We start from the raw sequence: 69504 nt of genomic DNA, 5'->3' as shown, positions 1-69504 counted from the left end.
TTCCAAATATTGAAACTTAACTCTCCCTGCTTCGACTAGATCCCGCAAAAAGAATTTCTTCAAGTCTATATGTTTATTCCTTTCCGACGTGACTTGATTTTTGGCGATGCAAATCGCTCCTTGGTTATCCACGGAAATTTTAATAGGGTCTTCGACAAATTGTTCTTGCCCGATTTCCGTCATAAAGTTCTTCATCCAAATGGCTTCTTTTGAGGCGTAGCACATCGAAATGTATTCAGCCTCGACGGTTGATAAGGCTACCATGCTTTGCTTCTTGGTACTCCAACTAATGGCTGATTGACCCAGAGTGAAGATGTATACGTTGAAAGATTTTCTGTCTGTAGAATCCGAGCCCCAGTCAGAATCTTCGAAACCAAGCACGCTTTGCTCTTCCGTTTGTTTGTAGATTAATTTGTATTCTCTGGTATACCTATCAGATACTTTAACATGTGCTTTATGCCATTTACATGTTCGTTAGTTGGTCCAAGGATTATTTAAAATGTCTAAGGATAAAACGCAGAGAAGGAAATATCGAAGGTAGATGTTCCAAACGGTACCTAGCGGGCACAATCGGCAAACCGGAAAGCCAATATTTTGAAGCGTCAACACGTGACCGGGTTCTTGAAAGTTTTGCCGCTCTCTGTCTGCTCTAGCAGATCTACCAAAACCTAAGCCTTGCCTATTGAACTAAATTATTGTAAACTCACCTCGTATATTCTTGAACTGAATGTTAGCTTTAATCAAGGATTATTGCTTTAATCTATTATTAAAATTAAATTATGATTTTTAGGAACTAACCTCATTCTTGAATCTTGAACTAAATGTTCTTAACGACCGTTGACAATTCGAAAAAGAACTCTATACAGCATGCTTTCGCGAAAATAAGATAGGTGGCGCCATATTTATATTTCTTTTCCGTTTGACGCACCAAAACAGCAGGTGGAGAAGAGGGGGATGGGTTAAAATTTCGGAACAACTAGAGAACATTCCCTTACTATAGAAATCTGTGTGTGCGTTTTATCCTTAGACATTTTAAATAATCCTTGGTTGGTCTTTCATTGAATTGGCTCATGAATGAAGTGGCGAATGATAGGTCTGGTCTCGTTCCTCCTGCCAAATATAGAAGATGACCAATTGCTTGTCTGTATGGGAAATCAGTCCTATTTTCGCTATTTTGCCATTCTTCGTCCGAGGTTTTCTTATATTTCATACCAATGTCCACAACTGTTACGTTTGACTTCGCTTCGCTCATGTTGTAAGTTTTAAGAATGGTTGTAATGTAATTGTGCTGATTAAGACTAATTGACCATCTTCGTGATGCGATACTCCGAGTGAGAGAATATGAACGATCTTTCCCAACTCACGAACGTCGAAATGTGCTTTCAATTGATCTCCAAATTCGTTTAGCTCTGCATCCGATTTTGCAACTACTGGTAAATCATCCACGTACACTCCGACAATGATGTTCTTTACGCTGTTGAAATAAATGCACGGATAGGCTGTCGAGCGTTTAAATCCTGTTTCTTTCAAGAACTTATCCAAAGTAAAATTCCATTCTCGGCCTGATTGGTTTTTTGACGAGATCCCACGTGTCGTTGCGTTTGAGATTGTCAATTTCTTCTATCATCGCGCTCTTCCATAGGTTGGCGTCAGGCATAGAGAGAGCTTCAGTTACGGTTTGCGGTTCAGCGTCACCGTGAGAATAAGCGACTTTACAATTAGGTAATCTATATTCTCGCTTCTTGGCTTGTCTCTCGGATATTCTGGAAGTTTCATTTTGCGCTAGTTCCGGAAGTGAAATTAATGTACGATCTTCGTCATATCGTGTATTATCTTCGTCAAACAATTCTATGTTTATAATTTCTTCAGGTTCATCATGCTGTTCACCTTCTTCTATTTCTTCATCAATTATCCGCGGATTATTGATTTGATCTTCATCTTCAGTTGTAATAAAGGGAACATCTTTGGAATCATCAGGTGGCTCTTCGCTCTCGTCGTTTTTCGCTTTCTTCTTGAAAGGAAATGCAGTCTCTTCAAATTCAACATCTCGACTTACGAAGGATTTATTTTCCTCTTTATTCCAAAGTTTGTACCCTTTTACACCAGGAGGATAGCCAATAAAGATGCATTCGATAGCTTTGGGCTCTAGTTTTGTTCTTAAGGCATCGTTTACTCTAGCCCAAGTTCGGCAACCAAAAATTCTTAAGTGTTCAACGTTAAGAGGCTGCCCGGTCCACAGTTCTTCCGGAATTGATCCATTAGCTCCCTTTGATGGACATTTATTTCGTAAGTATGCCGCAGTTGCAACCGCGTCAGCCCATAAGGTATTCGGAATTCCTGACTCTATTAATAGACACCTTGTCATATCGAGCAATGTTTGATTGAATCGCTCAGCTATGCCGTTTTGTTGCGGGGTTCTTGGTACGGTTAGCTGATGTTTAATTCCGTTTTCCACTAAATATTGGTCAAACTCGGTGCTGCAATATTCTCCGCCATTGTCGCTTCTTAATGTTTTTATTTTTCCTTCGTGAAATCGCTCTACTTCTTCCTTATATTCTCTGAATTTTTCGAAGGTTTCGCTTTTGCGTCTCATAGGATAGATTCGAATATATCTCGACCAATCGTCCACAAATGTCACGAAATACCTTGACCCTCCTTTTGACATAGGATTTATGGGACCCACTACGTCAGAATGAATTAATTCAAGAGCTTTTTCCGTTTTCTTAAAGCTTATAGTTGGAAAAGGTTTACGTTTCATTTTGCCACGTATACAGGTGGAGCATGCTTCTTCGATTGGTATTTCATTTTTATCTTCTTCGTCGTCGGACTTCACAAAAAGTTGCTTCTCATTTGTTAAATCTTTTACAGCTGTTAAATGAAGGTGACCTAGTCTTTTGTGCCATAGTGATGTTTCGTCTTGTTTCGTTTTCATAGCCTTCGGGTTTGAGTCGGTTCCGTTGTTAATAAACTGACCCTCCTCTATGATAAAAAGTCCGTCTCGTCGTTTAGCTACTAAAAACGGGTGGGAGGCGTTTTTGTCGAACACTTTCGCCTCGTCCTCATCAAAGGTGACGATAAGGCCCTTCTCTAGCATTCGGCTTACTGACAACAGATTACAGTCTAGCTCGGGTACTAGTAAAACTTGCCCTAGGGTGATATTCGTTTCTTTGTTTTCTTGGCGGACTTTGAACTCTACTTTCCCCTTTCCGATAGCCTTCATCTGCGCCATATTTGCCGTTTCTACCAATGATGAAATAGTCGTTAAATCTCGCAATTTTTCTTTATATGGAGTCATATGATCTGTCGCCCCACTGTCTAGAATCCATGTTATAGATTCTTCTTAATCATTTTTCTTGGCTAATAAAGCTCGATTTACTGTTACTGGTTGACTTTCTTGAGCCACTTTCGCTTTGGATCGACTTTCGCTTTCTTTTCGATTTTTCTCTTCTCTCTTCAGTTCTTCAACAGTTTCACATTCTTTAGCGATGTGTCCCAATTTGCCGCATGAATAGCAAATTACGTCTCGTTGTGGTCGTCTATGGGTATATCCCGATCTTCTGTGATCTGCTTGAGTATGCTGATATTGTTTTGACTTTGACGTCATCTTCTGATTTTTGATAAATAAGGCTTGTTGATTTTCTCTTGTCGATTCTTCGTCTTTGCATTTAGCTTGGTGGTTCTTTCGCTTCTCTTCGACTAATAGCTTGGATTTTAACAGCGTCGTTGTTAGAGCAGCTGGATCATGCTCGATACTTTGAATTAAGGCTTCGTACGACTCAGGTAAGCCCAAGAGCATTATCATCGCCAACTCTTTATCGTTAAAAGCATAGCCACATGCTTCTAATTTTCTAAGAAAGTCCATGATACGTCCTAAGTAGTCTTTCATGAGTTCCCCATTCTTCTTCAGTCTCACGTTTAGAAATTCTCGCATGATATGTAGTATGTGCAACAGGCCATGCTTAGTATGTAGGTCACGTAATGTTACCCATGCTGTTGAAGCTCTTATACACTCACCGATGTCGTCTAGGTAGCTGTCTTCGACGATCAGAAATAATAAACTTATAGCTTTATCATTACTTCTTCTCTCCGCGTCGCTCATAGCTGGTCCATAACCAGGATCTATTGCATCCCAAACATTCTTTTGAATGAGTGCTGACTTCGCTCTGATGGACCACGCGTGATAATTAGCGTCCGAAAGTTTCGGGATTCTGAATTCGTCCGAGGCTACTGCCATGTTGCTAAACCGTTGCGGTCCTTTGTCTTCAAATTAACTACGTACGTCTTTAGTTAGTTAATTTTCTTCGCTTTAAAGGATAGCTCGTTTTTGCGCGTCGTTGGATTTACTTCAGCCTCCAAACTGTGAAATTTGCGTGTTCTGGACCCATAACCTGTTGGTTATTAACGGGAGGCAAAAAACTACGCAGTCTTTCATATAAGAACAAAAAGAGAACTGGGAGCCTATTCTCTAAAAATCTAAATCATTTGGACGATGATCCAAATCTAAACGTTTGGATCGGCTCCATTTGGATAGGGCGCTTAAAACCGTATTCTCTAACCCAAATCCAAATCGACATTTGGATCTCCCGTCAAACCTTTATCCAAACCAAATGTACGTCACTTCCTCTTTCATTACGTAATTTTACTTACTGTTTATTGGTCAATTCTTTTGCAGCGTTTAATATAAAAGTTAAAATGTTTTTAAGCCTTGGGTTTTTGCATGTTAGATTGTATTAATTTTTTAAAATTAAGAAACCTCTAAATTTGATTGTTTTAGCTCATTAGGCCTAATTAATATTAAGTGGGAAATTAATTTGAATGAAAAATAGGTGGATATCTTTTATTAATTGGGAAATAATGCACACATTTTTACATTTGAATTTTAGAAGCTAATTTATTATTTATTTTGTGTATATAAAATTCAGCGTTAATTTCATTAAGGCAATAAATTAATTACCAACGAGGAATTAACTAGTACATATGTTTAATATTAGAATTTAATTGTTTCAAAACTAATAAAGTTTTGAACCGGATTTTGTAATTTAGTTATTAAAATTTGTGATTGTCGATTGGCCAATATTGTAAATTAACCAATGGTGGAATCAATTTTTTTTAAACTCAATGAAACTAAAATATCAATCAATCATCTACTGAAAGAGGTATCAACCTATTTTTTTTTCAAAATAAGGTGAATAAGGATTAGATGGCTTGCTGCTTCAAACAAGATTTTTAATCATGAAGAGAATATTTTGTTAATTTTAGTCAAATTTAGATATTCGGTAATCGAGTTGATATGAATAAAGCCCTTTTTGCTCATGTCTATTTTAAACTTTAATCACAGATTTCGCTTACCATTTAACAAGCATAATAAACACTACTGAAGGACGCAAATCTATCTGTGATCGGTAACGGTGACCAATTAATCGGTTTGAACTTCATTTGCACATTTCTATTCGTTAATTTGAAATGTTGCGAGAAATTTGAATGGAATATAAGTAGTTATCTCTTTCAGTAGATAATTTTTGATGTTGATATTTAAGATTCATGGAGTTAAAAAAAATTATTAAGCTTTGATATCAACATCGGTTAATTTACGATATGGGCTTTGATGGTAGTCTGTTTATAAGATTAAATCGTTACTTTAAGTGTCACTAGACAGTATCTACCTCCAAAATCGAGAGTTAGTAACTTTATAACCATCTCCTAGTCACAGGATATCCGAGGGTCAATTTCTTATATCATTGACATGTGATTATCTGAGGAAGGCTTACTATAGCTGTCAACTTTTGGCAAGGCCTAATACCGTTTTGCTTGACTTTCGCCGTCAAATTCCTTTTAAAGGAAATTAAAGCATAGATCATAGAGTATCCACCCTTGATTTTCATTTCGCAACACACGTTGGATTCGTAAACCTCGACGCGTACCACGATTAGAAGCATTAAAATGCAAAAACAACACACTGACCGCATACATTTTTAGTAAAAGACATTATTCACTACAGCTGTTTTCGAGGCTGACAGACGGCGATAAAGAAAAAGCCTTCGGAGTCCGGCCCCTTAAAGGGGGTAGTTTCGAGGGAACGAAATTCAAATGCAAGGCGCTTCCCTTGAATTCGTAAATACCGACGTTTAACGCAATTATTATATTGAAATGTTAAACAATTAAGTTAAATTTAAGAAAAATAAGCACTACTTTCAAAGTCTAAACTTTAAAAATACGACGATAAGAGAAGGCGAAGTAACGGGCAACGAGAGGCAAACATTTAAATGGCAAAAATTAACGGTAAGCCAAAGCTTAGCGCAATTTCACCGCCTTAAAAAAAGGGCCAAGTTTAGAAATAGATTGTGGGACAATAAAAAGGTGGAAAATTATGATATTAGGCTTATATAAAAGCTTGAAACCTACTTTATATTATATTTAAAATCCATCCATGAGCAAATCCTCAAAAAATATGAAAATTACAACGAAAAAGGACCCACTCTCAAATTTTTTCCACTTAAAAAAAATGGCGGCCACAAACGGGGTGAAAATGGGGAAAAGAGCTATCCAAATGACGATTTGGCCGGCCATTAAATGTTTGGATAGGGTTTGAACCAAATAAAAAGGGATTTGGAGTTACAGAATACCGATTAGTGTCATTTGGGGATGAATCGACCCCAAATCCAAATCATTTGGATTAGGAACGATCCAAATGCAGTTAGAGAATAGGGTCCCTGCCTTTTATTTATGACGCATACATACAGTTGAAAGTTATTCTACAGGGCCGGTAGGCCCTTGTAGATATGACATGACACCCTTCCGTAATGTTAAAGAAAAAGTCACACCTTTTAGGGTTAGCGTCCCATAGAAAAAGCATTAAAATATTTTCGGTTTTTTAAGGCAATTGTGACAGGCCATACGGAAAAAGTATAGCGAAGTTAGTTTTCGGAATACTTCTAAATTAACAAGCATTTATTAAATGGGAAACTTACCTGTTTCGATTTTTAATTAATTAATTCTAATTTTTGTAATTTAACTAATTAAGATAGTACGTCAAAAAATTACTATTGGGTCAGATGTCAGCCTAACCTTATAGCGCGCTTAAACCTATTTTCTTCATTTCGTTCTCGTTGACAACTAGAAGGTCCTAGGTTTGTGGGTGCTAACAAGTTACGTTGACTAATTGTAAATGTTGGCTTTCTTGCTGATTTTCCTAATTTCTTATTCTACAGGGCCGGTAGGCCCTTGTAGATATGACATGACACCCTTCCGTAATGTTAAAGAAAAAGTCACACCTTTTAGGGTTAGCGTCCCATAGAAAAAGCATTAAAAAATTTTCGGTTTTTTAAGGCAATTGTGACAGGCCATACGGAAAAAGTATAGCGAAGTTAGTTTTCGGAATACTTCTAAATTAACAAGCATTTATTAAATGGGAAACTTACCTGTTTCGATTTTTAATTAATTAATTCTAATTTTTGTAATTTAACTAATTAAGATAGTACGTCAAAAAATTACTATTGGGTCAGATGTCAGCCTAACCTTATAGCGCGCTTAAACCTATTTTCTTCATTTCGTTCTCGTTGACAACTAGAAGGTCCTAGGTTTGTGGGTGCTAACAAGTTACGTTGACTAATTGTAAATGTTGGCTTTCTTGCTGATTTTCCTAATTTCTTAGCAGTAGACTCTAACAAATTACTTTGGTATTTCGTCCGAGCTTGAGCACCTTTATATGTATTTTCTAATTAACTGTAGCACCCTTAATAAGAAATAGGTCGTAATCAGGTCGAATTTTCGTCTAGAAAAGTAATTCAGGTAAATAATTACAGTTAATAGGAGTTTTTATATCTTTTGAAGTAAGTTTTTCGACGTTCTTTACGGCCAAGGCTTAAGTTGTATAGACTAATAGCACCGCATGTTATTTCCCCATAGAGCTTAAAACAGTCGAAGGCAGAGGGCTGCCATTACCGTATTTTAGTTACTCTGTGTAATTATAGTCTCATATAGTGTCTTTCCTCTTTAAAGATTATTAAAAAGGCTGATTTCCAGCTCTCATTTGTTTTGGAATCCTGTGTATAGTCTGCTCAATTTTATGCTAGAAACAGAGCTTAACCGCGTTAACCCTAGGTTTTTTATGCTGTATTTACCGTCTTCGCTTCCAATTTGATGTAAAAATGGCATACCTATTCAAATTTTTAACGTGTTGAAATAAAGATAGTGCTTTTCACCCTGTGAAAAGATCGAAAACTGGTAAGATGACAAAAAGTTTAATATGTTTTCCCTACGGCAGTTAAAAGAGTCGTGGTGTTTACGTTAGCGCAGTTGTTACCAACAGTGGATTTTGTTAATTTATAAATATAAGTAACAGTGGTGCTGATTAATCCAGGAGGACAGTGTCGTTATGTAATTTAATTAGTCAAATAATTTCCATGTTTACATCAGCGCAGATTTTTCCAACGTAACCACGTCAGCAACGGAGGGTTACGTTGTTCGCTATCTCCACAGTTCACATTGCCGTTTGTTTATTCGTCTAAATTGCTATGAATTGTTTAGGTATTTAATTTAATTACTGTTATTGAAGCCAAAGTTGCTAAACTATAGAATCACATCATTCATTAACATATGTTATAGATGATCTTTATGTTCCCGCAAATTTAGCACGTGGTATGATAAAAATTTAACACATTGTGTTGGCAAGAATGAAAAACTCTTCTAAACTTTACAATTAAGGTGATTTGAAACTCATTTTATAAGCTAAATCAACACTGCCAAACCTCAATCCATCATTAATTTCAACTTAATTAAGTATAATTAACGTGAATTTAAACATGAAATATACATATTTGGATGAGAACTCGAGTAACTTTGAAATAAAATGCTTAATTAAGATTAAAACTGCACAAGCTGTTAGTATAGCCCCATGTTTTCTATCTCATTATACTTCGTTAATTTAAATTATCTTTAAAGTACATAAATAGGCGCGAAATTCGAAAGTTTAACGTAAAATAAGATTCAAAACCCACTAAAAATTGCAATTAAGGTGAAGTATATATTGAAAGTCATTTATAACCTAAATGTACACTGCCGAAACACAATCCTACGTTAATTTTAAATCAATTAAATATAATTAACGTGAAATTAAACCAAAAATATTCATTTTTTGGATTAAAAGCTCAAATAACTTTTAAATAAACTGTTTAATTAAGATTAAAACTACCCAAGCCGTTGGTAAATCCCAATGTTTTCTATTTCACACTTCGGTTAATTTCAACTATGTTTAAAGTACATTAATTGGCGCGAAATTCAAAAGTTTAGAGTAATTGCAATTAAAGTTAATATTTCATTGAAACTTGTATTATAAACTAAATCCACACTAGATAAACCGTTAAATTAAACTTAATCAAGTATAATTAATGTGAAATTAACCCAAACCACGAATGTTTTTGGTAAAATCATGGATACCTTATAATTAAAGTTCTTCCATATTTCAAATACAGTCGTTTTTAAGCTTCTTTCATAAATAAAGTGCAACATTATATGCTTATCGAAATCAATGTTATTGGATATAAGTTAAATGTAATTAACGATACTTAAGTACTTCTTTAAGCAATTAGAAATAGATCAACCCCAAATGAATGACGGTAAAGCAAACATAATTATTCAAAATTTAATTACATTAAGACTGAAGTACAGATATTATAAAAAAAGTCTTGGTTTGGACCAAGGCCGAAAAAACAAACGATATGTGTGAGGTTTATCAATTGGCTGAAGTTTCAGATATTGCAATTTTTTTAGTTATTTTTATCCATTTAATCCTTAATCAATATTAAATTCAATCAACTGATTTTACTGTTAATCGATCTATTCCCTCTAAATTAATTGAAAAAATTACATATCTACGCTTTTTCAAAAACAAATACATTTTCCGAAAACATTTTATCATGAAATTAATTATTTTGAAGGGATTTCGTGTAAGCCCCTTGACGGACATAGTTTTAATTGTTGCTGGCTTGACAAATTTTCAAGTTTGCATCAAAAAAAAAACTTAAATCGGTAAGTTGCTAAGACGACTGATGTTAAAAAAATATGATAATTAAAATTTATTTTGTTCAGACTAGTTAATAAACGAATGCCGCATACTTAAGACAAAGCAACATCGTTTATCCTGTCTGGTTTTTGTTAGTAGGTAGCTATATGTAGCACTGGAAATATGTGATATCGGTACAAATATAACTAGGGGTGTGCGAATAACACTTTTTGGGTATCGAACCGGTTATCGAATACTAAAAAATTTTCCTTATCAAATACCGAATCGAATAGTTTATTCCAAATCGAATGCCGAATAGTTAGGCCTTGGTAAATATTTTACTAACCGATTAATCGTGAATAGTTAAGCCTAGTATTCGCGAATAGTTAACCCTAATACTCGCGAATACTAGGCTTAACTATTCCCGATTAATCGGGTGGTAACCCTTATATTCGCAAATAGTTAATACAAAGCAATGAGAAAAACATTTAGAAGCTCCTAAATTTCAAAATACCTCTCCTCATTGGTGGCCAAGTATTTTTTAAACTTTTCCTAGGCACTTGATGGTAGTTTTTGATGGAGGACAAATAAAATCGGGATGATATTTTTTAAAATAAGGTGGGTCTCTCTAGTGCCAAGGACCTAAATTTATGGTAGTCGAACTTTAACCGAATAGTCAGTTCGGTATTCGATATTCGTTTCGAATAGTGAAAATGGGCTTATCGAATACCGAATCGAATAATTCGGTTCGGTATTTGATCGAATTATTCGATTGAAACGGTTAACCGCACACCTCTAAATATAACCAAAGGTATAGGTAAAGATTACATAAAAAGAAATACGTTTCAGTACCAATGGCTTGTTATATTCATTTCCATTCATTACCAGTTAAACGAAGAAGGTCACACTTAACTTAACCCCCCCCCCAGAAAGTCTAAAGTACGAAGAGGGAAATTGCTGTGCAACCTTTGTTTCATAGTCGCGACATTAGAAATGTAGCATTTCGATATACGAAATTAAATGTATGAATTCGTGCAACACCCTGGTTTTGCATCCACTATTAAATATTTACATTTTCCTTTCGAATTATGTCAAAGTTCGCTTGGTCTTTTTAGACAGAGTGTTTCAAATATTCAATACTGAGCTCTCAACACGTACTCCCTTCAAAATAATTAATTTCATGATAAAATGTTTTCGGAAAATGTAATTGTTCTTGAAAAAGCGTAGATATGTAATTTTTTCAATTAATTTAGAGGGAATGGATCGATTAACAGTAAAATCAGTTGATTGAATTTAATATTGATTAAGGATTAAATGGATAAAAATAACTAAAAAAATTGCAATATCTGAAACTTCAGCCAATTGATAAACCTCACACATATCGTTTGTTTTTTCGGCCTTGGTCCAAACCAAGACGTTTTTTTATAATAAAGTATAGGTGCCATCTATACTATATTTAATAAAGTTAATAACTTCAATCTATTCGGCATTCTATGTTTTTCTATATATGTCTGTCTTTTCTAACAAATTGAACTAGGTTAGCGATCAAGGGTGATTGAACTAGGTTAGCGATCAAGGTTGATTGCACTAGGTTAGCGATCAAGGTTGATTGAACTAGGTTAGCGATCAAGGTTGATTGAACTTGGTTAGCGATCAAGGTTGATTGAACTAGGTTAGCGATCAAGGTTGATTGAACTAGGTTAGCGATCAAGGGTGATTGAACTAGGTTAGCGATCAAGGGTGATTGAACTAGGTTAGCGATCAAGGTTGATTGAACTAGGTTAGCGATCAAGGTTGATTGAACTTGGTTAGCGATCAAGGTTGATTGAACTTGGTTAGCGATCAAGGTTGATTGAACTAGGTTAGCGATCAAGGGTGATTGAACTAGGCTAGCGATCAAGGTTAATTGAACTAGGTTAGCGATCAAGGGTGATTGAACTAGGCTAGCGATCAAGGTTAATTGAACTAGGTTAGCGATCAAGGGTGATTGAACTAGGTTAGCGATCAAGGTTGATTGAACTAGGTTAGAGATCAAGGGTGATTGAACTAGGCTAGCGATCAAGGGTGATTGAACTAGGTTAGCGACCAAGGTTAATTGAACTAGTTTAGCGATCAAGGTTAATTGAACTAGGTTAGCGATCAAGGGTGATTGAACTAGATTAGCGATCAAGGTTAATTGAACTAGTTTAGCGATCAAGGTTAATTGAACTAGTTTAGCGATCAAGGTTTATTGAACTAGGTTAGGGATCAAGGGTGATTGAACTAGGTTAGCGATCAAGGGTGATTGAACTAGGTTAGCGATCAAGGTTAATTGATTTAGGTTAGCGATCAAGGGTGATTGAACTAGGTTAGCGATCAAGGGTGATTGATCTAGGTTAGCAATCAAGTGTGATTGAACTAGGTTAGCGATCAAGGTTAATTGACTAGGTTAGCGATCAAGGTTGATTGAACTAGGTTAGCGATCAAGGGTGATTGAACTAGGTTAGCGATCAAGGGTGATTGAACTTGTGTAACGTTATTTTGTTACAATATATAAAAATATTAGGGTATATAATTATTTTGAGAAAATATAAGAAATTCCAAGCTTTGAAATAGTTCCCGCGCTTCAGCTGTCAAACATGATATATGGGTCGCCAAGTTTTCGGGTACTAGGATCCATGCTCGATAACTAAGCTTTTACTTGTGTACTGAGAGGGGGCCATAGCTGGACAGGTAGTCGCCACTGTATATATTTAGCGACCTTTATCTCTATTTGAAGCACCGCTTTCTTCTACATGGAGACGGCGGGCCTGGACCTTGTCTAGCTCTCCGATCTTGGGAACCCCTTTCAAATAGAATTTTACAAAACCAAACCTTCCCCATTTTTAGCATTTAATCCCTTTTGAGAAATGAGTTGCCAATTGTCGAACCAAAAGTTTAAGATTGTTAACTATGCTTTTACTGTATATATTTTGTATTTCTGTGTTTAGTGGTCACGAATGGTCATTTATTATATTTGACAAATAACCAGGTTGTTACTGTATATATTTTGTGTTACTGTATTTTGTGGTCGCGGGGTCGCTGATGTCATTAATAACTTTTGACAGTTTCTGTGTGCGGTGCCGAAGTGCGCGTCACTAAGTTAAAAGGGGTGAATGGGTCAGCAGTGGTAAGGTCAGGTAACCAACCCATCCAATCATGGATACCGATCACCACGTGACCAGTTACGTTGGGTACCACGTTACCCTAGAAAATACGTCCCCTTTGAATGCTATTGGTACTTGTACCTAGAGGTGGGTATACCTCTAAAATATTATTGGTACCACCTTTGGCCCATACAACACGGGTACAGCACGCGTTACAAAGAGAGAGACTTGATACTTTTGATATACTCTGATATATTCTCGATACGACGAGGCTCCTAAGATGCAAGACCGCGGATGTTTCTTTTAAAAACGATTGAGAACTTAGGAAGAAATAACTATCTTAGTCGGTCGTAATAAGCGAAAAGAGGCTATGGCCCAATACAACAAAAGAGGCTAAGGTCCAATTTATTAAAAGAGGCTATGGGCCCATAACTAGACCACGCGCCGTTTAAAAACTCTTCATGAAGACGTCATGGACGCTGTGGAACTCTAATGCCACTACAACCTCGAACGCTCCCTAACCACTCAAAAGAATGGACTTTTCGAAGAAAACGTATCGTTGTAAATATTCATGTTTATTATTTTAAACTGTTTACATTAACATTAACTCAAATGAGTTAATGAAGTAATTCCCTTTTGGGATAATTATTTGTTGAGTGCATGTCTTAATCCTTACTTGGGTTAAGTCTATAGTAACGATACTCTAAAGAGTCAAACCCGTTTGTCCTTATTTGGACTCATTTATCTGACCTTACTTGGACCCCGTAATAAATCCTTACTTGGATTATTTAAATACTTCTACTCTGAGGAGTTCTTACTATAGCACTCAACACTTTTGTTTACCATCCTTACTTGGAGGTAATTTAAAATCCTTATTTGGATTAATAACTAATTAACGTATATTTAAAATTAAATCTTTTAAACCCTTAATGGGGTTAATCGGAATTATTATTTTAACGTAATATTTACAATCCTTATTTCTATTGAAGCGCATAACATTATTTCTTTAAATGGTTTCTTCCATGGAAGTTTTACGCGATTAATATTATTGGTGTGCTTGATTATTTGTTTTATGTTATTAAATATTATGATTCATTGGCAACTCAATTCGGACCCTTTTACTAATTTAAGCCTACACATACAAAACCCCTTGACAACATTGTATAATATACATTCTTTTCTCGCTCAACCCAATAGTGAAATTGACGCGAGTTTCCGGGCATTTAACTTGTAGCTAGTAGTCTTTTTAACTTAGTTTTAATTAGACTAACGAAATAGCGCTACACTTGGTTAGCGATCAAGGGTGATTGAACTAGGTTAGCGATCAAGGTTGTTTGAACTAGGTTAGCGATCAAGGTTAATTGAACTAGGTTAGCGATCAAGGTTAATTGAACTAGGTTAGCGATGAAGGTTGATTGAACTAGGTTAGTTATCAAGGGTGATTGAACTAGGTTAGCGATCAAGGTTGATTGAACTAGGTTAGCGATCAAGGGTGATTGAACTAGGTTAGCGATCAAGGGTGACTGAACTAGGTTAGCGATCAAGGTTAATTGAACTAGGTTAGCGATCAAGGGTGATTGAACTAGGTTAGCGATCAAGGTTAATTGATTTAGGTTAGCGATCAAGGGTGATTGAACTAGGTTAGCGATCAATGGTGATTGAACTAGGTTAGCGATCAAGGGTAATTGAACTAGGTTAGCGATCAAGGTTAATTGAACTAGGTTAGCGATCAAGGTTAATTGAACTAGGTTAGCGATCAAGGTTAATTGAATTAGGTTAGCGATCAAGGTTAATTGACTAGGTTAGCGATCAAGGGTGATTGAACTAGGTTAGCGATCAAGGGTGATTGAACTAGGCTAGCGATCAAGGGTGATTGAACTAGGCTAGCGATCAAGGGTGATTGAACTAGGCTAGCGATCAAGGGTGATTGAACTAGGTTAGCGATCAAGGGTGATTGAACTAGGCTAGCGATCAAGGGTGATTGAACTAGGCTAGCGATCAAGGGTGATTGAACTAGGTTAGCGATCAAGGGTGATTGAACTAGGATAGCAATCAAGGGTAATTGAACTAGGTTATCGATCAAGGTTAATTGAACTAGGTTAGCGATCAAGGGTGATTGAACTAGGTTAGCGATCAAGGATGATTGAACTTGGTTAGCGATCAAGGTTAATTGAACTAGTTTAGCGATCAAGGGTGATTGAACTAGATTAGCGATCAAGGATGATTGAACTAGGTTAGCGATCAAGGGTGATTGAACTAGGTTAGCGATCAAGGGTGATTGAACTAGGTTAGCGATCAAGGTTGATTGAACTAGGTTAGCGATCAAGGGTGATTGAATTAGGTTAGCGATCAAGGGTAATTGAACTAGGTTAGCGATCAAGGTTAATTGTACTAGGTTAGCGATCAAGGTTAATTTAACTAGGTTAGCGATCAAGGTTAATTGAACTAGGTTAGCGATCAAGGTTAATTGAACTAGGTTAGCGATCAAGGGTGATTGAACTAGGTTAGCGATCAAGGGTGATTGAACTAGGTTAGCGATCAAGGATGATTGAACTAGGTTAGCGATCAAGGTTAATTGAACTAGTTTAGCGATCAAGGGTGATTGAACTAGGTTAGCGATCAAGGATGATTGAACTAGGTTAGCGATCAAGGGTGATTGAACTAGGTTAGCGATCAAGGGTGATTGAACTAGGTTAGCGATCAAGGTTGATTGAACTAGGTTAGCGATCAAGGGTGATTGAATTAGGTTAGCGATCAAGGGTAATTGAACTAGGTTAGCGATCAAGGTTAATTGAACTAGGTTAGCGATCAAGGTTAATTGAACTAGGTTAGCGATCAAGGTTAATTGAACTAGGTTAGCGATCAAGGTTAATTGAACTAGGTTAGCGATCAAGGGTGATTGAACTAGGTTAGCGATCAAGGGTGATTGAACTAGGTTAGCGATCAAGGTTAATTGAACTAGGTTAGCGATAAAGGGTAATTGAACTAGGTTAGCGATCAAGGGTAATTGAACTAGGTTAGCGATCAAGGGTGATTGAACTAGGTTAGCGATCAAGGTTAATTGATTTAGGTTAGCGATCAAGGGTGATTGAACTAGGTTAGCGATCAAGGGTGACTGAACTAGGTTAGCGATCAAGGTTAATTGAACTAGGTTAGCGATCAAGGGTGATTGAACTAGGTTAGCGATCAAGGTTAATTGATTTAGGTTAGCGATCAAGGGTGATTGAACTAGGTTAGCGATCAATGGTGATTGAACTAGGTTAGCGATCAAGGGTAATTGAACTAGGTTAGCGATCAAGGTTAATTGAACTAGGTTAGCGATCAAGGTTAATTGAACTAGGTTAGCGATCAAGGTTAATTGAATTAGGTTAGCGATCAAGGTTAATTGACTAGGTTAGCGATCAAGGGTGATTGAACTAGGTTAGCGATCAAGGGTGATTGAACTAGGCTAGCGATCAAGGGTGATTGAACTAGGCTAGCGATCAAGGGTGATTGAACTAGGCTAGCGATCAAGGGTGATTGAACTAGGTTAGCGATCAAGGGTGATTGAACTAGGCTAGCGATCAAGGGTGATTGAACTAGGTTAGCGATCAAGGGTGATTGAACTAGGATAGCAATCAAGGGTAATTGAACTAGGTTATCGATCAAGGTTAATTGAACTAGGTTAGCGATCAAGGGTGATTGAACTAGGTTAGCGATCAAGGATGATTGAACTTGGTTAGCGATCAAGGTTAATTGAACTAGTTTAGCGATCAAGGGTGATTGAACTAGATTAGCGATCAAGGATGATTGAACTAGGTTAGCGATCAAGGGTGATTGAACTAGGTTAGCGATCAAGGGTGATTGAACTAGGTTAGCGATCAAGGTTGATTGAACTAGGTTAGCGATCAAGGGTGATTGAATTAGGTTAGCGATCAAGGGTAATTGAACTAGGTTAGCGATCAAGGTTAATTGTACTAGGTTAGCGATCAAGGTTAATTTAACTAGGTTAGCGATCAAGGTTAATTGAACTAGGTTAGCGATCAAGGTTAATTGAACTAGGTTAGCGATCAAGGGTGATTGAACTAGGTTAGCGATCAAGGGTGATTGAACTAGGTTAGCGATCAAGGATGATTGAACTAGGTTAGCGATCAAGGTTAATTGAACTAGTTTAGCGATCAAGGGTGATTGAACTAGGTTAGCGATCAAGGATGATTGAACTAGGTTAGCGATCAAGGGTGATTGAACTAGGTTAGCGATCAAGGGTGATTGAACTAGGTTAGCGATCAAGGTTGATTGAACTAGGTTAGCGATCAAGGGTGATTGAATTAGGTTAGCGATCAAGGGTAATTGAACTAGGTTAGCGATCAAGGTTAATTGAACTAGGTTAGCGATCAAGGTTAATTGAACTAGGTTAGCGATCAAGGTTAATTGAACTAGGTTAGCGATCAAGGTTAATTGAACTAGGTTAGCGATCAAGGGTGATTGAACTAGGTTAGCGATCAAGGGTGATTGAACTAGGTTAGCGATCAAGGTTAATTGAACTAGGTTAGCGATAAAGGGTAATTGAACTAGGTTAGCGATCAAGGGTAATTGAACTAGGTTAGCGATCAAGGGTAACTTTCCACTGTCGACAGTTATTTGAGTTGGACTGGGCGTTGATTATCATGTCAACAAATCAGGATGAAATTTTAAACAATGGTCAAGCAAAACCCTTAAAAGGAGCGCCTGCTTTTCTCTCCTAAGGTTTGAAACGTTAGTTTCTAAACAACTTTAATAATTATTAAGACTGAAGTTACAGATATTAATTAAAACTGTCTTTGCAGACAAAGACTTGAAAAAGTAAGAGATAAGTTTACAAATTAATTGCCCGAAGTACAGATATTAAAATTTTGACTTTTGAAGACATGATTATAAAACTTTTAATATTTGAAAAAAATTCTTATCTTAGTTTTTTCAACATTATTTAAACAAGTATTTTGCTCTTAATAATAGTTCTAGAAAAAATGGCATTTCCAAGAGTATTTTTAGTGATTATGGATACTAGCTTTATATCAGTGTTTTTTTTTATTTATTGATAACTGCTTTTAAGAAGTTCAAATACTCGGATATCTGAAAAATTTAACTTGATGAATTTAATTTTTGATATTTTAATCTTAAAAATATTGCGAAGCGGAATATAACATAGGCCGTTTGACTGTGATATAGTTATAAAATTCGAAAAGATCTGTACCTTGATCGTGATCTTTTGAGAGCTATACAACACGTTCATGTTTGGTACTTCGAAAACTTAAAAATAAACGAACACGTTTTAATAGTTCTTATTACTAAATTTATTTTATCAGCTATCAACGATTTTTAGTACATTTTATTCTCCTTTTAGAGCCGAATACTCAAACCTTACTGTACATTTTTAATAGAAAGTAAAATGCACATGTGTTTTTAAATCGATGCAGATATTTCGCTTTGGTCCCATTGAACCGAATTCCCATTCGACAGAAGGGGTTTTTTTTTGGGGTCCCATTCGACCGAACGTAGCCAAAGGTGCGATTTTATTATAGTCCCATTGGACCGAAATTCTATTGAACTGGAAGAAGACATACTGTGTGGTTTTGCATTAAATATATTTTTCATTTCACAACTTATTATTGTTAAAATAAATGTGAGTTGAAAATGTATTACTGCACTTATTTTAACTACGTTTTAATTACGGCGAACCTCACCTACCCTAGCCTAACCTAACCTAACCTAACCAAACGTAACCTAACCTAACCCAACCCAACCTTGTTTGGAGGTAAAAAGATTATTTATATGAGTATTAAAAGCCCGCCTCTTACCACGAACAATTTATTAGCAATAATAGAAATATTTTGGAAAAGATGTCAGATAATTAATTGGAGAATATTTTGGAAAAGGTGGCAGCTAATTAATAGGAAAATCTTTTGGAAAAGGTGGCAGCTAATTAATAGGAGAATATTTTAGAAAAGGTGGTAGCTAATTAAAAGGAGAATATTTTGGAAAATGTGGCAGCTAATTAATAGGAGAATGTTTTCGAAAAGGTTGCAGCTAATTAATAGGAAAATATTTTGGAAAAGGTGGCAGCTAATTAATTGGAGAATGTTTTGGAAAAGGTAGTAGCTAATTAGTAGGAGAATGTTTTGGAAAAGGTTGCAGCTAATTAATAGGAGAATATTTTGAAAAAGGTGGCAGCTAATTAATAGGAAAATCTTTTGGAAAAGGTGGCAGCTAATTAATAGGAGAATGTTTTGGAAAAGGTGGTAGCTATTTAAAGGGAGAATATTTTGGAAAAGGTGGTAGCTAATTAAAAGGAGCATATTTTGGAAAAGGTGTCAACGAATTATTGGAACCAAACCAAACCAAACCTAAACTAACCTAAGCTAACCTAACCTAACCTAAGCTAACCTAACCTAACCTATGCTAACCTAACCTAACCTAACCTAAACTAACCCACCCGAAACCAAAATATTAAAATTTTAATTTAAAATTTAAAGACATTGATGGAACTACCATTAAGACTGTACTTCATTTTAAGCACAATTTGTTTATTAATTCTATATATCTCTTGCCTTGAAAGGAATGAAAGTGAGAGTTTTAATTAGTATCACGAAACATTTACTTTTAATATTATTAACATACCTTTCGGAGATTCGAACCAACAACCTATCGCTTCGCAGTCCAACATCGTATCCACTACACCACCGAATCGCTGACGGCTACAGTGTTTCAAGTTATATTCATGTATTTTTAGGGGCATATTCGGACGATTGGGATTTCGGTCCATCGGGAATATAGCCATTGGGCTGGAAATCTAAAATCATTGCGGGATATTCGGTCGAATGGGATTTCGGTCCATTGGGAATTCGGTTGAAAGGAACGATACCGATATTTCACAATGAAATATTTTTACTAAAGGTATTTTGGGGAAAAAAGCTAAGATAAGAATTTTTTTCAAATATTAAATGTTTTATAATCATGTCTTCAAAGATTTATAAACTTATCTCTTACTTTTTCAAGTCTTTGTCTGCAAAGACAGTTTTTATTAATTTTGTCTAGTTCCCCCATTTCCTCCCCTTTAGTGATAGTGAATAATTGAGCAGGTTCATTAGTTTGGGGGTTTTCCTCTAATTTAGGTTTCTCCTCCCCCTTTTTTTCCTAATGACTGTTTATCGCATACTGCTATATGACGTGTTCCCCCGCACTCCCTGCACACTTTATCTTTGCTTTTGCATTCTCTGGCTATATACCCTTTAGCTAAACAGATAAAACAGCGTCCTCTTTTTCTAAGCAAGTGTCTCTTATCGGATGTCCCAAAAGCCTTGCAAGTTTCCGATCTATGGTTATTTCTACCGCAGAAAACACAGAAATTTCTTTCTGCCATTATGGACAACGCCGCTGCAGAGGGTACGTTTACGTCTACTTGAGTTTGACCAAGCTTCCTCTCTATTTCTAAATTCTCGCCCCCATTCTCGAGGTCTTGTTTCTCAAACCTGTTCATTGTCTTGTTTACAAAGAGCGTATGTCCGCTCCCTACTACAGATTTCTCTTCCTAAGAACTCCACTAGTTCCATTACTTTACAGGCCTCTGCCTCCTTTTTTTAATCTACCAAATTCAAGAGCTATTTCTTGCGAAATGTGTTTCATAATTACTGGACAAAGCAGCCCTCCATACGTCTCTGTTACTACACCAAACGTTTCTAATCCTCTTATTTGTACCTCTATGGTGTCATAAAGACGCCGAAGCCCTACCAAATCCGTGGCTCTCCTTACTGGAGTCATTTTGAGAAGTGCATTTATATGCTCATTTATTATGAGGTCTTGTCTACCGAATCATTCCTTTAGAATTTTGATGGCGTTTGTATAATGGATGGTTTTATAAAAGAGGAGGAGCTTATAGAGAAAATGTTGCCCTCGACGTCATTTTCTACGTCATCTCACAAGAGCGAATGAAAACCAACCATTTCATTAACGCATAGCCCACTCGATCACGCTACAATTTCTTAAAACCTTTAAGCCTTTGCTACTTAGGTTTATTCACACCAATTTTGAAATTTAAGTAAGATAGTGAATGTAAATCAGTGTTCAACTGCATAGGAAAGCTTTTGCCTATTAACAAACCTAACGCGGTCAAACTACGTAATAGAAACCAAAACCATATTGAAGAGGAAAGATCTCGAAGAAGATTTGATGGAAATTATAGCAGTAAGCACTTTTCATAAGAAAGCTATCATTAATTCAACAAGCTTAATTGCTGGTTTTTTTTAAAGGAAGTTGTACCCAGCGTTACAACGAAGTTTGACCTGAGACACCTTGCACATTCCATACTCACAAGAATACTTAAGTTCATTTTAGCCTTGGCCATTAAAAATTTAAAATGAAATAGAAGAAGAACCAAATAGAATTTTTGAAACCAGTCAAAAACTGGAAGAAAACCATGATCCAGAAGCTGTTCATTTCGTTGGTGGTTCTATTATTAGAGCCCTTATCAACACCCTACCTCTCCAATTGAAAAGAAGCATTAAAAAAAAAGGATGGAAAACTCAAGTGAAATTTCAAAACACGGAAACTGGACTCGGGGAAAGAGTAGAGGGTGACTAATTGACATCAACGATGATGTTCATAACTTTTTCGTGATGCTAATTGCAATAACGGATAAATTTTTATCATTAAAAACTCGACGCTTTCCAAAAGGACTTAAGCAATTTATTTTTAATGAAATAATTGAGAATGAAGACGTTTTAAATAAATGGGATCTCAACTGGGGAGACTTGCCTGCTGATAAAAGCCTATCATCCCTTCATATTGTGATAAACAAGTTCCTAAATACTTTGTCGAATGGTCTGCAAACTCGAATGATGCAAAAACATCAACTTGATCTCAAAAAGGTTGCCAAGGAAAAGAAATTAAGAACCCAACTATCTGAAATGCAAAATAATAACATTACTAGTCACTATAGATAAATGAAAACCTGAAAAAAATTGCAATAATGCCTTTATTAAAAATGAAGAAAGGTGATACTAAAGTTTTGAAAAAAACTTATTTATAATTTATTTTAGTAATTTTAAAGAAAGATATTTCGTGGTGAAATAAACTGGGTTAAATCATCTTCAAGCATTTCCCTAACTCGTTGACGCGTATTTTCTTCCAGTACAGTAGCAGGAGAAACCGGAACCCCAGAATTGCCATTAGTTGGGGTTTTGACGTGTCGACGTAGATCTTGAATTTTTCAATTTCGCTTGCCATATTGTTTTGAATTAGGATGGTTACAAGCTCCGCCCAAACCCCTTACTTTACTGAAGTGCTGTTCGACGTAGTCTTGATTGAGACGAGTTGTAAAAATGAATTGTGCTCCTTTTCGTAACATAAACCTGACATTGTTTACAACTGACATACTGGTAAACCGTAAACCCTCAATTGTCTCTGTGCTAAGTAGCATTGCTTTCCGTTGTGCGGTTGAATAATCTCCATCTCTTTCAAGCACTTCTTGCTCCCATTCGTCAAGATACTTCAAGAAATCTTCTTCAATCCACTTAATCGTTCATCGTCAAATCTTCTGAATGGATATCGATTTGGGTTTCTTGCCTGTTTTCCTTGATCAAAATTGCTGACATTCATAATATCAAACCATTTATTCATGTACCACGTCAATTTCACAGTTTCAGAAGCTTTTTCACTAAAAACTTGGCTTGCGAGTTTAACTCTCATTCTTGAATATGAATCAAGGAAAACGTGCTCATATTTCAGCTTTGGCAATTTGCGAATTGTTTTTTCACTGTCAATGTGGTATAGTTCTAGCAAATGCGACCACAGGATATCCTTTCCATTTTCATAAAGACGTCGGGTGGGGCTTCATTTTGCTTTTCCTTACTTTTATTTACTATCGATTTCTTAGCTGTAGTTCTTTTAAACTCTTAAGCCCCGTTTTCATCAAAGCTAGAAGCGAGAAAAATTCGCGCTAGAGCGAGAAGAGTTTGCTAGAACTTTGTCTGGCTTCTAGCAAAGGTGTTTTCATTGCCGCGGGAACCCCTCGCTAGACGCGAGAAAACGCAAAACTTGAGTGAGAAAATGACGCTAGCTCCGATCTGCCAGAGACAGATATTTTCTAGCGTCCCGCTTAGCGAGAAGCGAGATGTAGTGGTCACGTGATATGGAACCACGAATCAGAAAGCAGTGGGGTTAAATTCCTTTTGAGAGAAAAGCGGCAGTTTCAACGGGTCAACATTTCGGTTTTTAAAAATGGATTACAAAACCTCGAAGAAAGAACTTAAAGAAAAGTTAAAACAGGAAAGGGAAAGAAATAAAAAGAATGAATTGGCTAAAAGGGAGCAAATTATTAACAGTATTAGAATTAGGGATAGGTTGTGGAACGGGAAATTAATAAAACATTATGGGAAGAATTCCCAATTTTAATTGTATTTCTCTTTAAATTGAATGGATATAAATTCTTGCCAAAATCACTTAATGATTTAAATCAAAATGAAGTGTTAATTTTTCAAATTTAAAACAAACGTATTGAATATCTCTTGAAATTAATTCTCTGCGTAAACAAAAATTAAATAATTTTCTCAGTAGTTTTGAAAATGTGAAACCAAAATGTTTTTCTCATTAATTTTTTAATGTTAATTTGTGTTAACAACTTTCGATAAAACTAAATTTTATTTACAATTCAAAAGATTGTTTTTAAAAAAATAGAGCAATAGGGAAAAAGTAAAACCTTTTTGTTTCCATTTTCAAAGATAATTTTGTCAAAAATTAAATAATTTGAATATGAATAACAAGACGAGCAAAGCATATATTACACTTTTGCTCGGCATCGATTTTTTTCTAATATGTTATACGAATTTTATATATTCATCAAAATAATAATAATAATTTCAATAATTACATGTTAATCCTATATAACTATTTCAGTTTAAATTAGTACGATTAATTACTTTAAATTACTTTATTTTAATTAAATTGTAAGTAGGTGACTCTTGAGTAAATCGCTTAAGGGTCAACTATTTTTCGGTGTAATTTTGTACAAGAATAAAAGGTGTAATTTGAATACAAATCAACATTAAAGTCTCTCCTTTCGCCTTACTTTCTCTTATTCCTATTTGCCTTTAGTTGAAACCATTTAAGTGATAGTCAATGTTTTGGATCCTTAAACGAGATTGCTAGTTAGACGAGAAAATTACAGAGGAGCCTAAAACAACGCCTGAAAATGATAAGTTTCATGAATTTTAACTTCTTTTACTTTTCAGCTTTTTTTCTAGAAATTGATACTGTTATTTTTTTGAATGCCTGTAACAATAGCGTGTGTCTTTTCAGAAATATAATTTATTCCGAGAAATAATTAGCGCTGATATTGAAGATTTGCAGTTGGTAATTAGCGGTTACCACCAAAATAAAGAAAAAATATGGGACTTCACTTTCCGTTTAGCTGTTATGAAAAACGAGTCACGTGGTCTGCAAGAGTCTAGACATCTTGAGACAACTACGCTGATGAGATTATTTTCTCTTAAGCCTTTGTCATTGCGTCATCCAGGCCACGTGCCGTGTTTTTTTTGAAAATATTTTTAAAGCAGTTTTTTACGACTGTTATTTTTATTTCAGTCCATATTTTTTATCGAAAAAATATTTCAATTCGTGTTATTAAATTCATTACAAAATCGGAAGCCGTCGTGTACACTTTGTCATCCAGCCTTTAATTTTAATGTTACTTAACGTCATTCTCTCTCTAAATTTCTCGCTACGGTCTTCGAACTACTTAAGTGTCACCGGAACATCGCTGGGAACTTTTCAAAAGGCCTTTTTTACTGCTAGAAAGTTTCAAGTCTCATTTTCATTGCAACCAGAAAGAGGTAAGTTAATTATGATCTTTGTTTTTATTTTTGCTCCATCTTTTGGAGACTCGGCACAAAAGCCAGGTCTCCAAACTTCTCGCACTGCCTGTCTTATCCCGATGATGACCTCACCATCAGTTAATTAGTTTTTAAAATATAGTAATTAAGTTAAAATGATAATTATGTGAATCATAAAAGTGTAGGCGTATTACTACGTAAGTCAGCTACCTCAGTATACAACTGATTAGAAAAACGCAATGTCTTAATGATAATATTTTAGTAAAAAAGTCAACCTGAAACACCGCTATTGTTTTAACACCGACTTCAGTAGTTGAAACCCCAAGACAATATTGGGCTACGTTGCTATTTTTTGTTAACTTCAAATCACCTAGACCCAACGCGTTTCAGTTATTCTGGCAACCCAATGGTATTTAACGAATCCCTAGACATGTTTGATAACTTGAATGACGATTGGGCGAATGAAAAGCACCCTAGATACTAGTAAAGAAATTCTCGTTACACCTTCTAAAATCGGAATAAATTCAAGGCACAGTTGTCAGCCCGTTTCAAGTAAGGGTCCATGGTGGGTATGTAAAAAAGGAAAACTAAGGTAACAGAGTTTTTCCGGCGCTGACCCTGACCAATCATATGCTAGTTTTATCTGTCGAGATCGTCCATTCTCAACCCTCGCTCTTCTTAGGCCTAACAATATAATCTATCATAGTCTTCAAGACATTAGCATGCTCATCTAATAGGTGTTTGAGAGAGAAGCCGTGATCTAGTCTTCCTTCGTGATCCTGATACAAACTTTGCAATTACTACTTAAGCACTGGACCCATCAGATACAACAGAATTTTAAACTTAAACTGAACTTCAACTAGCCTAATCCTACGAATATTTAGTAGCTTCATTCATAGCTCAAACTGATTGGGTATTATTGTTTTTCCAATATGAGATTCTTCAAGGTTAGACGACCTCTGTAAATGATTATCTCCACATATTTTTTTTCTGCTAAGCTGCTCAAGGACTATAATATTAGAAAATTATTTTTGTCGCTTTTCTTAATTTTATCAGGCAGAACGTAATGGTGCTGCGTTTGTTTTTGCACCTAAATAGGGCCTAATTGCTCTCTTTTGCCATTTTTAATTTGCTTTTAAACTGTCATTTTGATGGATTCTGAAATGAAATAATAAACCCTAATTCATTCAAATATCATTTTGTTATTTTACAAGATCCACGAACACCACTCTGAATGAGTTCTACCTTTAAAAGGGTTACGGAACATTTCTAAATATTTAAGGTTCAAATTTCAAGATTACTTTCATGTATTTTATGTGAGGTGATTGAAGTTTTTAAATAATTCTAGCTTCACTCTAAAGAGGAAACATTTTTATACATCTATGCACTTTTAACCTTATCTTTGGAACACGGTGGTTTTGCTATTTGGCACCGGTAGTTAATTACATATAACCAGGGATAGATAGACTTTTTTAAGACGGAATAAACAATGTTTGGCCTTTACTTCAGTCCGACTCATAGACGAGTATATAGCCCCTTCCTTCAACACGTAACCAAAAAACTAAATTATCTTATTGGCTCACTAAAACTACGTATTGGTGACGTTGCTGACAAGGAGGGCCAAAAATACGTAATTCCTGTTTACCACTGTCGCTATGACTACGACCCCTCTTGCGTTGTACCATAGCCCACTCGATCACGCGCGTCACGACGCAAGTTGCTCGCGCTATAGCGGGAGCGCGGATAGAGTGGGCTATGGTTGTACAAATAAGCGTCATCACAGGGGCTCAAAATGGAGCCGTCTAAATGCGAGGGTCCGGTAATTATTCGGGAATTGTTTTTAATAGAAATTAAGAAGGTAGTTAGTGAATTTGGTGCCGGTGTTTTGGATTTGGAGTACATCTGTAAGGGTGAAAAGTTTTCGATAATTTTTCTTAAGCCAAGCATGTCTACTATCCTCATGATTTTGTAAACGAATTTGATGAAGTTAACCAAGGCTTAGTGAATAGGCAGGAGTTTTGTGAGCTTAGTGTTTGGTTAAAACCTGTTCGTGCTGTAATATCTATGAAGTCTTTTACTCAATTCTAACTCACTTTTAATTTTCTTGGGTCTTTACCGTTTTTTTTCACTTGCAAGCCCTATGTCTTGCGTAACTTCCATTTTTAAACAATGTTATTTCAAAAATTACAATTCGAGCCCATTCCAACTTGGCAGACGAAGGGGCAGACGACGTTTATTTGACCCGGATATACATACAACGCCATAACGAAAATAAGACCCGCCTCTTCTTTCATATCCCTCCGTCACGGGTAAGGGGGTCGTGGACTTCGACGTGCACCCGAATAACCCTGTTACCCATTCCGTCTTAAAAAAGTCTATCTATCCCTGATATAACATAGTGTAAACACGGGTTTAAAAGTAGATCGCAATGTTGAACTTAACATGATCGACTAATGTTATTTTTGAAAATACACGCAATGTTGTTTTAAAAACTGAAATTATTTTCATTTCTTGAAAACCGAGTCTTGATTATCTTCGTCATATCAAGACACTAAGGAACAAGACAATGTCCAGGGTTTGTTACTGAAGGTCGTGATGTCAAAGTTACAGTGCGTACCCCGCGATTAAGCCGAGTGTCTAGCCCCTCAACGAAACCACATGATTATTTGATTATAATGCTAACTTAAATTATTGAAAGTGTTGGTCTCGATTAGCTAGACCACCCTGTATGACTTCATTGTAAGTCAACCAATAACGAAGGATTTTTAATGTTATCACCTATTGTCGTAAGATGGTTTGAAACAGTAACAACGGATGATTTTAGGTACTTCAGAACGTAAGGTTACGGCATCGTTCAGAAAATAAGGTAAGTTTAAAATTTATTATTTATTATTATTCAAAAATTATTTTATTTTTAATTTCACGAAATTAGGAAATATTACTGTAAACTTCTACTCCCATGAGCTCTGTTTTCTATAACTCATTTCACCCTTAGTGCAATACAAAAAGCGCAACATACAAAGTAATTATTTTAGGCATGGAAAGTTTACACGCATGGAGGATTCATATCATTTACACCTGGAGGTCAAAAACCCTTCTGCTTTAGTCCTTTACGTAGCCTGGCTTTCTGGTGTAAATGGTATGAATCCTCCATGCGTGTAAACTATATACAGTAAATGTTAATTTAAACTCAGATTTTGGATAGTTTTAAATACTTAAATGAGCAATTGAAAAGTTAGATAGAAATTGTAAATATTTCTAAAGCGTAAAATTAAATGGACACTATGACATGGAACAAATGTGTAGTTTGAGTCCTTTTCTCCATAAATAGTGCCGCATCATGAAAGATTAATGAAATTACAAATATAATTGTACAAAACATAGCACATATTTTGTTTCAAACATATTTCTTTTGAAAATTAAATGATTGAGTTATACTAGTATACTATCCCTTTAATTGAGGGGTCGAACAGTCTTGTTTCTCCTTGCAACTATATTTTTCAATGCAATATTATGAGAAAACCAGATAATACGACTCTAAGGGAATCAAAATCAAATGGTTGGATCTCCATCTTTTCGAGAAGACTTCATTAAAGTGTTATCCAGTACCTTGTGGTCGAGTTCGGTTCAAAAATGGCCAGTGTGAAAGAGAAAGACTGGCATAGAACAAAGAAAACTTGGAGAGGTAAAAACCAAAGACAAGACTAGCGACTAACTTAAAGGAATTTAAAAACAAACATTTCTTCTAGAATGAAGAAGGATGAGAATGTGGAGCAGCTGATATTTTTGACAACAAGGTGTCTGTTTGGAAGGTAAGTTATTTAATAAATTTACTTTCCGAGCGCATTTAGGGTTTAAATTATTTAAATATAACGTCTTATTGTCATTTAGTAGTTCTTAATTTGGCTTAGCGAGAGAAAATTACAAAACCGAACTTAAAATGTGTTCCAAACCGAAGAAAGCCAGATTGAGCGAAAAGGAAAGTCTAAACAACGTTGAGGAATCGCAATCCGAAACTGAACCGGAAAACTCCAACACTTCAGCTAGAGGTAAGGATAATGGCAGAGTTAGTTGAAGTAATGGTTGAGAGATAGTAGCGAAAACAACGAATATTATTGAAATAAACTTATTATGAATAAAACATAATGCCTTAATCGTGATATAATGTTGAATATCAATTTCATCATCTGTCGGCAACTATAACTTTTCTGTTTTCGGTTTTTGATGTCGAGTGCATAACTTCTATTCTATCTATAAAAACCATTCCTTAACCATTGCTTCAAAGGACTCTGATTTAAGTAGACCATTTGCACAATGTTAATACCATTGCATTACTTCAGATGAAGGCAGTGAGACATCATCCGAAGAGTCAGCTTCTACTGACGAGTCCGAAGATGACGAAACAGCAACCGCTCCTTATTCTAACACTTTGAAGTACGACATGCTTTTGTCTCTCAGCAAACCAAACATCAAAAAGAGAATAGAAAAAAATAAATATTTCAACCAAATTGCAAGTAAGACTAAATTTGAGATATTGCAACTAGAAGCCCTCGTTCGACCATCGACTTACGAATTGGCGCAATTTGCTGCTAAATGCTTTGAAAACGAAAGTAAAGATGATTTGCCAAGAGATTGGAAAATGTTAACAACTGCCTCCAATAGCGAAAACGGTTATTTTGCAATTGCATTTATAAGCATTAAGAAACTTCAAGTAGTTATCGCGCATCGCGGTACTAAAAACACCAATGAGGAACCGTACAAAACTCACTTACAAGATATATACGAACGGTGCCACAAGCAAGTCCATTCAGCGGTCACTTTCGCGTACGACGTCATCAAAGAACTTGAGGAATTCAAAGGGAAATTACAAGAGCGCTTCCACTTATTTTTCACTGGACATGGTTTCGGTGGATGGTTGGCTCAAATCGCGGCATTTAGTGCCCAGTACTTAGAATAAATGATAAGTTTCTAAGAGGCGAAAATGCTGATGACGAGTACTTGGTTCACACTGAGGTCTTTGATAGCGTCGGATGTTTGGATATGTTACTCAAATTGGTTGATGACCTCGATATCCGTTATGAAGACAAGAAAGTTGACCTGAATAACTTGGACATCATCAACTTTGTTGTCTCACCAAATGTGATTAATTGTTTAAACAAACACATTGGGAATGTTGTGCTTATATCTAATCCTGATTCGGGCAGTTTTTCTTTGAATGATCAGTACTATCAGGATTCCAGTAGTTTAAAACTCATTTTAGAGTACCTGCCATCTACTCCTACTAAGCGAGTCGTAAAGGATTGGCCACTAAATTATATGAATGAATGTGAGACATTACTTTTGCCCCAGTTTAAATGGTTAGATAAAGGCGCAATTCCTGATACTAAAACCCAAGCTTTCGTTAACGCCCAGAGACAAAGTCAAGGTTATTTTCCAGTCAGGTATCAAACCAAACCATTTAAAGAAGACACGTGCAACATCAGTGTCTTTACCTTGCCCGAGCAGAAGTTTTTAAAGTACTTTCAATGGATAAGAGGTGTTCCCAATTATTTTAAACCAGACACATTGTTTAAAGATATTCTGGAACATAACCAAATAGACCCTAGTTACGTACTTGAACAATTGCAATACTTAGAAGTCAAATCTGGTAAAAATAGGTCACTGTGTGACAGTGAAAGTAGTTTAGGACAATTAGTATCTTTTGTTAAGAGATTACTTGAATTTTTCCCTAAATTGATTGATGAAGCTGAAAAATCTTTGACATTTCATGAGGTTCAAAAATTCGCGAATAAAAATGAGTCAATCGAGTACAGTTTTAAGTTGGAAAAGATGACTGATTGTTTCAGCAAAAATTGCGGACTTAGTAAAGATGTCAAGAAATTTGTCAAAACAGATTTACAAACATTACAAATTCGAACATCTAATGATTGCGATACTGACGTTGTTACCGCCATGATAAACAAGTTGCTTAAAAGGCATGAACACTATTTAGTTATGCGCTTACAGAATGTACTAGCTTTAAATAAGTCAGTTAGTTTAGGAGAAGTGTTTACGTCACAGGCCTTTGGAAAAGTACTTTTAGTTTTGGATTGTAAACTGAGCCCAGTGAATTTGGACGAAGATGAAGTTAAAGAATTTTTTAAGAAACTCGTAAAAGTCTTGATTGATCCCATAGTTTAGCCAAACGTCAAACTTATCGTAATTAGTGAAATCGGAACCGATATAACCATCTACTTGGAAAAGTTAACTAAGAAGAAACTTTAAGATGCCGCCAAAATTGTGGACTTTGAAGGTTTAAAATGGACTGACTTAACATCAAACGCTCAAGAAATGCTTTTGTCAAAACATTTGGTGATATTTCAAGGCTCTGATGTAGAATTATCTTTGAAAAATCTTCTGCATGAAAACGATGCTATTCAAGATATCATTGAAAATTCAACCATAATTTCATTAATGAAAGACAAGCTTATACAAATCGGAAATCAAGTCCCTGACTTGGGAAAAATCGCGAATTCTTACGTCTCGAGAGTTTTTCGATTAGATTTCCAGGTAAATGTCAATGTTTTATTGGACAGAGAAAATACAGAAGATATTATTGCAATTAGTGGAAATTATTTAATCTATTACCTTTCAAAAAACTTTGGTGTAGAAAAAGATTTCATGCAAATGTGCGATGAGGGTCATTTTAATGTCGATTGTGGTAGGATTTTCATACTAGGTAATAGTGATCGCGAACAATTCTGTAAATTAGTTGAACAAGTCGCGAATTCGAGAATCGCAGAAAATGTTCATTGGTTAACGCTTGAATCGAATATTTTAAAATGGAAAGAAAGCCATGGTTCTGTAGATTTTATTAAACAAAATATGAATCATAATGAGGACGTGATAACGGTGTTTGATAAACTGTACAATAACACGGATAATAGAAAAACTCACGAATGGGACGAAACTGAAATTGAAAATGCTAGGAAACGTATTAAACCGCTGGTCATTTAAGACAAAGCCGGAATGGGTAAAACAACTGCGTTAATTAGTTTAAGCCTCAAGATTAAGTCTAATAATCCTAGCTTATGGGTGGTTAGAATTAATCTTAATGATTGCACCGAGGTTTTTAAAGAAGTATGCAAGGATTTTGACCCTGAAAAATTTGGCAAACCCAATGTATCAAACGTGGTTGATTTCTTATTAGATAAAATTGTGAATTGTAACGACAATACTAAACTCACAACCACATTAGAGAAAAACATATTTAAACGAAAATTGATAAATTCCGGTGGTGTGGTTCTGTTATTCGATGCATTTGATGAAATCTGTCCCAATTATGAAAGAGTGTTTATCGAATTACTTAGCGCCTTAATGAAAACCAAGGTCATGAACATTTTTGTCACCTCAAGACCATTCTCAAAAGACCAAATTGAAACGGTGCTAAAAACGCACCGTTTTGTAATGCGGCCATTCACGATGGATGATCAAGTAAAATTTTTAGTGGATACTTGGCTTAAGAATGTTAAAAATGTGGCAAGTTATGATTTGACGAATAAAGCCAAGAAATTGTTAGACGTTTTTAGAACATCCATCGATGACTATGAATTCGCCGACGAGGAGACAAACTTTACCGGCGTTCCATTGCAGTGTCGGCTGATAGCCGAAGTATATGAGGACACGGATATTAATAGTATATCAGATAAAATATCCTTGGTTAGTTTATACGAAGCGTTTGTGCAGAAGAAGATCGAAATTTACGAAAATCAAAAACGTAAGAGTACCCGCGGGGATATCAATTTGGAAAACAGTGAGAAACTGGCCATTGAACAGTTACGCCAATTTCATGGTCAGTTGGCTCTTGCAATAATATACGAAAATAAAGATTCAGCCCCGATTGAAATGCAAAACTTTGAACCAGTAATGAAAAACATACTAGAGGTAATGGCCTTAAAGGTGGAATTGGTGGTCAGAGTTAAAACCCCAATTCAATTCGTCCATCGTACCTTTGCGGAGTTTTTTGTTGCCAAATTTCTCATTAATGCACTAGAGAAACCACACATCCCTGAAAGCATCGTTCAAGCTATCATGACAGAAATTTTGATTGACGGAAGATATAATATTGTTCGTGCATTTTTAAATGAATGCTTAAAGAACTTGAAAGATTACAGTTCTGTTGTTGAGCATTTCAGTGTCGCATTTTCGAAACTGTTTCAAGGGAATTCCAATCATTCTTACCGGTCAGCTGTCTTTATTGAAACAACGGCTGTACATGTGGCCATGAAATACAACCTTAAAGAAGTATTTAAATTTCTCGTGGATGTTTTTCTATACAAACCTGAAGCCGAAACCTTGATTTATTTCATTATCGCTGTTGATTTTAAATCTGAAACACCAATCGAGCTTGCATTGACGAGAAATAATTCGGACAGCAAGGAACTCCTGGATTATCTACTTGGAAAAATTCGAGGATCATCAAAAGAGGTTCAACGTATGTTTTTATTTGGAAACATGAATAATGCGATATATCGGGAAATGTTTACGAATTACATAGAAGAACACGCGGATGATGTAATGAAGTTGACAGCGGTTAAGCTACGAGAGAAAATGTATTTGGCAACTGAATGGTTTGATGCAGCTGAACGTGGTAACGTAAAGGACTTACAATACATTTTTAAGCAAGCTGGCGATGACGATAATCGCTACGTTTTAATGTTATTATGTAATTATCATCTATCAGCATTGGATATGGCGGTTAGTAATGGGCGATTAGAAGCTGCCACGTTTCTCATGGAACAAGAACCATCCGCCGTAAAGTTACTACTCAGTCGGCCTGGCAATAAGCTGCTTGTCCACGCGGTGAATTCGGGTAGCGAAGAGATGGTTCAACTGATTTTTTCTATACTATCTGAGAGCAATCACATATTACAAGACCGGAAAAACATAGCATTGATCATTGACTGGAACAGAGATGACATGCTCTCGATTTTATTGAACCTTGGATTAGACACGACCACTGAAGTCATATTTAAAAACGACTATTATGATAGCTTATTAGATTATGCAGTTAAGGAAGGAAAAATTAAAATTTTGCAGACGATTCTTAGTCATGGTGTCGATGTGAACAGACGTCAGGGAAATTCGGGAAGCACCGTCTTACACCGGTCCGTTTTCTCAAAAAATCCTGAGGGAGTTTCCTTATTGTTGAAACACGGAGCTCTTGTGAACGCGGTAGACAATAATGGAAACGCTCCATTACACGAAGCTGCAAAAAACACTGAACGTATTTCACCACGTATAATAATCTTAATCTTAATTCGTGGAGGAAACCTTAACGCGGTGAATCACAGAAATCAAACTCCGTTTGACCTTGCTACTAGGAGTAAAAATACCGGAGCTCTCGTGGCACTATTGCCATTGCAGCCTTTTGTTAGATCATCATTCGCGCAAATTCTTCTGGGCAAAATCGTTAGAACTCAAGTTAGTCCTAACGAAAGAGAAATTAAAATATCTTGGTCTTGAAATTGAAGAAGGTGGCAGATTTATACATTGCGACTTGGAATAACAGTTCGACAGCCTTGCGATAACCGCTGATTATTTTGTGGCCGATTATTTAATTAACCAAATAAACGATATTCATCATGAAGACACTTACGTTCTTGACCTTATGATTGATATCATAGTTAAAGATAAATTTGATGTTGTGAAGAAATTCTTTAATCAAGTCACGAATTTGAAGAGGAAATTCTGCACCGAATTGGTGACATTCTACACCAATGGTTTCAACAACAAAAGGCTTATGATGAAGAAAATACGCGCAACATATCATTGCACCACTTGGTCTCGGATTACCAAGAAAGCATACTGGAATTCTTGCTCAATTGTTTTAAAGACACTCCGTTATTTCTTACATCTCTCAACAAATATAAGCAAACGGCCCTATATTTAACCATTGACGAAGAATACATCGAACTTTCTAACATCATACTAAACTCTCTTGAAAATTGCACTCCAAGCGACAGGAAGAAAATTTTAGAGGCAACGTTGTATCAAGACTATGCGATACAAGAACGAATAAAACCTCTGACAAAATTGATGGTGAACTTTGATTTTCTCGAAGACATTCGTAAGGAATTTGAAGAAACTTCACAGACCCTACACTGTTAAAAATAACCGTTTCTTCCTTTTGAATTACCGTAAAATGTCAACAAGTAATATCCAATACCAGATATTACCGTTGGATTAACAGGATATTTACTATGAGCAACAGTAAAATTGTAATAATTTTATTAAATGTACATTTAGCAGTAAATGTTCAATAAATAACAAGAAAGTTACTGTTATCAGAAGCGGATAAGAGGAGAAGCCTCTATCTAGGCAAAAAACGTGAAACGTCTTGTTTTCGCGCTTAGAGACATCGACGCAGCGATACAATTTTATTGACGGCGAAAAAATAGCGCCTTTACATGAGATATAAAAGTCCTATGCCAGCGGCTATTTTGAAATTGTAAATGTCGTCTGCTACAGTGGAGTCTGTGATAAAGTGATGGTAGGCCCAGGGTTAGTTCCATAATGGATATTGAAGCTGTTTATGATTTAATTTTAAAAGATATTACAAGTGAAAGTTTCGTAAAGCATATTGGGAATGAAAGGCAAGAAATTTTACATAATTTATTTGTAAAAATCTCGCTTACTTTAGACAAACACTCCCAAGTAAACTTAGGACTTTATGGTCTAATAAGAAGGTTATGTTCAATATTTTTAAATTTGAAAGAGAATATTTCCAAAAATAATTCCAAGAAAAAGTGCCAAAAACTGAAAAACAATGTTGAAAAGAATACTAGGCTTATATTAGATTGGTATTCGGCGATTTCCAAAGACTCGTATTTTGATCGTATGTGCACCGCCATTTTATTTTATCTTTTTTGGGGGGGGGGGCAAGGTCGCACTATTTTCTTTCTACAAAGACTATTCATTAGTTGTCAGTCCTCAACCACTTTAGTGAAGCGCGAAACCAAGACGTTTCAGATTTTTAACGTGGCGTCTATGGCTTGATAGAGGCTTCCCTCCGAAGGAGGTTTAATTATAGGCTTCTGCTGTTATCTTAATATACCGTACCATCAACAATAAAGTAATAGTAAAAATACTGTCGATGAAAAATACTGTAAAATCAACACTAAGTAATAGAAGAAACATTGTCGTTTAGAAATATCGTAACATCAACAATAAATAATCAGTGATCAACTGTGAGGATCCAGTTAGGTTAGGAATAACATATCAACAATGGTATTCTTTGCATTGGGTTTCGTACTACCCCAAATGAAATAAATTCAAATAATTTCACCTTTTTTCTCTGTTAGGATATTATTTACTATTATTTATTTATTATTACAATTTACGACATTGGACAACAACTAAGCGTAACAAATCGGATTAACCAGCAATCTTCCACGTAATCAGTGATGCCAGATTGAGGGAAATTTCCCATATCTAGTGAAATTTATTTTAATGGTATTGCATTTATTTCCTATAAATTAATTGAATTAAAAAATTACTTATCTCAGATTTTTCAACAACAATTACATTTTCCTAAAACATTTCATCTAGAAATTTATTTTCACCTCTCCGAGTGACGATGACGTCACGGATAGGTATTATACTGAACGTTTCTGTGTGTCCGTCTGTCTGTCACCGCGTTAGCAGTTGGCAAATCGGAGCAAACGTGTTCGCAATTTCCGGACCGCATTCGCAGAACACAGAAATTCAGAAAACTTTACTTCATTGCTATAATTATCTTACTTAACGTCTATCATTAACGAGCCGTTATAACTTCATCTGCTGGCTAACCGCGAACTCTTTCACCCAATATCAATCGGTAATTATTGGATTCTAACAACAACACCATGCATTAGTATTTCGTCTATACCACATAGACACCAATCTGCAACATAAGCTTCTACTGCATCTACGTCGTTAGGTTTAAGATGTACGCGGCGAGCGGCTAGGGTTACGAGAAACGCCTAGCCTCCCAATGGCACGGCTTCCACCATAGGTTCACGCATATGCTCATTTTCATATACCTCACTGTGAATCGATCACCTTATATACCCTAAATTCACGAAAATTCTGAAAAAGGTGTTCGCTAGAAGTCAAACGTTAACAATAGCTATATTTAAAATAATTTTAGTAATGATGTTTCTTGCATCGACTTAACTATAATTAATCTAAAATACAGACGATTAAAATAATTAATATAAGATATATTAATTTAATTATTTAAGATAAACTTCTTTCTTCGGAACGACACGATTGAAAGTATATATAGAACGAGTAATGAAGATTGCATCTGAATCGAAACACTATACGCGTATCAAAGTTAATATAAAGCGAGTAGGATGAAAAGATCTTTTACAAAACCATTAACATTTTCTTTTTGCAGAATATTAAATGAAAATCTATAAAATATATTTCTGCATTACGATTCTTTTAGTAGTTGTGTAGCTATAAAGCTCTGTTTCATTTCAATATTCCAAGAACATCTCTTGATATTAATATTTCAAATTTTGTGTTTACTATTTAATTCAGCTTTACTACATTTTACGATAAACATAAAATTTAACTTTCAAAGTTTCAATGGATGTTAAAGCTTATTATTTTAGTAACTGTTGTTCTGAGTGGAGTCATGAATTAAGAATTCCTTGGGCTAAAACAAAATTAGCCTTGATTCATGTTCTCCTTGCGGAGGTCTTAACGGTTCAGAGTGAGCCGAAAGTTAAATACACATTTAAATGATATATATTAGGTCCTTTAATAGAATTAAGGAGGATATATAGTAAATTTAGACACTTAAACCTTTACAAAAGAACTAGGCAAGATCTTTCCAAATTTATGCTTTTTAATTCCTGTTATCTCATTGGCTGATTGAGCTTTGTTTGAAAAGTATAATTCTTTTTAGGAAATGTTAGCTCTCGACTCGGAGAGTTTTATTTTGAGGGATATTGTTACCATCTATTTGGACTTCAAATTTATAATTGAAAATATTGAAAATAAACAGTAAAACACATAAAATTTGCTGTAGTCACGATAGGCTGCCGTCATTTAATTTCAAAATAATGGGATGTTACCAGTAGTTACTACGGTTAACTGTAATTTTATTTGAAAAACTAGTAGGAAGGAAGGCAGAATTTCACATTGGAACAACAGTAACTTTCCAGTAAAACTAACTTTACTTCACTTCTGCATGGAGCAAGTTCTTTATTGCAAGATTTACGTGTAAAATAACGTTGTGGTTTTTTACCGTCATTTTATTTTAAAATAATTGTAGAAATCAGGTACAGTTTACTGTTGACACCACAGTAACGTTTCTGTTAAACTAACTATACTATACTTGTACTTATTTCAGGTTTTTAATTGCAAGTTTCTGCAAGTTTCACGATACAATTAAAATTGATGTTAACGGTAAAAAAACCTGTAATTTAACGGTAACTTTCCTGGTAATTTTCTGCCAGTAAAATTTCCGTAATTTCAACAGTTATTTTTTACAGTGTACTTAAATTGAATGACGCGGCGATTAATGGTAAACTGGACCAATTGAAAGATATTCTTCAAGAGGATGATACGGAGATGCGTAATAGGCTTCCTTCCAAAGAAACGAGGGACTTTTACCCAATAACCTATACGCGAACGTATTACACTGCATTAAATCTGGCAGTTGACGGGGGCCATTTTGAATCTGTCACTTATCTTATAGAAAACGGGTTCCCATTGAACCCACCTTATTCCGATGAAAGGCTCGTTAATAAGGATGGATATAGGAATAGATTTTGCAAGAGGAAAATTATCATACCACCTTTGTTGAACGCCGTAAAAAATGAGAACATCAATATGATTAAATTTCTTCTAGAAAAAGGGGCCATAATAAATAAACGTTTGTCTCCACTGAAAGTCGCGGTTTATTTAAAATTTAGCGAAATTGTGGAATTTCTGCTTAACTATGACAAAAACATTAAAGATCTTGATGGTTACCTTCTTTTTGCGTCTAAAAAAGGTTACTCTGATATCGTTACTAAACTACTTAATGCCGGGACCAACGTTAACAGTAAAGGCTATAACAATTCCACACCACTCCACTACGCCGCGCGTCACAGATATAACGACGCGGTATCGGTCATGTTGCAAAAAGGTGCAACAATTAAAGTGCAAAGTTATGACGGACAGTTTCCGCTTCATGTAGCGGCTGAGAAAAGTAGCGTCGAAGTGGTTAATTTACTGTTGGATAAAGGCGCGCAAGTCAACGTCGTTAACGAAGACAAAGACACACCGTTGCATCTTGCAGTTATTTGGAATAGTTCCGATGTGGTTGCTTGTTTGATTGAAAACGGAGGCGATATTGAGGCCATGAATAAGGATGGCAAAACGCCTTTAGATATAAAACCAAGCATAATCCGGTTCAAGACGAGTCTCAGTCAATCTTAAATATTGCTAAATATTGGCAACTAAGGAGCAGTATCCTTAAAGTTAAAGGCCATTAACGGCCCTATATTGTTCAAATATCAGTCACTCAGTCACACCCTTTTCATATTTGCCGGTATTGTTGTTGGCTGTGAAGACTTTTAAAATTAAATTCCCTTTAATTGCCTCTCAAAAAATAGATTGCGAAAATTATCCAATTTAATTCGTATTTCTCGTAAATTTGCGATAATTAATTCCAAAATTTCTTATTTAAATTTAATCTTAACCGAAAAAATAACATTTTTAAATTTCTATTGAAGTGACCTCTAGTTTAAACTATTCCATTCTCAAACTGAAGGTTTGTTTAAATTTTTTTCGTGTAAAGGTAGTTTTATAATGTTTAATAATTTTATTTTATTTATTGAAGTTGATCTTAAACCTTTTTAACACCTAACCATAAACATAACCTACTTCGGTACTGTTAGGCTTAAAACTAGGCATATAAAAGACATCCCGTATTTATTATAATTTACTTTATTCAGTCAATATCTGATCTGTCGTCAAATAACAGTCGTCGTCCTCGCGTGTTCCACTCTACCACGAGTGTCGTCCCCAACTCCTTATTTATACAGTCTCTTATCTCGGCTTATCTTTTTACATGTTTGTTTGTCTATTATTGACCTATTATTACTTTACCTATTCTATGTCTATTTACAACCCTACATTACTTTCCCCTTTTTTTTTTTTTTTTTTTTTTTGTTACAATCCTAATCTGTCTGGTGGTTGGCGATGTCTGTTGCTCCGGCGCGGGAATTGATGATGACGTGCGGTTGCTGGTTGATCTGGACGTTCTTCGGATGTACTGGTTGCATGTGGCTCCGTTGGTGCAATAGGTAATCGAGGCAAAATGGCCGTGGGTGGACTCTGTTTCCGTGGGTGACAACTTGTTGGCGTGTCGTCTTGCCACCTTCCAAAGGTGACAATTGGGTAGTTTTCCGGGTCTAGATCCTTGCCAGGCATTGATTCGGGATTTTCTTTCCTTGGAACGCTTGAGCGGCTTTCCGGTGACGACGCCGAGTCTGCTGCTGCGTTCCTCTTTGTCCAAACGCTTCGAGTCTGGTTGCGATGTCTTCGTATGATTCCATCGGAGGTCTCGATTTCCATCATCATTTTGCCCATACGTCTCACAACGGTTCCTTCGATCCACTTTGGACCCCGCCCGAAATTTCTTGCCTATTTTCGCCCGGTTCGCGTATTGATGTTCCTGACGTTGTCGCGTTGCTAGGATGACATAAGTCTAAAGCCGTTACTATTGTTCTGTTGAACATCACTTCTGCCGGTGATTTTCCCCCATTTACCGGTGTTCTACGATAGTTGAGTAGAAAGCGAGATAGTTTCAATTTGAGGGAACCTTCGTTGCAGTTGGCCAGAGCGTTGGCAATCAGTTCTGTTTCATCGGACGTTCCTCCCGTAATTTTTCTCAGCGCCGTTTTTACTGTCCTAACTGATCTCTCCGCTTGACCATTTGACGCTGGATGGTATGGTGCCGTTGTAGTGTGATTAATCCCCATCTCCTCCATGAACTGTTTGAACTCGCCGCTTGTAAAGCACGGGCCGTTGTCGCTAACCAACTGAATCATGATTCCGAAGCGCGCTATGTGCCCTCTGAGGCAATCTATTACCGTCGCCGACGTAGTGTTTTTTGTGATATCTACTTCCAACCATTTGGAAAACGAGTCCACGGTAATCAGCAAATAATGTCCTTCTATAGGACCTGCGAAGTCTATGTGTACTCTGTGCCAAGGTTTATCTGCTGTCGGCCACGGCGAATACTTTTGCTTGGGCAATGGTGCAAGCAATCGGCAGGTTTTACATGAATGCGACACGTCTTCTATATCCTGATCCAAGCCTGGCCACCATACTTTTGAGCGTGCCAGCTCTTTCATTGACCGGACACCTTGGTGGCTACTGTGTAATTCCGCCAGTATCTTAGATCTCTCGTCCCTCGGTATGATTACTCTATTTCCCATCAATAGTACGTCGTCGGCTATTGATATTTCGTAGCGTCTATGGTGGTATCTCTGGAAATCCTTTGTCATCCTGGATGTGTTGAGTGGCCAGCCCTCTCTGGTATACGTCATAATCTGTGATAGGATGGGGTCCTTTTGCGTCGCTCGGCGTACCTCCACGACATCCAGCAAGCCATTTGTTCTCGTACGTAGTAATAAGACCAATTCAGAGGGTAGCGGTGGTTCTCCTTCCGGTTGTTCTGACGGAAGTCGGCTAAGTGCGTCGGCGTTGTTATGAGTAGAACCCTTCTTGTACTCAATCTTGTATTCGTATGCAGATAACAACAACGCCCATCTCTGAATTCTGGCGGCCGCCATCGCTGGTATCTGTCTATTTTCGTTGAAGATTGAGACCAAGGGTTTATGGTCGGTCACCAAGATAAATTTTCGTCCCAGTAGATAATCCCGAAAGCGCGTCACTCCAAATACCAACGCCAACGCTTCCCTCTCGATCTGCGGATACTTGCGTTCTGCTTGTTGAAGGGACCTTGAGGCAAAGGCAATTGGTCGTTCTTCATTTCCAATTCTGTGTGATATAACCGCACCCACTCCTACTGGTGAAGCGTCGCACGCCAGTATGATTTCCAGAGTGGGGTCAAAATGAATGAGCAAGTCCGATGCTTGAATGGCTTCTTTGGCCTTGTCGAAGGTCTCCTGGTGCTTCTTGTCCCACTCCCACTTGGTAGACTTGCTGAGTAGCGTGTACAATGGTTCCAACAGTGTGGCTGAATTTGGCAAGAACCTCGAATAATAGTTTATTAGCCCTAAGAACGACCTGAGCTCTTCTACGGACTGCGGTTGTGGTGCGTTTTTTATTGCGTCTAACTTGCCTTCCTGCGGGTGAAGTCCCTGGGCGTCCAGACGGTATCCGAGGAAATCTATGGACGACTGTAGAAATCGACATTTGTCTCTGTTGAGCTTGAGACCGGCATCTTCAAGCGTTGTCAGAATGTCGTCCAACTTCCGGTTGTGATCTTCTACATCTTTTCCTCCGACTATGTTGTCATCTTGGAACGGGAGGCAGGAGGGGTGTTTTTGTAGTAACGATTCCATATGCCTTTGAAATATGGCCGACGCTGATGATATTCCAAATGGTAACTTGTTGTATTGAAATAATCCTTTCGTTGTGTTTATCACTACGTATTTTCGTGATTCTTCGGCCAATTCGAGTTGATTATAAGCGTTGCGCATATCGAGTCGCGAAAATACCGTACATCCCGCCAATTTTGCAAATATATCTTCCACTCGGGGCAACGGGTATTTCTCTGTGTCGATCATTTTGTTAGTTGTGATCTTGAAGTCCCCGCAGATTCGCACGTCCTCGTTGGCCTTAAGTAAGGGTACGATCGGTGCAGCTGACTCGGCATGCGGTATTGACGTTATGATACCTTCCTCGCGTAATCGAGATAACTCCTTTTCCACCTTATCCTTGAAATGGTATGGTAATGAACGTGCCTTGAAGAAGCGTGGCACCGCATCTGGTTTGATATGTAATTTGACTTTAACTCCTTTAAGGCAGCCTGTGCCCGGAGAAAACAAGTTTTCGTGCCGACGAATGATTTCTTCTAGTTTTTCTCTCGATGCCTCGATGTGTCCGACGTGATTTGGCGGTCTAGTTAAGATGTTGAAATCGGAGAAGATCCACTGGCGCCCCAAAAGAGTTGGACCGCGACCTTTGTATACCAGTATAGGTAAATCCAGTGTTTTTCCATTGTAGGTCGCTCGAACACGTGCTTGCCCTTTTAGATTTACGGTATGGCCTGTGAACGATGATAAGGACGATGGTGGCGCTGTCAACTGATTCAATCCGGGAAGAATGTTCTGATACTCTTCGGATATAAGAGTGTATGCTGAGCCCGTATCTAACTCGAATCGTACATCGGTATTGTTGATTTGGCATGTTATATGCACCGGCCGTAAGGTGTCGCTGTATGCGTTGCTCTCGGATACATGCCCAACGTAGAAACATCCATATTCATTGTGGTGCATAGTCTGTGCATTTTCCCCGGAAGATGTTGTGGCTCGTATGGTATCACGCCGCGTCTGATGTCCTTCGTCATAGGGTGTGACGTAATGTGCTGCATAGTTGTGAGACCGAGGGTCTCGCGATCGTATCCCTCTCAACGATGGAGATGGAAATCTTCGGCATGCGGCTGCTATGTGGCCTTTCTTGCGGCATGAGTAACATTCTGCGTCGATGAAGGGACACTCTTTGTCTGAGTGACGTGTACTGTCGCATCTATAGCAAGGTCTGGGCCGCGGTTGAATTGTAGTTGTCCTTGATGAGCGTGGGTATGAACTGGTCGCTGAATACCCTTGTCTGCGCTCCCGTGGCCAAGTCGTGCTCTCACCGTTAGGGGTCACCTGGCGTCGTTGAATACTGTGAATGTTGTCTGAGTCGTGACGGCTGTGGGTATTTATTGATTGAGATTCTCGTTCTATCGTCTCTATTGATAAGGCTTTGTTCACCGCGGTGTCAAAAGTTACGTTAGGAATGTTGAGTAGCTCGCGTTGCACTGGGTCGTTATTGATACCGGCAATGAATTTATCACGTAACATGTCATTTAGGGTTGTACCGAAGTTACAGAATTCAGTCATTTTGCGTATAGCTGCTACGAAGGATGATACCGACTCACCGTCCGCCCGATCGCGTCTATAAAACTTCACGCGTTCCACTATCTCCAGCGGCGCAGGGTTGTAGTGCTTGGTTAGTGTTGAAACCAATTGTTCATACGTCTTATCGGCTAATTTGTCCGGCGCGATTAAATTTCTCAAGAGCGTGTACGTGGTTGTGCCGACGACCGTGAGTAAAGTTGCCCGTTTCAATTCATGGACCTCGGTGTTATCAGCCCCCACCGCAGTGGACTCGTTTATCTTGTTGGCTAAAAAGTACTGGTCTAAGCGTTCAGCATATATATTCCATTGATCGGTCGTGGAATCGAAGGGAGGGAATTGTCCCGCACCTGGGGCCATTCTTTGAGCGGTCACGTTGCGCGTTGACTAAGGTTAACAGATTGTTCGATACTTCGCGATGTTGATCCTCCCGTACTTTAACTATACTATTGCGCGTAAATCCCGGTATTTAATCTCGCCTCCGTCGCCATTGTTAGGCTTAAAACTAGGCATATAAAAGACATCCCGTATTTATTATAATTTACTTTATTCAGTCAATATCTGATCTGTCGTCAAATAACAGTCGTCGTCCTCGCGTGTTCCACTCTACCACGAGTGTCGTCCCCAACTCCTTATTTATACAGTCTCTTATCTCGGCTTATCTTTTTACATGTTTGTTTGTCTATTATTGACCTATTATTACTTTACCTATTCTATGTCTATTTACAACCCTACAGGTACAAATCGAGTCAGAGCCAATCTTCGTCTATAGAATGGGGGTGCATTTCATATTATTATTATTATTATTATATATTGTGCACCCTCGTATTCAGGCCTTGAATAGACCCGTGGCCACAGCGTAGCGAAGAATTCGCTCCACCGTAATAGAGGAGACCCGCGAGGGTTCCAAAGTGTGTGAACCAAATATTCTAGTCTAAGCGAGGCGAAGCAGTCGCACTCGCAAAGTACGTGAGCGGATGTTTCTTCCTTCTCCTGACACGACCTACAGAGAGGGTCGGCGGCAAAACCCATCAGATGGAGGTGCCAATTAAGCCGACAATGCCCGGTCAGAAGACCGGTGGCCAGCCTAAGTGCATTTCATATACTCAATATCGCCAAGTCATGAGTTTTACCGTTAAAGTTAAAGGTCATACACCCTGCAATTTTCAAATATCAGTTACATCCTTTAAATATTTGACGCTATATGTTAAACCTCACCATGAAACTTAAACAAATTACAAATTTAAGAATTATATTTAATAATAACCCATAATGACGAAAATATAGTACTTGATAAAAACCAAAACTTTTAATCCTACTTAAGGATGAACTATTTTTTCTGGGGTTTTATAGGAAAATAATAGATGCAATTTCAATATGAATCATGTGTCATCTGAGTTCTCCGCGTTGAGAAATTAAGTTTAGAAATTTAGGTTACTTTTAATTAAGAAAAAATTGCATAATTGTTTGCGAAGTAATTTCTAAAAACCGACCAAGTCTAAAGTTTAAGAAAAAGTGACAACAATTCCAAACCAATATTCTGTTATTCGAATCAATTCCGAGAAAATTCTCAAAATTGCAATAAAATAGAAATCGTAAATGTAACCCCCAAAAGGAACCTCTCTCGAGGTAGCGAAATGAACAGAGTGGCCATAACACACATAAACGCTAAACGAAAACCAACGCATACACAATACCAGAAACCAATAAGAAACTAGCGTAGTTTTGGAGCGCAAAATGGCCTGTCCTGATTCGCTAGCAAAATTACAACATATTAGCTAGATTAAGTTTTATAGAGGTTGTTCCTAAAAGGATGGTTTGACTTAAACAAGTTATGATCATTGTCCAAGTGTTTTACGGACGCCCCCTTAATTAAATTTGCATTATCGTTCAGTTTCTTAGTTAATTTTAAGGGGTCAGCCGTTAAACTACTATAATCTCACAACTTGTAAACGGTGGCTCTTGGGGCAAAACATCTTAGAACATTTTTGTCTAAAAATTGGCCATTGAACCCACTGTACTTTGGTCGTACCACCATTTTAGGAACACCCTGTATTTGATTATCTTGTCGTGGAACCCGAATGGTCACTTGACTATGACTGGAATAAATTATCTTTCTTATTACCCGGATTTCAACCCTTTGACCGAATTTAAAAATTTAAAATTTTTGCTCTTCATCCCAATGGTCACTCGTAAATTACAATTAAAAATTAAAAGATATATTTTCTCCTGTTATTGAACATAGAACAATGATTGAAACGTCCCTTACTTATCAAAACGTTTTATCCATTTTTAAGGATACTTTATTAAAATATTTGGAGCTATTACTTTGATTATGATATGAATAACAAGAGGAGCAAGGCTAATATTACACTTCTAATCAAGCAAATTAGAGTAATAATGAAAAAAAATAAAACATTTTTCTCTCAATTTTCAATGATAATTTTGTTAAAATAAATAAATAAATTGAATATGAATAACAAGTCGAGCAAAGCAAATATTACACTTTTGCTCCAAATCAATATTTTTCCTAATATGTTATACAAATTTTATATATTCATTAAAATAATTATAATAATTTCAATAATTACGTGTTTATCTTACATAACTATTTCAGTTTAAATTACTTCAATTTAATTTAATTGTAAGTAGGTGGCTCTTAAATAAATCTCTTAAGGGTCAACTATTTTTCGGTGTAATTTTGTACAAGAATAAAAGGTTTAATATGAATACTAATCAACATTCAAAATCTCTCCTTATGCCTTACTTTCTCTTATTTCTATTTGCCTTTTAGTTGAAACCATTAAAGTGACAGGCGGTGTTTTGGATACTTAAACGTGATTGCTAGGTTACAGAGGAGCCTAAAACAACGCCTGAAAATTATAACTTACATGAATTTTAACTTGGTGTTGATACTTTTCAATTATTTTCTAGAAATTGATATTATTTTTTATTTGAATGCCTGTGACGATAGCGTGTGTCTTTTCAGAAGCATAACTTATTCCAAGAAATAATTTGTGCTGATATTGAAAATTTCCAGTTGATAAGTCTCTAGCATTACGAAGTATGGATAGTGACATACTTATGGAACATATCTTATAAACTTATGATAGTATCCACTTGGATACTACTTAGTTAATACCATAAGTTTATCATGCCTCTTAAACTTATGATAAACTTGTGTTAATACTTATGTTAAATTTGCTTAATTTAACCTGCCGGTTTGTTTGCTTGTCGTTAAGGTATCTAGCAAACTGATTCCGTCTATGAAATGCTCATTTGGTACTAGAGGACTGCAAAGGCTTTGGGAAAACTCCAACTCCATAGAAAGCCAAGGGACTCCCTCATTTTTGGTCGGAGTTGGAGTTGGGTAAAATAAATAATTGGCTTTGGGTGGCTTTGGGAATATTATCTCTAAAATGGAACGGAGTCGGAAGGGAGTGGAAATATTTCGAAAACTTATACGGGAGTCGGTCGGGACTGGATTATTGTTGGATTCAGGTGGCTTTGGCTGGCGTTGGCATTTATAGTATCCAATTGGAGTTGGTGGCATTGAGAGCCAGCCTTATTTTAATCAACCGGAGTTGGGTGGCATTAGTGATATTAGTCAATTTTTCCTCTTTGAATTTCCCACGCGGTTGTTTTGGCGCAAGCGGGATGCATGAAGTTCAACCCCACACAGACGGCACATGACGGTCGCGGCTAGTACAGCCGTCCCTCCGCAAAAAAAGTCAAATTCATTGCTGTGCGAGAGAAAACGAAACTAGAACTATTTGTTCTTTTTAAGTTAGAGAGTCATAAATTTTTCCGTCGCCTTAGATTAAACGTAAAAAGGAAAATTACAATTATAAACAATGTTCGAGTTTATAATAAAAATAATTGAAAAAATGCAGTGGGATAACGTTGGAAAACCTTCATAATATATAAGTTCATAATATACCACACGGCCGGCTGGAAAACGTTGGGGTAAATATAAATGAAAATTGGTTAGGTTAAATGCTTTTGTGTTTGGAATAAGAAAGTTTGTTGAAGCTCTCATTGGCTTTGGCAGAGATGGGAAAACTTGTCGGATATCTCATTAGTTTGGTCAAGGATTAGAAAACTTGTCGCATATCTCATTGGCTTTGGCGGGGATTAGTAGAAAACTTGTCGGATTTCTCATTGGTTTTGGCTGGGATTGGAAAAATTGTCAAATTTCACATTGGCTTCGGCAGGGATTGGAAATATTACTGAATTTATCAATTGGCTTTGGTAGGGATTGGAATTCGTGTGAAACTTCACAATTGGCTTTGGCAGGGATTCAAAAATGAAATGAACTTTAGTGTGGCGTTAGGGAGGAGTTGAAAATATAACAATGGCGTTAGGGTGGCAGTGGCGTTTGTGAAAATTTTACCATTGGAGTTGGCAGGCTTTGGGAATGACTTTTTTCAGTTTGCAGCCCTCTATTTGGTACTGAAATCCCATGCAGGGAAGTCAAGTGTTGTTGTAAATGAATGCATAACGTTTGAAGGTTGTCGATTTACATTATAATTAATGGCAATATATGTTAATTAATTGAAGTAAAATGTATAAAGGCGGTAATAAAAATAATTCAGTTGTTTACCGTTCCTGGTTTTATATGTCCAGACCACCAGGACAATGTGGGTTCTCAAAAACCTCCCTCAAATGAAGTGTTTGTCTACCACACAAGAATGGTCCATTGATTCCACCTTTTTTGGGGTTAAATACGACCGATTAATAACCCTATTTCACCTTTGATTTCCGATGTCGCTTCAAGGGTGAGATGATTTTAGTTCCTTTCAATTTACCTTCAGTTTTCGAAACCAGAGATGGTCCATTGTCGGATGTGAAAAGAACGAAGTTGTTTTGATCTAATTTGAGCTACTTTAATGTTTTCAAAATCACTACCACACTGTAGTCAAACTCCGCCACTGCGTCACCATATCTCAAAAGAATGAGTCAAGAATGGAAATGGAACGCAAAATAGTCTCTTAGATCCTTGGTACGACCAGAAAAGACTATTATAAAGAGTAAATATCCCAGCCTCTCTTATGGACGGGTAAAATCGCGGTTAATTGATTCATTGTTGTTGTGGCTTATGCAGAGGTGCTTCGAATTTCCATTTCGTTTATTGCCAAAAAACATCTTGGATGCGTAGGTTGAACCGTGAGAACCATCAGGGGTCCAATAAAGGAAAAATGGAGTCCCATTTGGAAGCTTGATTTTTTATGAATCTTACCGCGTCCTAGTTACCAAGTAAGTAATTTTGAAAGTTAGACTTAAGTGTTATCAATCGTTGTGAGGATGTTTAATGCCTCCATGCGTTCGCCAGTAAAGCGTGGACGCGTTAAACAAGAGTGGACAATCGCAATTAGCTAAAGTTGAAGTAAATTTTATTATGTCTATATGATCATTTGAGTCATATTTCCTTGTCCATCAGGTGTTATCATAAATTTATCTTCGTAATATCTAGAAAAATAAACAAATGCGAAATTAGTATTAATTTTTAATTTGATTCTTTATTATTCACGCTTTTTCGGTGTTTTTCGAATTACATAAAAAATCAGATTACTTTGATTTTTTTTTGTTTTTCAGAATCTGGATATAGGAACAATAATGAACACACAGCTATCTATGCTAATATTTCAGTTTCCAGCCCAAAACGTTGTTTTCCATCCAAGAACCCCAATTTCCGGAAGCGTGGGAAAACTTTGCACTTGAAGTTGCATATTTCTAAGCTACTTCAAATTTGTAAATAATAGAAAATTTTTGTTCTTTTTTTCAGGATCTGGACGCAACGTTCATTCATTTCAATAAATTATTGTATCATTTTAATTCTTTATCTTTTATAAAAACCAAGTGTAATATACTGATATTGAAATACATGTATTATATTTCGAAATAAAATTTGCATTAATATTCATAAATCTGGATGATAAAATCATTTTTATTTGTAAGCTTACTAATTAATGTCTGAGGATGTGGTTTAGAAACGGGGTCACATTCATACAAATACATCATATGCTCTGAATTAGACCAACTATATTTGAGTTATTTAAAGGGCTTTCTCGCGCGAGCAAGTTTCAACGAAGCGTACTTTTAGTTTTTATGTCTATATACTTTGTTTATACTTATATATAAATGCACTATAGAATAAATAAAATTAAATAATTGTTTCTTCGGTTTAATGAATCTCATTTTCTATCGCTTTTCTATTGCTAAAGTTACAGACATATATATGATTTTAAATGGGATTAATTAGATTAAAGACTACGTGTAATTAATTTAACACCATTAAAGGGACTACTCATTGGCAATTTTAAAATGGATTGGGAGTATGGGTTATTTAGAGGTTCATGGTAATCACTTTAGCACTGTTAAAGGCTGCGAGTCGAGGGGCTGTTCACTAATGAAAATTTTCATTCATAGGTGATTGTCATTGATGCTTTTAAAAAAGGATGGGGATTCATTGGTGATTTAAAATGTATGGGGATTATAGGTTACGAGGGGCTACTCACTAAAAACTCGTTAGTGATTTCAAACGGGATTGGGAATATGGATTACTTACGGGCTACGGGTTATTATTATTTTACTAGTTATGAACGGATAATTAAGCATTCATACATTTGCCGCTAGGGGCGCTGTATACGTAGTTACGTATTTACTGACATCTAAAGACTGATAAAATTCTACTAGACTAGACTTTCGTGTAAGAAATGTGTAGTTCATAAATTGCCGTTAGGGGCGCTGTATACGTAGTTACGTATTTACTGGCATCTAAAACATGGAGCAATTTGCCGCCAGGGGCGCTGTTTTTAAAATATTATAGGCCTAATGGTGTGTTCTCTTATTTGAATTAGTGCCCACGTGCCACTTCGAAGCGCCCCCAACGACGGAATTTACTATAAGACTCGGAAGCCACTTGTCCAGTCTTTTTTCTCTCAGCGCCGGCGACCAGTCAGCATAGTTCCTTGATCAGCTCCTCGTAATCCTGACTTTCGAAGGCAATATTGGATGGAAAGCCACGTTTTACGCCGATATTCGGACGTGACTTCAAGCTCTCCATCATTGAATGTCCATTGGAACGTTGAAATCAAGCCGTACCGTAATGTAGAAGTCTTTCAATAATCCAAAGCCATCCAGCTATTATTTTATTTAACCCTAGAGTTTAACTTATTTAGGTAGAGTTAATTGTTAGTTCATTATGTTTATTTATTGAAAATTAAGTACAATATGAGGAAATTTCCAAACACGAGGTCAGTGAGACAAGGCTTAATTTAGAACATCTTGAATCAAGTACTTGGGATTAAATTAGCGGAAATTAAATTCTTTATTTAATTATTTTAAGTAATAAACCTCTACTTTTTGCAAATTATGTCTCATTTAACGGCGCGAAACTACATAATCTCGCCCCGTTAAATCATACATGAGACTTATTTTTGATTAAGTTAATATTTTATCCGGTCGTGGGACTAATCTCTAAGCTTGTAACCATGAAATAAAAATGTAGGAAAGGGGGCCTAATTTCACGGCTCACAAAGATAATTAAATAAAACTAGCAATTTAAGAAGTTCCCAGGTTACCCGTTTAAAGGACTTATTGTCCATGACTAATATTTAACAAGTAGTCCATGCTTGAAAGAAGAACGCAGCAATTGATAGAACAATAATATTGGTTTATTTAAAAAAAAAACAAAAACGCGTCTGTACTTGTTAGCGCGTACAAAATTGACCTCAACTGACAACTGCTCTTTTACAGATTGTAGGCGGGGGTTTTTATCCCCACGAAAAATGTTTTTCAACAAGGCGCCACTTAGGGACAATTTAACATTATACAAAATTTAGTATAAAAAATACAAAATGAGTAAAGCAGACGACGCGGTTTTTTCCCGGGAAGGAGGCTCTGGCTGTGGACGGTTACATCCTCCCCCCCCCCCCAAAGAAAAGTCGTCTGCTGCAAGGTGAGTTGGACCCTGTGTGCCAGGCGGCGCAGATTCGGCGCCGTCTTGATTTGGCCTGTGTCTTCGGCGGGCCTTGTACGCCTCGCAGTGGACCTTTCATCAGGGACCATGTGCGGTGGAGTAGTCTTGGGCCTCACCGAGGGTTCCACGGAAAACGGCGTTACCGATGCTGAATCTCCTTGCATAGATGCTTGTTAATGAGCGTCCCGAACAGTCTCCCATGGTTCTCGCGAGATTGCTTGACGCGAAAAGTTAAAATCACGAGAAGTCACATCTGTGATTTTATGCACGCGTAAATATTGTTCCACGTCTGCGCGAGACCGAAGAGTCTGATGCGGATAATTAGCTGGAGGGTGATAATTTATGTCCTTGTTAGGACCTCCAGGCTTTGGATTCTTCCTCAGCACTTCAGCACTATCTCACGTTTCCATCCTTTACGGAAAGGATTGACAAATCTCATAGGATTTATGGGAACAGGGTTGGACAATTCCGTATCGTCTTCCTCAGATTCAGAGGAAGAACTGGAATCGTCGGGGTGAGATAGAGGAGAGGGTAGAGGGAGAGACTTCTCTCTCGAGCTCCTATCAGGTAAGGAAGGAGGAGAAAGGTCTGGCGGTATCCGATTCACTCGGAAAACCGCGGAAGGATCTGAGAATAAGGCAAATGCGTCTGGCTCAGGTAGATCTGGTACTTCTTCCGAGGGGACATATGAGGATCCATCATCATCATTGGATGAAGATGAGGTTTGATTGCTCCTCGTTTCTTCTCCAGACGACTCGGTTTGTGCTTCTTGGTCTCTCAACAGTCGTTGCCTTCGTTCTCGTCGAGTCTCACGACGTTCGTCACTCCAGCGTCCTGAAGTATAGGCATGGACTGTGACGTTGTAGAACTTGAAGAGAAAGTGCTTGAAGTTGAGGATGACTGGTTTCCGTCCGGTTGGCAGACATCTTTATTCGACCAATACTGCTTTAGATGAGCGATATTCTCGATTCCTTTATTTTCTCCGGTTTCTGGGTCTTCTAATTGATATCGCAAGCGGTCTAGCTTCTTCACGATTTTGTAGGGACCATCCCATCTACAAGGGATGCGTCTCCTTCCAGACAAGCGCACCAACGGGAAATTCAATTCCTTCCCTCCTTTGATCGTAGTAGCGTTTCTGGTGTGCTTGCGCTTTCTTGGCAAGTTCTTTAGACAAAGCAAGTTGCTTTGCTAAAGCTGAGAGCGATGCGGACCTTTCAACAAAGTCCGCTACTGGCATACGCACGTCCAAGTCCCAGGGAAATCTCGGTTCCCTACCCATGTTTAGGTAGAAAGGAGTTCTTCCTGTTGTGGTATGTGTAGTCGAGTTGATGGCGAACTGAATAAATGGTAAGTTCTCGTCCCATCTTCGGTGATCTCGACCAACGAACATCGAAATGATTTCGCCCAGAACTCTGTTTGTGCGCTCCACGATGTTACTCTGCGGATGATACGGAGTGATATATCGTGGTTTGACTTTGAACATCTTGAGAATGTCCTTCCAAAGTTGGGAAACGAATTGTGTCCCATTGTCGCTTACGATGGCTTTCGGACATCCGTAGCGAACTATCATGGAGACATCATGGTGGCATAGTCCGTGAAAACCAGGAGGTATTTGTGATTAAGGCGGCTTCTTGGTAGAGGTCCCATTATGTCCACTCCCAGCAAATCAAAAGGCTCAGTAATGGCCGTAGGCTGCATGAGACCTGGACGCTTTCTAATGCGGGCCTTGTGCATCTGACACAAAGGACATCCGCGGACGTACTGGGTAACGTCCTGCCTTAACGATGGCCACCAGTATCTGGCCCTAACCTTATTGAAGGTACGATCTCGACCTCGATGTCCAGATAGAGGGTGGTCGTGAAATAAGCGGATGGCGTCCCGCCGGAACCGCTGTGGCAAAAAGATTTTCGCTGGTTGTCTACCATACACTGTAAAAAAAAGGGTTCTTCGAGGGTTTTCAATAGAACTCTTACGTTCTTGTTGGAACGCTAAAGGTTCCCAGAGGTGGATGAAGGTTCACAGTAGAACAGGAAGGTTCTTAGCAGATCGTATCTAATTAAAAGGGTTCTTGTAAAAACGTGTGGGGTTTTAATAGATCCTTGAAGGTTCTTGAAAGAACATTCGGGTTTTTGAAAGATCCTTGAACGTTCTTGAAAGAACATTTGGGTTCTTGCGAGAGCCTTCACGGTTCGTGAAAGAACATTCAAGTTCTCGATAGATCCTTGAGGGTTCGTGAAAGAACATTTCGGTTCTCGATAGATACTTGAGGGTTCATGAAAAAAATACGGGTTCATGTAAGATCCTTAAAGGTGTCTTTCGAATATACCACATAGACACCAATCTCCAACATTGGCTTCTAACACCACCATCTACTGGTCTTTCGTCTATACCACATAGACACCAATCTGTAACATTTGCTTCTACTCCATCATCGTCGTTAGTCTTAAGATGTGCGCGGCGAGCGGCGTGTATTACGAGAAACGTCTGGCCTCCCAATGGCAGGGCTTCCACCAAAGGTTCACGCAATTGCGCATTTTCTTATCCCTTTGTGTGAATCAATCGCCTTATATACTCTAAATTTTCAAAAGTTCTGATATAGGTGTTCCCTAGAAGTATAACGTTAAAGATAGCTATGTTTAAAATTATTTTAGGAATTAAGTTTCTGAAACCAACTTAACTATAATTAACGTAAAATACTGACTATTGAAATAATTAATATCAGTTATACTTATTTAATTATTTAAGATAAGCATCTTTCTATGTAATGACACAAGAGAGAGTTTATATAGAACGAGTAATGAAGATTGCATCTGAATCGAAACACTACACGCATATCAAAGTTAATATAAAGCGAGTAGGATGAAAAGATCACTTACTAAACGATATTATTTTCTTTTTGCAGAATATAAAATGGGAATATTTTAAATATTTTTCGGCATTACGATTCTTTTAGTAGTTGTGTAGCTATAAAGCTCTGTTTCATCTCAATATTCGAAGAACATCTTTTGATATTAAAGGGTATGGGAATTTACAATTCCATATCATATTTTAGCACGAAAGTGGTATTATATTACACTTTCAAGTCTCTACTTTCAAAATATAAAGTTTTTAATATAATTGAACCAAAGTTTCTATTTTTAAAATCCATTGGAAAATCACGAAAACTCAGCTTCGATATATAAATTATTTTGTCTTGTCAGCTTGTTCGGTTGGTTTATGACATCACACGGGCAAGCGAGCGCGAGCGCGAGCTATACCCGTCTCGTGCTCTGTCTATACTTTGATAGCGGAGAGAGTGGCACCATCTCGCGTGCGTGACGTCAAAAACAAGAAAACGTTGTAGCCTTTCTTAAAGTGTTAGTGACATAATTTTCGTCACCCACAAACTTAAAATGCGAAAAAAATCCTTGAAAAATCTAGTTTATTATGATATGTTTACTTTTTTATTTGGTTTCGTAGCAATTTATTAAATTGCAATCAAAGTTTTGTGTTTGGAAAAGGCCTAGTTGAGATTTTCTTTCGTTTGATGACGTAGTAAGGAGAAATTTTCACTCTAGATGTCGCTCACGTGACGCGCCTGTTAGTGTCGCCGCGCAGCGTTAAGCCTAATTTATTCAGATTCGCGCGCAGACGATAGTTCTATATTTTCTTTGCTCGCGCGCGCGCGCAGCATTAGTAGACTCGGGAGTCTCGGGCGCGCGCGCTTGGCACGTGACGCCTATAAGTGTCTCAGCCTAAGTGTTAAGCCTAATTTATTCAGATTCGCGCGCGCGCCGCATTAGTAAACTCGCGCTTGGCTTTTCCGCGAGATGCCGTGAATGACGTACCAAGGTGAAAAACCCGCCAAAAATCTTCTCCGCAAATTTGCCTTTTTCCCCCAAATTTCAAGTTTTCAAAGTGTTTTTTCTGTGTTTTCCCTCATAATTAAATATTATTCAAGCATATTTTTGGAATCAGAAGAGTTTAAACTCTCAAAAAAGTAAGGTTTTCTTTAGATTTGAGATAATTTTTAAATCACGTCGCTATTCCTTTAAAAACTTTTAAAAAGTGGATTTTAAATAATTTCATATGAAGCATTTTCAAATGCATATTGCCAAATAACTAGAAATCGGAGAATTAAAAGCTTGATATTTCTGAATTCACAGTAATTAATTCTATCTTTTGCTATATAGATCAGAGGTTTTTCAAACGAAGCTTCTCATACCCTTTAATATTTCAAATTTGGTGTTTATTTTTTAATTCAGCTTTACTACATTTTACGATAATCATAAAATTTAACTTTCATAGTTTCAATGGATGTTAAAGCTTATTATTTTAGTAACTGAAATGTGACGTTATTAAAAATAATACTTAAGGGGATACGATTGTGTTTCAGAAATGTTTTTAAGTTGTACGATTTACTTTAATAATAAATTAGGGTGATCAACTATATGGGGGGGGGGGCACGTGAGCCGTGAAAAATTAGTATCAAGGCCCAGCCCTTGAGTCATCTTGTTAACTTAAGGTTTTTAGCATGCATATGGTGTATTGTTGATAAAAAAATATCTTTACACTACGCGTATATTACAATCAGTAAATCAACATTGTGCATTAATTAAGCAGAGTGGATGTATTTTTAAATAGCTTACACCATATTGATGGGATCTCGAAGCGGAGAGCCTTTTGGCACTTTGCAGATTGAAACAGAAGTAATACTTTATTATTAACCAATCACAGCTCTCTAAAAGGGAAGTGTTCATGTGTTTCACCATCAATTGACAGGAACTGCTTACTTCATTCGAGCAGAAGTTAAGACTCGCAGAGCTCATATTCGAAACCTTCAAGCTCTATTCACTAGTACCATAAGTTTATAAGTTATGTTCCATAAGTATGACACTTCCTATGCTTCGTAATGCTTCAGACTTACTGAGAGGTAGTTCGAGAACGACGCGGGAATTAAATACACGCGGCTTTGCAGTCCATATTCCTATTTAGTCTGTACTAAGCCTTTGACAGTGCCTCACCAGGGGTCGCTTTACGCTTCATGACAAGCTCCCAGTAACCAGTGACAAACATATGGAACATATCTTATGAACTTTTGTTAAAACCGATCAACTTTCTAACTAAGATTAGCTCGCCAGCAGTGTGGAATTAACTAAACGGCGTGGTCTGAAATTTGGGTTAAAAAATAGAAATGATCCAAGAACAACCAACTCTTTCAATAAATCTTCCTAGATATTTTGATCGAAGGAGTTGGTGGGAGGGGGGAGGCTGAGTGAGAAGGACAGTGGCCCACTCGATCACGCACTCACGGACGCAAGCTCCTCGAGTTATAGAAGTCCGTTCAAAGAATTCGATTACCATATATTAGTGTGACTTTACTTGATGTTAATTTCGGATTCCTTGGAATTCAAAGGAACCCAAAAAATAACATTAAGTTCCATGGGAGGTAGGTTTTTTGGGCCATATCCTCTGCCTCATTTATCGAAATGCTGTGAAATGTTAATAATTTTAAACGTGCTTTATTTTACTAAAAATTTTCCAAATTTAAAAAAGGATCGTTTTCTTTGCAAAAATAATTTTCCAATGTCAAAATGATAGATTCTGTGCTAAGAGTAAAAATATCTTCGTATCTACTAGTCCAAATGCCTTGAAACTACTGAGCTTTGTATTTCTGGGCTCGAAGTCTACAATTTCCCACCGTGGGATTCTTCTAAAAAGTTTCTTAGTGGGAGGAGAATTATGATCTCCTTTTAAATATGTGAAAGGCATTTTTTATAAACAGGGATGAAGTACCAAAAGCCTTAGTCTTATAGTTTCCTGGATTAGAGTGATCAACTCACGCTTCAATGAGTGCATGCTATAGTTGAAGGTGGAAACGTCACAGTAGGGCCTGCCAATAAACGGAGCTGGTTTTCACTCTCCCTCCGTGCGTGCCGCTGAAGAACTCTATGCTAAATTTCGCGCGCAATAAGGTGTCTGGGTGGAGACTGACGAAACCCCTGCCTCAAAAGCTCGCCTTTTTGCCTGAATTGAAATACATGAGAGCTTCTATTCTAGAGGGCCGGTAGGCCCTTCTAGATAAGATCCCACACCCTCCCGTAATGTTAAATGAAAATTCACAGATTTTCGCCGATTTTCCCATAGGAATAACATGGGGTTTTTGGTGCTCCTGCACATCGAATCATTTAAAAACTAATGCGAAGTTACGTTTCGGAATACTTTCAAATTAACAAGTAACTATTCAAGGTGTGCCTTTTTCAAGTTTCATGAAAATTAATTAAGTCTAAGTATGTTAATTTAATTAAAAATGTAAGTACCTCAAAAGATTATTCTACAGCAGACGACGCTAATTGTTCATTACTCTACAGTAGACGACGCTAATTTGCCATTTCACCGCCTTGAAACTTTAACTTGATATTTTTCAATAAATATAACACTATATTTATTAAAAATTTCTCTGGCGGGTCTATTTTTCGTTTAATTATGTGTCTCGGTTGAAATTCTATACTTAAGATACCTTTTTAATTTATATTTTAGATGTTAGTTTCGACCAAGGCTTAAGTTGCCTTACTTAGGCCATGGATTTATAATAGAAGCTTACGCTTCATGGATATTTCACTGTAGCCTTCAGTAAGGCATAAGGATAGATGGATCAGTGTTGGAAATAAGTATTTTTTTAAAACTGGACCTGTGGCCTAGGTATTTTAATTAAAATAACTGGCCACGGTGCCACTCACTGTTAACGTACAAGGGCAGTGAACGCAATGTCATGGATAATTGTAATCGTAGAGTGGACTGTAAAAGATACGGATTTGATAGTTTAAAAATCGTGGCAGGATGTTCGTTTTGAAGTTGACTATTAAGCTCGGGTTCTAAAACGAATTGTGAGCCGTATCTTACAGGGTGAGAAATAAGGAAATTTTTTAAACTGGTCATTTGACCAGTAGAGCCCAAGGGTTTTAATTAAAAAACTGGTCAATGACCACTTAATATTTCTACATACTGTATGTGCTGCACTGAAATGGATTAATTTCTATAACCCACTACTGGGAATTTATTTTTTACTAAAGAAGGGGAATTTAAAAAGTGGTCACGGTGACCACTGGACCCCCAGGCATTTAATAAATAAACTGGTCAAAGCAATTTTTAAACTGGTCATTTGCCCAGTGCCACCGCCTTATTTCTCACCCTGGTATCTTATAAGAATTAGTAGAAGTGTAGAACCATTTTTAACCTCGTCCTAGAAGTGAACAAGTTGGGAAAACCAAAATATTACCTCTCCGAGTCGGGGAAAAGACTAGTATACGACTCAATATCGAAATACTATAGTCTGTCAAACGAAAGAAGAGCCCTGAGAAATTTGTCCAAATTGGTGTCGCCACCATCGACCCCATAGTACTTTATCAACTTGTTTTGTTTTGCCAATAGTTGTCTGTAATATAGTCTGCTATAAGCAGATAGGCTTAATCGCAATAGAACCAATACATTTTGCAATATATATATTAATATTTATATATTAATAATTATATATTACATTAAATGTATATTGCAAAATGTATATTAATAGACATATATTATATATTATATTAAATATATATTGCAAAATGTATTGGTTCTATTGCGATTAAGCCTATCTGCTTATAGCAGACTATATTACAGACGACTATTGACAAAACAAAACAAGTTGATAAAGTACTATGGGGTCGATGGTGGCGACACCAATTTGGACAAATTTCTCAGGGCTCTTCTTTCGTTTGACAGACTATAGAGCAACATTTTTTTGCTTTGTTTTGTCTAACGAGGCTTAAGTCATTGAATAGTTTTCTCTACATTGTCAAAATATATAATCATCCGCTAATCCTAGGTTTCAAATCATTATTTACAAAGAATATATAAGTTCTATGTTAAATTTTATTCTCTGATGCATACCACTAACTCGATAACGATTAGCCCTTTCACTGATCTAATTGCTACCATGATGCTATCTTTCTATTATAAAATCTAACTCTGATTATTGCAACGTGTAATTAACTTTCGGCTCACTCTGAACCGTTAATGTCCCTTCATTACAGACACGATAATCAAAGCCCAGAGTTTACTCCACCTCAGGTCTCAGTTATTTACTCTTTGGTTCACTAAGCCTATTGCGGATCAAACTTGATTTGACAGAATCCAGGCCATAGCTTTCGTCTTGAAATAACTAAACCAAGGATTATTCTATATACAGATGTAGAATAGCTTAAGTAATATATAAACAGCCATTTCAAATAATAATATTAAAAAACATCCTTGGAATATCAAAATGAAACAGAGCTTTAAAGCTACAAAAGTACTAAATGCATCGTAATTACGAAAAAGATTTCCACATATTCACTTTATATTATGGAAAAAGTGAATATTAAGGTTCTGTAGGATTTCTGAACACATCAAAACAAAGCGAACTGCTAACTCGGCGCACTAGTGTGATAACGGACAAACGCACACAGACAAAAATATAGACTGCTTTTTAACTCTTTCCGTATTAACTTTGAATGGAGAAAAGAGATTATCTTAAATATTATAACAAGTCGGGAAAACCAAAATATTACCTCTCCGTGTCGAGAAGATTATATAACCTCAAGTATCCAATGAAAACGTCGACCTTTTTGCCCTCATCCTTTCCCGCGCTTTGCGCTTCCGCATTTCATCCTTACTCTCAACATTATCTTCCTCCATTTTACATATAAAAATCAATTACTCACAAAAAGAAGTGGCAAAAACCTGCTGGCTCTTTACAACCACTTAATTTGACTTAATATCCAATTTCCAACAACAATAATATACCGGTAGTTTAATTGACAACCTACTAGCATCGAAATTCTCATTAAGAATGGTTCCCGCGGATAAAAAACGGCAATTTTCAACTAGGTGGGCGTTATCTCATTAGATTTGAAAAATATCATTTGTCTTTTTAACCAATGCCTAACCGTTTGGATTTTTTAAAGCAATCTTAGCACCAAAAAATATTTTTGAATGAGGATAAAAAAAGGTCTGTCCTCTCGTAATTTTTAAAGCTTTTCTCATGATTACTCAATACAAAAGTAACAAGGAGTATAAACCCATTAGTGGAAGCAGTATTTTTTTCCCAAAACAATCTCGCTTATGTTTATGCAATGAATGAAATATATCACAATGCACGGGCCTTGATAGATATAGGAGGCAATGAAGGAAATATATCACATGCACGGGCCTTGGTAGATATAGGAGGCAATGATAATCTCTCTCTTTGCACGAGAGGTTTATCTTTAATATTTAAATAAATATAATTATTTTTAATTATTTTAATCTTCAATAATTAACATTAATAATAGTTAAATCGTTTAAAATAAAGTTATACCTATTATCTTCTCAAACTTTGCTAATATTGACGTTTAAAGTGAAGGGTACCCCTCTTCCGGCTTTCTTCAAATTTTGGGGTATATATACGATTCGTTTCCATTATAACAGTAAGGAAAAACCGCAAATGCGAAAACCTTTGGTGGCGATCCCACCTTAGGGAGGCTAGACGTTTCTCGTAACCCTAGCTGATCGCCGCGTATATCCTAAAACCAAACGATTATAATGGAGTAGAAGCCAATGATACAGATTGGTGTCTATGTGGAATAGACGGAAGACCAGTGGATGGTGGTGTTAGAAGGCAGTGTAAGTGCAGACGGGTGTCAATGTGGGATTGACAAAGAACAGAAGATGGTGGTGATTAGAAGCCAGTATGTACAGACTGGTGTCCACGTGGAATGGACGAAGATCAGAAGATGGTGGTGTTAGAAGCCAGTAAGAACAGACTGGTGTCCATGTGGGATGGACAAAGACCAGAAGATGGTGGTGTGAGAACTCAAGTAGAGGAGCCATTTCCGTGACTGTGAAAGCAGTTAGGAAATGGCGAACACGTTTGCTCCGATACGCAAACTGCGAACGCGGTCACGTGGGTGTAACAACGGACAGACAGACACACAGACAGACACACACACAGACAGACAGACACACACACAGACACGGCCGTTACAGAACCTCTCCTGGACTACGTCACACGGAGAGGTAATAAATATAATTAATATTTAATATTTTCTTCGTTAGTTGTTCGCCTTATTGAGCGTTACATCGTTTTAAAAAAGAATAATTAAACAACCTTGAGAGACTTGACTAATATTGACGTTTGAATTGAAGGATACGACTGTTGTTTCGCTTTACTCAAATAGGTAGTATATAAAGGATTCGAATCGCAGCTGTAGATAAGAACATCGCAATTGCGTGAACCTTGGAGGAAGACCCCTCCATTGGAAGGCTAGACGTTTCTCGTAACCCTAGCCGATCGCCGCGTATGTCTTAACCTTAAGTATGATGGTGGTGTTAGAAGCCAGGTGTACAGACTGGTGTCCATGAGGGATGGACAAAAACAAAGACCAGAAGATGGTGGTGTTAGAAGCCAGGTGTACAGACTGGTGTCCATGTGGGATGGACAAAAACAAAGACCAGAAGACGGTGGTGTTAGAAGCCAGGTGTACAGACTGGTGTCCATGTGGGATGGACAAAAACAAAGACCAGAAGATGGTGGTGTTAGAAGCCAGGTGTACAGACTGGTGTCCATGTGGAATGGACAAAGACGAGAAGGTGGTGGTGTTTAGAAGCCAGTAAGTACAGACTGGTGTCCATGTGGAATGGGCGAAAGACTGGAAGATGGTGGTGTTTAGAAGCTAGTAAGTTCAGACTGGTGTCCATGTGAGGTGGACAAATGAACAGAGTTGTTAGACAGGCAATGGAGTAATAGCCTGTAAGTGGAATACAATTTCCGGGACTGTAAATGCGGTCTGGAAATTGAATACACGTTTGCTCCGATTTGCAAACTGCGAACACGGTCACGTGGGTGTAACAACGGACAGACAGACACACAGACACGTCGAAATTAGAACCTCTCCGTGACATACGTCACTCGGAGAGGTAAAAATTTCGCATTTCCGGCAAAAAATTGTTTTATAATAGATTAATACAAATGCAGACTGAAGGAACAGATATTATATAAAAAAGGACTTGGTTTGCCCAAGCCTAAAAAACAAAACGATAAGAGTTTTTTCCAGTTGACTGAAGCGCGGATATTTTATTTTTCTATATAATTTTAAAGACAATCCGTATTTTACTACTCTTTAGAATTTAATTCAATCTCCTGATTTTACTGCTAATGGATTTATTTCCTATAAATTAATTGAAATAAAAAATTACTTATCTCAGATTTTTCAACAATTCCATTTTCGTAAAATTTTATCATGAAAAATCTGAGATAAGTAGTTTTTAATTTCAATTAATTTATAGGAAATAAATCCATTACCAGTAAAATCAGGAGATTGAATTAAATTCTAAAGAGTAGTAAAATACGGATTGTCTTTAAATTTATATAGAAAAATAAAATATCCGCGCTTCAGTCAACTGGAAAAAACTCTTATCGTTTTGTTTTTTAGGCTTGGGCAAACCAAGTCCTTTTTTATATAATATAACTACGGCCTATTACTAAATCCCCGTAGGCAATAATAATTTTCTGAAAATTGAAAGTGAAATAACACGAAGACTAGTGCTTATGTTTGCTTTCAGCGTGTCCCAAGAAAGTGTTAAAGAGTTGGTCACTTAGATAGTGAAAATTATGTTCTCCCAACCGAGCGACTGACCCTTGCATGTTCTCTCGGCCCCAACCGAAGGCATACTTTTCGTGCAAGGCCTTCAAGACACCCAAAGGCACCGATGTCGCCCCGGAACTGATCGGGTCTCGTCTGACTCCGTCGCCCAAATGACCCAAACGACCGGTACTGATCGCCTACAAGTATACGAGAAACATTTTAAGCCTTGCGTCGGCTGCTTTTAACCACTCCCAACCGAGTGCAATTTTATGGTTCAATGATGCTTCCACTTCCGGTTTTCACGTGACGTTTTTAATCGGACCGTCAACGAACCAAATGGCAATGGAGTAGGTTATTTTTTAGTACATCCGTTTCGTAATGGTAAATAATGATTTGTACGAGAGCCACAAAAACATTAGTTTGGAGAATAATTTTAAAAATGAACTAAATCGTTTTCAAATTTAAAATTTTTTCTTCGTGAGCTGCTTGAAAGTACGCTTTTGTAATTAATTTTTAGCAGTAGACGCCATTTTGAAGAGATCTGTCTACAACGCTAAAACATTTCGCTTAGACACTCATGACGCAGCGTTGCCAAAATAACCGTAAACGGAGAGTGACCGTATTTTTTTCAGTTGCAGGTAGTTGAACGCAGTCTTCATGACCCTTATAGCACGAAACTTTTCGAAACAAAACCAGATAGGTTATAACCACACTTAGAAGATAGTTTTAGGTGATGTTAAAAATGGTATCAGCTCACAATATCGTAAATAAAATGTCGAATGCTAAAATAGCGTGTTGATTTCATCAAAACAAACAATAGCGAAATTCAATAATAGAGATAGCCAGGTTAGTGAAGTGCAAGTGAGAACAACAACAACGAAATGAAATATTAAAGAGAACAACAATAGCGAATTGCTTACGGTACCTTAAAATATTTTTAACAATGCATACGCTCTACATACTAAAAGATAAAACACCTACCATAATCCCCCGTAACAGGGAATGCTAAAAAACTAGGGTATGCGGACTAAATACCCCCAAGACAAAAGACGCCCGGTCATAATCACCCATTTTTGAAAACGTACAAAATCCCCCGGTCATTTTCCCCTCATCCGAGGAAAGAGTACAAAATCCCCCCACGCTCTAGACAAAATCCTCCGGTCATAATCCCCCGACAGTGTATAATAAAAAGGTCGTAAAAAATACAATATCAAACTTATCTAAAACACTAGAAGCGTCAGCAATCTGGTGGCATAGTGGATAAGGCGTAGCACAGCGGAGGTAAGTATACATTATAAAATTTGACTTATTTCTAATTAATTTGAGACTTTCATTCCGTTCTAGGGCACAAATGGGATTTCGTAAAAGTTATTAGCGTAAATATGGAGAAAACTTGCAAATACGAAACCATTTTTGCTTTTGGATTGGTTAGTTGGTGAAGTCAATGACATTCAATATTTACGTTCAGTTTGTCAATATTTTAATTTAATTCGGGTTGGGTTGGGTTTGGTTAAATTAGGTTAGGTTTGGTTAGGGTTAGGTTAGGCTAGTTCGGTTAGTTTAGGTTCGGTTGGATTAGGTTAGGTCGGGTTAGGTTTTGTTCGGATAGGGTGGATTAGTTTAGGTTAGGTTGGATCACGTTAGGCTAGAGTTAGGTTGGTAATAATTTATGAATAGCTTTAAAATTTTACGCCTTTTCCAAAATACTGTATTTTATTTTCATTGACTTCCCAAAATAATATGCCTTTTCCAAAATATTGTTGTTTATCTTCATTGACTTCCCAAAATAATATGCCTTATCCAAAATATTATTGTTTATCTTCACTGACTTCCCAAAAAAATGCCTTTTCCAAAATATTGTTGTTTTTCTTCTCTTACTTCCCAAAATAATATGCCTTTTCCAAAACATTGTTGTTTATCTTCATTGACTTCCCAAAATTATATGCCTTCTCCAAAATATTGTTCTTTATCTTCATTTACTTCCCAAAATAACATACCTTTTCCAAAAAATTACCTTTTATATTTCCTTCCCAAAATAACATGCATTTTCCAAAAAATTACATTTTATATTTACTTCCGATATTACATTACTCCTTTTTGCATAATATTGTTCTTTATTTTATATACTTAATAAAATAGAGATTTTCGTCCCTATCAATCACAGTTTGGGGGGAATTTGTCCTGGGGCTGAGGAAAATTTGACCTGGGCCGGGGGAATTTGTCCTCGACTTCCATTCGGGGGAAACTGTCCGGGGGATTTTGTCGCCTACGAGAGGGGATTATGTCCATTTTTAGCCATATCGTAGTATACGATAGGCTCTTAGTTTGACCCGAGCCGTAGTAGTAGTGGCCGGGGTTGTCGCTTCGTTATCGTCAGATTTTAGCTTAAAAGGAACTTTATATTTCCACAACCCACCCATAGGGGTTACTGGGCTCGGTTAGAGATTTAATTTTAATTAAAATTTTTTCACGTCAGACCCGGGAATCGAACCCGGGTCGATAGCGCAGGAGACAGCCATTCTAACCATAGAGCTATAGAGACTTGAAAGAAACTCCGAGTTTTTTATTATTTATTTTTATCTCTAAAATGTCGGGGTGATGTGGGGTGGGGTACCTCTTAATCTGTGGGGTCGGATACTTATGAATTTGTATGTTTGGGGTTTTTATATTTATTTTCTTTTTATGTATATGCTAATTAAATGGATATCGATTTTCTCCGTTTCCTATCACACTCCTCATGTGTTTCGTTCTCGTTCGGTAGCTATCGTCATCTATGTTATGTTTGACTGGAACGTTTTGGCGGTTAATTCAAATGTGGGTTTAGATAGAGCTAACATAGTGTTAAATGAGCGTTATGCGTTTGATCATTTTAGCATTGCTAAAGGTAATTCGAGGGGATAATCACTAAAATGCGTAATCACTATAACTAAACTTTCTCTTTCAAACGTTTCTGGGCATAAGTCCTTGTTAGAAATTTATAAGATGCGATAAGTGTGCATCGGAATTAGTCTATGTTGTAAACTCATCGAGGGGATTATCACTAAAAACTATCTGTTCTTCGATTCGCCGGAATATTAGAATTACAGCATAAGTAAATTTATACGGTTATAATTTAATCACTGTTTAGAGTAGGGAATCGAGGGGCTATTCACTCTGATTTTATGCACGGTAAATCATTTAAGCATTGAAAAAGATAGCGCTATTCACTCATTAGGGTAAGGTATAGAGGGGTTATCCACTCATTAGGGTAGGGTATAGAGGGGCTATTCACTCATTAGGGTAGGGTATAGAGGGGCTATTCACTCGTACGATATGGCTACTATTACGAGCCCTTGGGCCGTCTTGTTTTCTCTCATGGGGGGGATTTAGCTCTGAAGTAGCTCTCGACAGTCTTTAAGCTATGATTTCAAAAAGCTCTCGAAACAGTCTATACCTTTAATGGCGGGCTGCATTATAGTTTGAGGATTACTCGACCAATGCTTTGATTATGTTATAATAACGACGCTATCTTCATCGCATGTGCAATCAATTTGGTAGTTTTAGAATCTTTACTATTTATATTAGTCTTTGTTGTAAAGGTATTTAGCTGTTATTAATTTCGATAAAAATGTATTTAACGTTCACAGAATTTGAGGTAATTGTATATCGCAAACTTTGCTATCGCTCGAAGGATATTTCGCTATTGTTGCATTTCGCTGTTGTTGTTTTCGCTATTTTGACCTTTGATATTGTGCCTTCAACATTTTGGATTTTGCTATTTTGACCTACAAGCGTTAAAAAGGGGCGCTTTGGCGTTACCAAAATTACGCGACGCACGAGAAATGGAATTATATTATATCAATGCCATTCTAAACTTGAAATAAATTTTGAAAGCTAGAACTTAAATAAGAGGGGGTAATAAATGATTTTTTAGTCTACCACAGTCACTAAGTAGGAGCGCTGTATTCACCTAAGCTAAATGAGATCACAAAAACTGCTTTTATCCTTATATGACTGACCTCTAAGGCTTGATGAAAGAAAGTGCTACGCAAACTGCCCGCAACTATCTTCCCTTGATGGACAGCGGCGGCTAATTGGTCAAGAGTGTCGATCGGTTCCTCCAAACCCGGAAAGTTCAAAAATGAAACTGCTCAAAAAAGATACCATAATTAACATATACACAAAGAAATAACAAAAAGTGAGACAGTAATGAAAAAGTAGACGACCCATAATTATCATTTACTGACTAACTTCTAGGGGTAAACTCGTCTATGAAAAGCGCGAGCGCAAACAGAATTGCATATAGGCCTACAACTTAATATAGCAAAATATATGAAAGATAGTTTGCTTCTTACTCAATTGACCCGAAAAGGAAGCGTAAGCGATCATGGAAAAGATGATCCAACCAATCAAGCCGACTTTCATGGAACTGCGATCCAATCGCCTGGGTGGATCGGCTCCGGTGTCAAGCAGGGCGACATATTCATTCCAAAGAGCGTCACCGAACGACCAAAAAACCTATTATTCGAGGCCTTCAAATCGACAAAGAATCGCACCGCCAAAAACTTCAAGAAAATGGCCATAGCGGGAAACAGGCACAGAATGCAAATCCATACCTAGTAAAGTTACAATGAAGAAATATTTTTTGCCTGGATCTTTTAAACGCAATGGGGATAGGAAACCCAAGGATGATGGTGGTATGATGCGAAATCTGAGAGAAATAGGTGAGCTAACTGTGGAACTGCTCAGGTTGGATGGGACGCCAAAAATGGGGGAGGAATTCACGGAATCAATTGTAATTGGTTCGTCTGTAGCCCTTGTTAGCCAATTACCAATGCGTCCGACTATTCCTCCCCCCATTTTTGGCGTCCCACCCAAACTGAGTCGTTCCACAGTTAGCGCGCCTATATTTCTCTCAGATTTCGCACCCTCCCCTCATCATCCTTGGGAAAACTAGACGCGGTGGCGGCAAGGAAATTACGGCACGAGCAACAGGAGATTAGTAATCTAATACATCTTGGACCGTTCAAATTTCTTAGCAACGCTTAATGCATTTAGTGTAGGAGGTAAATAAGGATCATTTTATTTTCTGGTACAACCACATTACTAGAAATTTCAAAGCAAAGATAGACATGGGTAAATGAGATGTATTCTTTTAAGCTCACCTTTAAATTTCCGGATATGTCTCTGTAGGACTAAATTATCTTTCCAATCACTAAAGCTTACCACGCACTAGTCCCTTTTGCCCGCGCCCGTCTACCCGTCTTATGATATTTTGAGCTTCTATACTGGTGTACTTACTTCCAAGCTAAATGGTTTAATTAGTGCCAGGGCTCTTGGCAATTCAAGCGGAGCGCGCATAACGAAGGTGGCTTTGTCATTGACATCTGGATGGACAAAATCCACCACCAGACTTCTTGGTAAGCTGTTCTGAAGCGTCATGCTAAAGTTTACTTCCTAAAGAGAGTGATATAAAATTATTGACGTAGAGGGTAATGCTCTCTTTAAATCAAGACAAGTTTCGTTAAAATCGGATAAGATTTCACCAAGATAGAAATTTTTGAAATAATTTAAAAAAACAGGTTGAAAAAAAAATTACAGTGATATTCCTAATGCCCGGGAATTATTTTCTCTCCCCTTCTTTGAAGAGGTTGGCACACGCGAGTTGCATGCTTTAATTTAAAGTTTAAGCCTAAGCCTTATTTCGTGCACGCTTTTCAGCTTCCACGTCACAGGGAATTAACATCAACTTCTATTAGCGCAAAGTTATGAGGATTTTGTTTTGAGTGGACCAAATTTCTTGTCGGTACATCTAACGTTTTATAATGCAAAATCGT

General features: G+C 37.0%; 2 protein-coding genes and 1 long non-coding RNA gene across 3 annotated transcripts; all 3 read left to right on the top strand.

Annotated features, from left to right (window-relative positions):
- The first annotated feature begins 20324 nt into the window (after positions 1–20324).
- Positions 20325–21529, top strand: LOC149596274 (uncharacterized). Its single transcript, XR_016379433.1, has 3 exons — positions 20325–20526; positions 20965–21324; positions 21390–21529. It is a non-coding gene; the product is annotated as an uncharacterized LOC149596274 (long non-coding RNA).
- A 7367-nt stretch (positions 21530–28896) lies between these two features.
- On the top strand, positions 28897–29964 carry LOC149596273 (uncharacterized). Its single transcript, XM_089861356.1, has 2 exons — positions 28897–29017; positions 29309–29964. The coding sequence occupies exons 1-2, from the start codon at positions 28909–28911 to the stop codon at positions 29923–29925; spliced, it is 726 nt and encodes a 241-aa protein (XP_089717482.1). The 5' UTR covers positions 28897–28908; the 3' UTR covers positions 29926–29964.
- Positions 29965–31976: 2012 nt separating this feature from the next.
- LOC149596272 (uncharacterized) lies at positions 31977–34687 on the top strand. The gene is made up of 2 exons (XM_089861424.1): positions 31977–33602; positions 33691–34687. The coding sequence occupies exons 1-2, from the start codon at positions 31977–31979 to the stop codon at positions 33721–33723; spliced, it is 1659 nt and encodes a 552-aa protein (XP_089717550.1). The 3' UTR covers positions 33724–34687.
- The last annotated feature ends 34817 nt before the right edge of the window (positions 34688–69504 follow it).

This window comes from Phalangium opilio, unplaced genomic scaffold (genome assembly GCF_054372755.1).
Source record: "Phalangium opilio isolate 3A_F unplaced genomic scaffold, DU_Popi_V2 ptg000390l_1, whole genome shotgun sequence".
Lineage (NCBI taxonomy): Eukaryota > Metazoa > Arthropoda > Arachnida > Opiliones > Phalangiidae > Phalangium > Phalangium opilio.
Note: the sequence above shows the minus strand (reverse complement) of the source record. Positions and strands in the feature narration are given on the sequence as shown.

Excerpts from the sequence above, each read along its gene's own strand:
- LOC149596273 (XM_089861356.1), top strand. The coding sequence starts at position 28,909 with ATGTGTTCCAAACCGAAGAAAGCCAGATTGAGCGAAAAGGAAAGTCTA. Across the intron at positions 29,018-29,308 it reads CTCCAACACTTCAGCTAGAG|ATGAAGGCAGTGAGACATCA; the intron begins GTAAGGATAATG and ends GCATTACTTCAG.
- LOC149596272 (XM_089861424.1), top strand. The coding sequence starts at position 31,977 with ATGGGTAAAACAACTGCGTTAATTAGTTTAAGCCTCAAGATTAAGTCT. Across the intron at positions 33,603-33,690 it reads ATGCAGCTGAACGTGGTAAC|CATTGGATATGGCGGTTAGT; the intron begins GTAAAGGACTTA and ends ATCATCTATCAG.